At 40.4% G+C, this 68,130-nt stretch overlaps 8 protein-coding genes across 22 annotated transcripts; 5 read left to right on the top strand and 3 right to left on the bottom strand.

Moving 5' to 3' along the window:
- The first annotated feature begins 3,163 nt into the window (after positions 1-3,163).
- LOC148699661 (uncharacterized) lies at positions 3,164-4,310 on the top strand. Its single transcript, XM_088713818.2, has 3 exons — positions 3,164-3,347; positions 3,497-3,549; positions 4,000-4,310. Exons 1-3 carry the CDS (start codon positions 3,260-3,262, stop codon positions 4,126-4,128), a joined length of 270 nt encoding a protein of 89 aa, XP_088569944.1. The 5' UTR covers positions 3,164-3,259; the 3' UTR covers positions 4,129-4,310.
- A 2,468-nt stretch (positions 4,311-6,778) lies between these two features.
- On the top strand, positions 6,779-11,213 carry LOC103709656 (uncharacterized). Of its 2 annotated transcripts, none has more exons than XM_008795113.6 (9): positions 6,779-6,915; positions 7,203-7,326; positions 7,400-7,517; positions 7,601-7,656; positions 8,847-8,894; positions 8,990-9,087; positions 9,961-10,030; positions 10,111-10,221; positions 10,914-11,213. In XM_008795113.6, exons 2-9 carry the CDS (start codon positions 7,228-7,230, stop codon positions 10,968-10,970), a joined length of 657 nt encoding a protein of 218 aa, XP_008793335.1. In that variant the 5' UTR covers positions 6,779-6,915; positions 7,203-7,227; the 3' UTR covers positions 10,971-11,213. The 2 variants fall into 2 exon arrangements, with proteins under 2 accessions (XP_008793335.1, XP_008793336.1); XM_008795114.6 differs by having other exon boundaries at positions 6,789-6,915; positions 7,224-7,326.
- Positions 11,214-12,361: 1,148 nt separating this feature from the next.
- MYR2 (Homeodomain-like superfamily protein) lies at positions 12,362-15,671 on the bottom strand. Of its 2 annotated transcripts, none has more exons than XM_008795109.6 (7): positions 15,146-15,671; positions 14,837-15,047; positions 14,652-14,728; positions 14,464-14,521; positions 14,298-14,385; positions 14,149-14,218; positions 12,362-13,474 (listed from the first exon to the last, which is right to left on the bottom strand). In XM_008795109.6, the coding sequence occupies exons 2-7, from the start codon at positions 15,045-15,047 to the stop codon at positions 12,725-12,727; spliced, it is 1,254 nt and encodes a 417-aa protein (XP_008793331.4). In that variant the 5' UTR covers positions 15,146-15,671; the 3' UTR covers positions 12,362-12,724. The 2 variants fall into 2 exon arrangements, with proteins under 2 accessions (XP_008793331.4, XP_026661444.4); XM_026805643.4 differs by having other exon boundaries at positions 14,997-15,047; positions 15,146-15,314.
- A 13,384-nt stretch (positions 15,672-29,055) lies between these two features.
- Positions 29,056-34,214, top strand: LOC103709654 (uncharacterized). Of its 4 annotated transcripts, XM_039132926.3 has the most exons (7): positions 29,060-29,257; positions 29,457-29,507; positions 29,941-29,992; positions 31,131-31,189; positions 32,047-32,092; positions 32,959-33,054; positions 33,407-33,636. In XM_039132926.3, the coding sequence occupies exons 1-6, from the start codon at positions 29,192-29,194 to the stop codon at positions 33,018-33,020; spliced, it is 336 nt and encodes a 111-aa protein (XP_038988854.1). In that variant the 5' UTR covers positions 29,060-29,191; the 3' UTR covers positions 33,021-33,054; positions 33,407-33,636. The 4 variants fall into 4 exon arrangements, with proteins under 4 accessions (XP_088569793.1, XP_088569792.1, XP_038988854.1 ...); XM_088713666.2 differs by lacking the exons at positions 32,959-33,054; positions 33,407-33,636 and adding an exon at positions 33,886-34,193 and having other exon boundaries at positions 29,057-29,257; XM_008795108.6 differs by lacking the exon at positions 32,959-33,054 and having other exon boundaries at positions 29,066-29,257; positions 33,407-33,807.
- Positions 34,215-35,124: 910 nt separating this feature from the next.
- Positions 35,125-49,374, top strand: LOC113460921 (glucosidase 2 subunit beta-like). 6 transcript variants are annotated; one of them, XM_039132923.3, is made up of 17 exons: positions 35,125-35,426; positions 35,556-35,669; positions 35,920-36,015; positions 38,809-39,048; positions 40,032-40,204; positions 42,479-42,571; positions 42,673-42,798; positions 42,886-42,981; positions 44,854-45,157; positions 45,289-45,393; positions 45,470-45,571; positions 47,399-47,456; positions 47,567-47,635; positions 48,441-48,528; positions 48,606-48,667; positions 48,743-48,794; positions 48,881-49,374. In XM_039132923.3, the coding sequence occupies exons 1-17, from the start codon at positions 35,318-35,320 to the stop codon at positions 48,941-48,943; spliced, it is 1,950 nt and encodes a 649-aa protein (XP_038988851.1). In that variant the 5' UTR covers positions 35,125-35,317; the 3' UTR covers positions 48,944-49,374. The 6 variants fall into 6 exon arrangements, 4 of the variants coding, with proteins under 4 accessions (XP_038988851.1, XP_038988850.1, XP_088569790.1 ...); XR_015974458.2 differs by having other exon boundaries at positions 35,130-35,426; positions 48,611-48,667; XR_015974457.2 differs by having other exon boundaries at positions 35,130-35,426; positions 44,851-45,157; positions 48,611-48,667.
- A 1,940-nt stretch (positions 49,375-51,314) lies between these two features.
- On the top strand, positions 51,315-55,517 carry LOC103709649 (pyruvate kinase, cytosolic isozyme). The gene is made up of 3 exons (XM_008795099.6): positions 51,315-52,190; positions 53,868-54,329; positions 54,420-55,517. Exons 1-3 carry the CDS (start codon positions 51,969-51,971, stop codon positions 55,233-55,235), a joined length of 1,500 nt encoding a protein of 499 aa, XP_008793321.3. The 5' UTR covers positions 51,315-51,968; the 3' UTR covers positions 55,236-55,517.
- Positions 55,518-57,523: 2,006 nt separating this feature from the next.
- On the bottom strand, positions 57,524-59,844 carry LOC103709650 (E3 ubiquitin-protein ligase SIRP1). 4 transcript variants are annotated; one of them, XM_008795100.6, is made up of 2 exons: positions 59,546-59,844; positions 57,524-58,718 (listed from the first exon to the last, which is right to left on the bottom strand). In XM_008795100.6, the coding sequence occupies exon 2, from the start codon at positions 58,680-58,682 to the stop codon at positions 57,663-57,665; it is 1,020 nt and encodes a 339-aa protein (XP_008793322.3). In that variant the 5' UTR covers positions 58,683-58,718; positions 59,546-59,844; the 3' UTR covers positions 57,524-57,662. The 4 variants fall into 4 exon arrangements, with proteins under 4 accessions (XP_008793322.3, XP_008793323.3, XP_008793324.3 ...); XM_008795101.5 differs by having other exon boundaries at positions 57,524-58,714; positions 59,546-59,701; XM_008795102.6 differs by lacking the exon at positions 59,546-59,844 and adding an exon at positions 59,212-59,507.
- A 3,257-nt stretch (positions 59,845-63,101) lies between these two features.
- LOC103709651 (oxidoreductase) lies at positions 63,102-66,956 on the bottom strand. Of its 2 annotated transcripts, XM_017843450.5 has the most exons (8): positions 66,679-66,939; positions 66,511-66,571; positions 66,366-66,404; positions 65,232-65,280; positions 64,127-64,239; positions 63,768-64,014; positions 63,627-63,673; positions 63,102-63,408 (listed from the first exon to the last, which is right to left on the bottom strand). In XM_017843450.5, the coding sequence occupies exons 3-8, from the start codon at positions 66,390-66,392 to the stop codon at positions 63,232-63,234; spliced, it is 660 nt and encodes a 219-aa protein (XP_017698939.3). In that variant the 5' UTR covers positions 66,393-66,404; positions 66,511-66,571; positions 66,679-66,939; the 3' UTR covers positions 63,102-63,231. The 2 variants fall into 2 exon arrangements, with proteins under 2 accessions (XP_017698939.3, XP_008793325.3); XM_008795103.5 differs by lacking the exon at positions 65,232-65,280 and having other exon boundaries at positions 66,679-66,956.
- Between the last annotated feature and the right edge of the window lie 1,174 nt (positions 66,957-68,130).

Below are 68,130 nucleotides of genomic sequence, written 5' to 3'. Positions count from 1 at the left end.
AATGCTGCCAAGTTTTGGAAAGAATAAAAGACAAAGTTTATGGAAGTCTGAAAATTTAAAGGTTCCTCAGCTCAATCTTTTGGAAGGATGGAACCACATTCGAAATAAATTACCCTTCCACAATCTGTGTTATTTGAATTTTTTAAATAGTGCTTGCAAGCAATAGCCTAGGAAGGTGTCTGGCTGAGTAAGAAATCATGACAAAAGAAGAGATTATGGGCAGAATGCTGTGAAAAGCATGGGGACACAAACGCAGCATCAGAGAAGCTGTCGCCAAAAAAAAGTAGTTCTTCGATTAAGAAACCAGCCTTAGATTAGTCAAAGGATGGCATGATCATAATGAGGGATTCTGTATGCGTATTTGCTTTGTCAATGGGATAAAGGCAGACAGGATGGTAGTCCCAGATGAGTTGTGGGAGCAACTGATACTTCTCCATTTCTCAATTCCCCACCGGATAAAGAAGACCCTAGGAGAGATGGAATGGCCGGCCTAAGTGCTCTGTATTGGCTAAAGATGGACTATAAACTATTCATCGATGGTCCCATGATAGCAGTCCATTAAATTGGAAAACAACATCCAAAACCATGGCACTTATAAATTAGATCTCTCCACATGCATCCATGCGAGGGTTTCATGATACTTCTGCAAGATCTATAGCTTGGTCATGTTCTAAAAATTTTACCTTCACTGACTGCAGCATCAGACAGATACAGTTCATAGTACCATCCTTGCAAAATCTAGCACCATTCAGAAGGTCCCCAACACCCAAACCACTCCAAAACATTAACTCTGTTTAGTCTCTAATATATATATAGTTGGGAACCATGTCATGCACTATAGCATGAAAAGATATAGGGGACGGCGGCGCAAGGACTTTTAATCACCAGACAACCAAAGTCAGGTGTCACGACCAACCCCAACTCACAACAAGTAATATATATGGAGGTTGATGAAAGTTGAGTCTCTTGGCTTGGACTTTCTATGCGAACAGCCACCCTCTTTGGTGGGTTGCTATCACGCTGGTGCTCCTCTTTGCTTTTTTGACACTGGAGCACACAAACCCTCGTGGCGGGCCAGACTTCATCAATAACCCCATCCCTTGCGCCTTTTCGTATGATATGGATGAACTGTTCATCCACCAGCATCCATCCCAAGCATTTGACACTCTTTAAGGCCAACAACCCTCATAATGATGGCCAATGAAAAGATCTTTGCACGCTGAATTCTGCGTCATATGCCATGTCTTCCATGATGTCGTATGCTGAAATGCATGTGTGTTCGAACGTGCATGCAAGTCATCGCATGCTTATGTACTCGTGCAGGAATGGCATTTGAGAGTCAGTAGACTTAGAGGGTGCACTTCAACCAACTTTATTCGTTTGTCTATAGCAAATCTTAGGATATCCATGCTTAGGATGTATGTATTGTATGCATTTCACTTTAGCATCCATTTAACCATATGGCTGATGCATGCCTGTGGCAGTGATAGCTCATATATACCTATGCATGCATTCAATTATGCATATACTTATGCAAGAGTACTTCATTTGCCTATTTTCAGTTTGTTGCGAATGAAATCAGAATGTGTAAAGAAGCGAAAGAAGGAAGCCAATACAATTTACATGACAAGGCCTGCATGATTTTGGTTTTTGTAGCCTTGTGTCCATAAAGAGATGAGAGACTCTTAGACCGGATTTCTGGACGAGAGTATTCATTGTTTCAGTAAAATTCTATATGTATATATATATTTCAAAAGAAAAGCTGTTTCGCTAAATATTTCTTGTAAACTCCATAAATTTTCTGTTCAGAAAATGGATGGATCTCAATGATGATGTTGTTAGGCCAGACTTGGGATCGAAAGCTTTTGCCACTTCATGTAAGTCTCGTCATCGATTAGTTTTCTGGGCACCCAAGCTTGCCAGTTTAATCCTTTAAAGGCTTCATACTGTGGCTTATGTTGGTACTTTGAGTCAAACAGAAGCTTGGCATCGAAAGCTTATGTTGGTACTTTGAGCGTTTGCTAAATTCAAGGTAAATGGCTGAATGGGCACTTCGAGTGTTGTTTTATCAAATATCATTTATGTGACTTAAAATCTGGTCTCTGAAGTGAATTTGTAAGTTCTTGAGGGGACATCTCAATTAGTAAAATAACATTGTTCTATAGCAAGGTTTAACTCTGCTGGAAGAAGCTTAAAAATGATCATAAGGATGGGTTCTTGGAAACTTAGACTACCAAAAGATTTTTTTTTTTTTTTTAATATAAAAAAAGTAAAACTACAAAAAGAAACTGTGTTGAAAAAATAACACCTAATCTTCTTCTTAGGTCAGCGCATCTCCTTCAGCATATCTTTGAAATTTCACTCTGATAGCAGCTTCCCAGCAATTCCATATCCACACCAACCTCTCTTCCAAGTAACCAAGACTGGAACAGTTATCCCCACGCATTTTGTTAGAATAATGTAGGATAAACTTGGAAACTATAGGGCTTATGAACTTAAACTTTTTAATCGTCGGATTCATATAAATTGGATCCTAAAGGTAGAAATTAGAACAAAAGATCATATTAAAAAAAGAATGACCTAGTGTATGAGGCTCTTGCCACTATTGGTTCAGAGAGGGTCAAACATACACAGCCTTAATCAGGAATGTGGGAAAATTATTTATGTGTTTCAAACCTATGACTCCCATATCATAATGGAGCAACTTTACCGTTGCACCAAGATCCACTACCCTCTACAGACGACCCTATAAAGTGCTACTAAAATACCAGATACTTCTGTTAACTTTTTCTCTAAATTTTCTGTTAGTGCATCATATGGATGCAAGTTCAACATTCAATATCGGTAGCATGCATATTGGTGCATCTCTTGAGTGGGTAGTGGGTACAGTACTAGTGAAAGGAAAAATTCAGTGTCACTTATATACTGTTCTAGAGAGTGACTTTAATCATTGACAAGTTAGGTCATGAAGCCTATGCAAGACTTGAAGGGGGTTTGCCATCTGCCTTCAGACAGAGGAAGAGGAGAGGCAGTAGGAGGAGGAGAAAAGGCATGAAGAAAAGGTTTTATGGAAATTAGAAAGTTGTGAACACCCCACCAAGTAAATTAAAGGGGAAGTTGACCACAAGATGTGGCCTTGGTCTTTCTGCACTATATAAACCCCAACACCACCAGCAACCACGCTTGACACAACAGGCCAGCGAAGGTTCTTCTTAAAATAATTTGTCTGGGTCAGGAGGAAGGAAGTTTCTTCCAACAAATGGATCAGAAAAAGCTTTTGATTCACTTCTTGACGCTGTTGTTCCTCTTGCTATGCCTTCTTCCTCTGGATGCAGTGCCTCTATCTAGTACTGTTCTTCTTCGTAGATTCTATGCCCTATTTTCTTCTTGAGAAGGAAAAAAAAAAATCAATTGGGTTCTATTACCTTCTGCTATGATTTATTGTTATTTTATCTGAGGACCGCACTGATGTTATCTGCTATGGTTTGCTTCGCAGGAAGCCTTGAATTAAGGAACCAAGGAGCAACAGCAGTAAAGGTTGCAGACCAGGTTCTCTCTCTCTCTCTCTCTCACACACACACACACACACACAGAGTCAGATACTCACAGAGGGCGATGTGGTTGAATAAGGGCTTCTGTTCCTCATGTTTTGAGGATGGCAGTGTTCTTGGCTCTATCTAACAATATCTCAGGGATTTGTATGAGTTCTTATGCCATTTCTTAGCTCTAATTTCTCTGTTAAGAGTAGGTAAGGACAGTCCCCTTCATCTGAAGAGATGAAGATTGGAATCCTGCTGCATGTCACGGGTGTCGTCGTAACTTGTTGACTATTAGGCAAAGTTTAGCCTCAAACAAGACTTTCTGAAAATATTAGGCTTCCATCAAGCTCATCCTATTAGCTAGGCCATGATTTTTTATTAATATATATATATATATATAAGGCTAGTTAACTGCATAAGTTCCTTCTTCCACTTCTCACTTGCATACTTGTTGGAACAGGTGATCACCAGAGAAACACTTGAGGAGAAGGGAGTACTTGTGAATGGAAGGATCGACTTAGAGTTCAATGACTACCCAGGATCTGGAGCAAACAACCGCCATGATCCTCGGACTCCCGGAAGGCCCTAAATCCTAGTACTTCGACAGACGATCCTTCTGCGAAACTGGGCTACATGTACTTGTAATCATAGCTTGAAGACTATGGCAAAGTGTAGTGATCATAGTTTAAAGTAATTTTAGATTTCATGGTGTTATGGAGCATATGAGACTAGTTTCTGCAATAATATATTAACTTGGATTAGAGTAGACAAGCATCCATCGACTCTCTCTCTCTCTCTCTCTCTCTCTCTCTCTCTGCATATATCTCTGTGCCGCGTGCATGAGCGTATGCCTGTATGATTGTGTATGATCTCAAAGCCATTAGTACTGATCATATTTCCCACCATGCTTAAACTTCCGCAAGAGCCTTTAATTCTTAGAGAAAAATCTACGAAAGTTTTTATAACAGCGATGTGCTTACGATGCGAAAGCATTTTTAAGCAGTGCTCATGCTCCTGTTAAGTGATGGACCCAAAGGTATCCAACTCGGGATTGGTTTGATGATGATTGCCGCAGGTTTCTCCATCTTCCTCTAGAGTAGAAGTATTACCTAGAAATAACTTGAGGACGCAGGACTTTAGGCGTGGAAGAGGGAACCTCCATTACTTTTAACTATTGCCAATGATGTTTGGAGAGATTACTGTGGATCTGAGTGATGTCATGCATACCTCGGCCATTTACTTGGGGCTGGCTCTGTGGATCCAAGATAGTCTTTCAAGGGTCAGGTACTTCTCACGGCCTGCTGTTAACCATGCAAGGACATTTTGTGGTTCAGTGCTCTGGGCAGGGTATGAACCTTCTATGAAACCTGCAAGACCAATTACAAAGAGAAGCTATCACATTAGATTTAAGTTATTCACTTGAGAATCTTGGGAGTTCTTTTATGTCTATCTGAAAAGAGTGCAGGACAAACTAGACCGTTTGGCAATTAATTTACATTACAGAAGTTCTCTCAAAAATTTTGCATAACAAAGACTATTGCTGAGTTTGAGCTTTGATTGTAAAAGATTAAAGAGGAGACTAGCTTACGACTCCGACGTGGCCACCTGATCCAAACCAGCTCAATCTAGGCAGGGATGGATCATCTAAGAATTTTGAATTAGGTTAGGTGAAGTCATCTTAATACAAGAGTACATTGATTCAATTTCAGCATTTTCTAAGGAATAAACCGTTCCTTTTAGCCTAAAAAAAAAATAAAAACCATGGGGATTCCACTTTTCGATTCTTCAGTTCGCTCTCTATAATCCAACATACATCTTTCTTTAGGGAACAGTAAAAAATCAATCCCACAACGCATCAAAATAACAAATGAGAACAAGAGTAGAAAAAAACACTACTGCTCTACACACAACAATTCCCCTGCAAAATGACCCTAAAACCAGGGCCCCGGACCTCCATAACCTTCCCCTTCCGCTTAAGCAAAATACTTAGCTTCTTTTTATGATCCTCTTGAATAAATCAAGCGGAAAACCTGTAGCGATATCCACAAGATTTCATCCAAACAATAAACCAACTCTGTGCTAAAACACCAAAGTTACTCACCACCATCAAGTCCCTGCCCCCTTGAATCTCTATGCAATCCAATATAAAACTTACTCATAAACCAGGGTTGTTGTGTATCTCACTCTTGTATAAAATACGAGAGAAAATACCTCGACACAATCCATGATTAGAGTTCGCTTTGAGAAAAGTTGGCAAATCTTGGGGCCCCAATAAATTAATGGAACGGCAATAGGAAACATGGTTGTCTCTTTCAAAATCTGTGCAGGTGATGGATGAATGGAAGGTTTAGAGTACTTTGAGATTTTTGTGGAGTGCAATTCCATGGGTGACATTGCGAAAGAAGGTCAATTATTTTCTCGCCCAAAAGATACGACCCGAACCGGGCAATAGTTGCACCACTCAGATAGGATACAACTTTTCTAAGTGGACATCAGACCTTTATCGATTGGTATTCTAAGATACATAAACCACTTTAGTTGAGCTAACAGCTTATATCCCATTTGCATGCTTTAGAAATGACCGCTGAACTCCACCTGTCAATTTGTGCAGAAGGAGATGGAATCTTTGTACCGAAATAACACAGATGAATTCAATCAAATCTGTTTTCTTTCGAGCAGCAGCAGAACTATTGTATGATTAAGGGTGGCTATCTGCCTATCAGCTGAAATCTCAAATCAAAATCTATAAGGTGTGACCCAAATCCGAACTCGAATCGACCCACCAATAGGTCGAGAAAGCTTGATTCAGACCCGATCAGCGGCGTAACTACTGACTAACATCCAACCCCCTGAACTATTTTACCTCACCCAAGCCCCTCTATTTTGAGCTTCCTATGGATAGACTATTTTGTATAACTTTTAGTCTATATGCCACATGACATAACAAAACAAATAAAATAATTGTATAAATATAAAATTTCTCTAAAAGATATTACATCTAATGGCTTGTTTTTTTAATCTCACAAATCCATCACTTAACTACGTATATTAAAAATTACATTATATATACCTGCCGGACTTAACAAGTTTAGAATTCTAGGGCTGGGTTTTCAGATACGAAGGTGCCCGCCTGGGAATCTTGGGCTTGATTCGAGACGGGCTGGGCTCAGGCCGTAACTTTAGAATCCGGGCTTGTTTCGGGTCCAGGCGTATCCTAAAAATCGATAACCCTCGAGAGCGTTTAGAAGTCGGACCTCGGGGACCTCTCTTCCGCCGCTACGAGGATACGAGCGACAACCCTCTGCCCTAGCTTTAAACCCTGAACCTCCCTTCTCCCACCCAATCGCGCTCTCGCTGCAATCGAATTCAGACGACGGTACGTATCTTCCAGTAACACATCCTGTTTACCCTTCGTCTTCTCTTTGCGTAGGCGATTCACGAAATTTCTTGTCTTTATTAGCAATTGGACGTCCCCGTTTTGTAATAATTTTCTTGTTATTTTCGGATTTCTTGATGTATTTCTTGTTATTGTTCTATCTTGTTATATTTCTCGATTCATTAATTTACATCTGCTTCACTTTCTTTGATTTCTCCCAATTTCTTCTCGTGTTTATGGCAGTATGTTAACTGAAAATAATCGTTTTTTTTTGAATCGTTAATCAGACTTTGGTGAATCTTTTGAAGTGGGATGGGTGCAAAAGCGAAGAAGGTTTTGAAAAAGAAGCTGAATAAAAATTCCTCTCAGCTATCCATCTTTCGGCGCACCAATGAATCTTCTGACTTCTTGGTATGCTTCAATTTCTTGTGTGATGTTCTTTTAGGAGCTGTTCTGTTATTTATGATGCCCTTATTATTTACAGCCTTTAGAAGCGGGTCCAGGGAGGAGAATTTCTGAGCCGGAAGAACCCGTGAACGAAACTGCGACGGTATTGTATCTTGGCCACATACCTCATGGATTCTACGAGGAGCAAATGCAAGGTACTATATTTTGTGTTGTAGGGAAACGAACGGGAAAACAGAGATCTTTTTGGATGGGATATTGACAATTGCAACCATTACAGGATTCTTCCAGCAATTTGGGAAAATCAAGAGGCTAAGGATTGCACGCAACAGGAAGGTACCGATGTTTCACTGTCATTTTATCAGACAAATATTAGATGATGTTAGGAATTCTTAAGAAGGCCTTGCCGCATAAGCATGCTTTCTTTGGATATATATGGTTGATGATCGTGTTCATTCTTCGGCATATGTCATTGTTACTTTAAATGGCTATTGAAATGCTTTTGTGGCTTGCTTGAATAACCACATGTTGCTGAAGTGATTAAGCAGACTTTTAATCTTCTTAATTATGTAAATGCATACTAAAATAATGGAGAATATATCTTACTAGAATCCCTTCTATTTACGGGCTTCTCAGGAAAATAGATATACTACTTTTAACATGGCTTAAGGCTTTTAATTGATCCTATGCATAATGTGATGCCTTTTGTTCTCCATTTGTGCACTATCATGTAAGGCTTGTACTGGTTTTCATCTTTTCCAGATTGTCCAGCTTTTTTCTTTTGCTCCTTTTTCATGCTTATGATACAATTGTTTCTCATGATTCTTACTGACTGACCATTGTTTTGTGAATCTGTGCTAAATAAAAAAAAGTTAAAGCTTATAATCTGGGCCGAGTTCTTATACATTATTTCATTTTTTTTCTTTGGAGTAAAATTAAGCATCATAGTGAAAACTATCTCTCTTTACATTTCCATCTGAGGTATGTTCATTATTTTCCGTAACATGCATAGTGATTTATGGTCAAGAAGTCCTATCTAGTGTCTAGACCCTTTGGTTTAGCCTTAAGTACCTATTCCTTGCACTTATACATGGATATGGCACTTGTGTACTGGTTTGTAGAAAGATATTCTTAGGTATCGAGAAGGTCTGATTTTTTCATTCCTGTTCCTGGCATGCACTTGCGTCCATGTAGAAAGACCAAGCCAAGGTTTCCAATGTCAAAATGTCCAAATTATGACTTCTGCCTCTCACGACATTTTTTGACATGGATATGGCACTTGGGTATTGGTCTGTAGAAAGATATTAGTAGATATTGGAAAGCTCCAATTCTTATTTGCATGACTGCACCAGACACATGTACTTGAGTCCATGCAGAAAAGAGCAACCCGAGGTTTCCAATGTCAGAACATCCAAATTAGGACTTCCGCCTCTTAAGCCATTTTCTTACCTATAGTTATCTTACTTTATATATAACTGGTACTAATATTTCTCTATTTCATTTCAATTTCTTTTCCTATTCTCTAGACAGGGAAATCAAAACACTATGGATTTCTTGAATTTGAAAACCCTGAGGTAAGAGTTTTTCTCTAGTGGATCATTATGCTGTCTTCAATAAAAGATATCATTATAGTATTCATATATCACAAGATACATGCTGTAATTTGCAGGTAGCCAAGGTTGTGGCTGATGAGATAAACAATTACCTACTATTTGAGCACAACCTCCAACTCAGTCTTATTCCACCAGATCGTGTTCATCCAAAACTGTAAGCTATTATGTGAAATTGATCTATGAGAACTGTCATTTAGGGCCAGATGTGATGCTATTGGTTTGTTCTAAATGACCTTAAAATTGAATTATTTGGATCTTTGTAGTATGTTAATGCAGTCTGATCATTAATTGATGCCAATTGAAAAGAACAAGAGAAGAAAATCTGCAAGGTTTGAAAGATAAGATGTGAAACACTCTTTATATAATAATTGAAGATTTGTCCGAAAGACCAAGTCTTAGAATTTTTTCTGGTAACATGAGGAATATTGATGTGAATCTCTGAGATTTACCTAAGGATGTGTGGAATCAATTCTGTTGCAATGATTTTCTGAATGAAACTTACCATGCAGCGCACCTCAAAGTATCATAAATCTTATCTCCTTTGCCTATTTTGAAACAGTTCTTGTTAAAAGATTTTGTGTTCATGCTTAGCTTGTTTTTTTAAAAAAATCTTTTTTATGTGTTCTGATTATGCTTCAAAAAACTCAAAGATCCTTTGAAAATGTACCTGTATAATATGATAGCATAGCGCTCATATGGGCGCTGTATAATACTGTACTTGTGATAGTGCCCATACAACACTATACTTATGATACAGGTGAATGTGGTAATAAATTTGAACATACGATATTTTATGTATTGTATGAACTGATAGTACATGTGATTATTGCCTTGTTTAGCTGGTGGTGCTAAAATTGAAATAAGACATAACCTTATCATCTGAAAATAAAATTCTTTGGTCATATCACTTGCTTTTGTAAATTCTCACAATTTTTTCCTACAAATTTTTGGCATGCCAGCCTTTTCTATGTTATGAAGGTTTCAATGTTAGTTATACTTTTCTTTTTCTTCCAAATTTCGATTGTAGGTGGAAGGGAGTAAACCGAATATTCAAACCATTGGATTGGAAAGCAATTGCACGGAAACAGCATAACAAGGTAATACTAATTCTTTTAGATTATGAAACTAATTGCTCGGCTGTGTCGTGGTTGTATTACCAGTCCTGTCTGCTGTTCAGGAAAGAACTGTAGAAGAACACCAGCGGATGGTGCAAGGAATTTTAAAAAGAGACGAGAAGCGGCGCAAGCGGATAAAGGCTGCTGGTATTGATTATGAATGCCCAGATTTTGTAAGTAAAAGATTTCATATTTTTATTATTTCTTTTTGAGTTCTGAAGTCGATGAATTTATTTGTGTTTATATTTAGTTTTCGAGCAAAATTAAAACATTACTATAGATGTAGGCAAGCAGCAAGCGTATGCTGTTTGTCTGCCAGATTGTGCGGTTGTTGCAGTTAGTCTTACCATGGAAAGTTTAACGAGGAAAGTTTTGGCATAAATGACATACTATTACCTATCATTTAACTGGTAACCCCTCTATGAGCATTTGAATCAGCGAACATAAATGGGCAAGTGACTTTAGTCATAATGAGTTTTATCTTGACATCTTACTTTGGATTTCAGAAGCTGAATCTTGAAGCATACTTGGTACCTATGTCCTCTAAAGGAATAAGCTTACACAATAATTGGCGGACTAGGAAGCCTAGTTTGCCAAATAGACCAAGTTTAATTTAACACGGTTGCATTCTCTTTCCTGTTTAAATACATCCAACTTGCTAGTTTGGACAATCATTGTAATAAAACTTCGGGTCAAGTAAGACTAGCAAGATGTAACTGGAGGGTAGCATTTTATGGAGGCCAACCTACAGTTTAGGCAAACATGATGTTTTCAAAATTGGATGCCATATCTTGGTTATACAAGGTAGAGGTTCAACATTTTCTGCTTATGACTTGCTTTTCCTTTTTATTTTTGTATATCACAGGTGGGTCGCATTCAATCTGCACCGAAGAAAATCAAGTTTGATGAAGAAGAGGATTAGAAATGGCTGATCTGCTCTCTTACTGTTTAGAACGTGTCTGAGGGTGCCCATCCTTGTTTATGCTACACTATTGGGACATGGCCTTGCCTTTGTCCTGTTGGTTTCTCCCCGCAAGATGATGGAAGTATATCAAATATATGAGCTCGAATCTGGCCCTCTTTTGTTATGATTTAAATGAGAGTTGTACCTGATGAGAGATGATTAGAACCTTCTACCTAATTATCAAGTCAGAGTTTTTGAAAATGGATTACATATTTGTGGTGGCATGTTCCTTCGAATTTCAGTGTCATTTGAATGGGGCATGATGGTTAATCCTTATTAACTGCTTAGATCTACGCAAAGCAGTGTTCTAATCTTTTTTGCAGGACAAGGATTGCACTGGTGTTCTAATCTTTCAATGAGTGTTCTAATCTTTTTAATTTTATTGTTGCTCAAAAAGGCCAAAGCGTTTAACCTGACTTAATTTGCTTGTGATGATTTTTACCTAGCTACAATTGTAAAACTCGTTGGATTTACCCGATGATTTGTTGAACCTTATTACATATAAGCTAATATTTTGAGTCATGTTATTGATTAGGTGACTCCAACCACGTAGGCGAACTTTTTCTCTGGATCCATGCTGGCAAAATGAATTTAACACATCATTTGAATTTAGAAGCATGAGCCAAGGTCTGGTGGAAAGTACCTGGTGGATGATAACCTGGTCTTGTTTAACAAGGTTTTAACTTTCAGGTTCGCGAGCTACCCAAAGATTTGTTAGTTGATACTGTCAGGTCACGAATCATGATTGTAGTCCTCTATGTTGTTTCTTGTGTGTGCACAAACGACGAAGTTTTCTTGCAAACTTTGATCAAGAGGTGCCATGCTTGGTCCTTTCAACAAAAAAGAAACTTGTGTGCACCCCTTGAGTGCATTTATGTCCTATTATTGCTTACAAAATATAGTGAAAAAATAATTCATAGACTCAATACAATATTGGCATGCAGAATAGTATAAATTTCTACCTCCTGACTGCCTGCAAATTCTGCCATGCTCATCTGATTTTACTGTTCTCTATCTTCAGATTAAATATTTTTCACTGCTATTTAATGGATAGGTACCTTGTTTGTGGTGCAGCAGCCGTTGTGAAACTGACAGTGTGAATATAAATTCTCAAACTAGTGTTAGGACTGTTTTTGAGGTGCAGCTGTACAAAATTTATTATCTGATTTGAAAACTTGGTCTTTGACGACTATGAAAATTGTCGCTGGTTCTACTAAACTAGTGATTGACACTCTTTGACGACTGCACTACAGAAAACTTGGTCTGTTATGCTATCTTCAAATTTTCTTGCATGCTATATAGTGCGAAGATCACTAATTTTTTTTTTCATGGCAATAATTTTGGAATGGTTTTTTGAATATGAATTCACTGTTTATTTTCTCATAACCTACAATATGTCAGTTTCAGCCAAAATGCTTATTAATACATTCCAATGATGACATTGACAAACCTTGGATAACATACTGATTCTCTAGGACAATCTCTTTCATACTTGTTTATAATGCACCCTCAAGTTGCTGCCTGGCAAATAGATTTTGTGACTCAACTGCATCCCAATATCCATCACTTATTTTTTGCTGACTGCAATGGCTGATATGATGGAGCTTGCGGTTGGGATATATGTGGCATATGTTAGAGTTTATAAATATGAACCTCTCATTATCCCTTGGGTTCATCTCTCTCTGTGCCATGAGCTGCTTTCTTGCCATATCTCAGCTCCAACTGAAGCCATTTAGATCAAACTGTTTGCAATTTGGAGGACCATCATTCTCTTCATGGGCATTTAGATCCAGTTGAGTTGTTACACTTTGGAGGCCAAACCCATTTGACTCCTTTCCCCTTTCTTGTAGGGCTGCAGGTCTCTTGCTGTTTCGTTCAAGGAAAGCATCCTTGCTATCTTTTTCTTTTCGTCGTGCATCAGAAACAGTGCTGCTGTCTACTTTCTCTCTTTCAGCCTTGATGTTCATTGTTAAGGTTCTAGAGTCCCTCTGGACCGGGAAAAAAGTCACTTCTGAATCTTGTAAAACGGATGGAGAGAATGTCTTCTGCTCATTCAAATCTCCATGCCATGCAAGTTGAGCCTGTTCAAGCCCAGTATCTGCTCTGAATTGTTGCAGGCATGGGTGGGAATTGCCAAGATAGGTACCCATACTGACGTTATATTTTTCTTGTTCCTTTTGGGATCCTTCGCACGAGGTTAAATAACTATTGACCGAACAATCAGCAAATTGGGCTGCATGTGCTTGCAGGGTATGAAAGCCAGAAATTTCTTCCAAACCTGGAAATGTAGTGTTAAGACATTCATTTGAGACCTTGGAGACCAGTTCAGAGAGCTGCACTTTGGCAGCTTCCAGCCCTGCCGAACCCAAATTCTGCTTCCCAAGAGTCTCCTGGGCCTTTTCTAGCACTGACTGTAAATACTTCCCCTGTGCCTCTATCCGAAGCTGCAAGTGTCTTTGCACCTATGTGATCCAAAATAAATTTCAGTAAAGATATAGAGTCAGGAATAAGAGGAGAGCTAACAAAGAAGCTTGCACCAACAATTATCATATTTCTTTATTCAAATGGCAAAAAAGTATCAGTAGTGGTAGATGGCAGGGTTCCCTTATTGTTCCTGAACCCTGCAAATGGATTTTGAATTGACCATCCTAAACTTGTTTGATTGTAATGTGTTTTTAGTGATTTGGTAAGTAGGTTTTAAAGAGCACAAAATAGTTTACATGGAATATGGTGATATGAAAGTGAAACAAAAATTCTCTTTGTTGGTCTCTATTATCTTTAACCCTTTCTCTCTAAATTTCCTTGTGTATATACTTCTTCATAACAAAGCCAGCTCTATGTTACATCAGGAAAAATAGTTCATGTGAAACTTTGAATTCTCTAATTGTTTTTAAAAAAACAGGCATGCCTTTTTTTATGAAAATGAAGATCTGATTTTGCTCTGTTTGCAATAGATAATATTGGGTGTCTCTCTGAATAGTGAATTCCTTGTTAGCTAATTCTAGTTTGATGTTTCAGGAGATTATATGTTGATTTTTTTTTTAAAAAAAACTAGAATATATTATTCCAAAGAAGATATTATGGACTTTCTTGCCTTTTATCAATTTGTAGTAGAACTATGATATCTTGCCCTTACCTCAAGTTGTTCGTGCAGTCTTCTCTGAACTTCAATTTGCATCTGAAGTGCTTCACTTATCTGCATGGTTCTGAAATTAAGACAAACTATTATTTGAAGGCCTTAAACATTCATGGAAAACATTCTAGAGTATTTTCTCTGTCTCTTACTTGTTTGTCTGGGATGCAACGGTAGTATTGCTCATTAGTGATCCATTACCTTCAGCTGTCCTATCTGCTGCAAGCGGGCAACCTATAACTGTCATACAAGAAATGTGTAATCAACTTGTTTCTTCTTTGGAAATCCAAGGTAAATTCTAGGGGACAGATCTTCTACCATTCTTGGTAGTCCCAGTATTAGGTTGAGCTTGCAGACTTTTACTCAGCCTGTATTTCTGTAAATCCAAAAGATCTATTTAGTTCATGGAGTATGAACATCAAACAAGAATCAACAGATCCAGTACAAACGTCAAACAAAAAATAACTGTGTGAACAATTAACAAGAATCAAAAAGTCTACGAGTACCTGCAGATGGCTTTTTAGGTGATATAAAGTTAGTCCTGGAATCCCCATGAGCCTCATGACTGTTTTTGGAGTAGCCTCTGCAAGACATGATGATCGCAAATTAGCTAACAGGACAGGGTCTGTTTGCTTTTACTGTAAACTATGTTTACATTATTTCCTCTGTCTCTCGTTCTTCAAATACTCACTATCTGGTCCGCCGAGTTGATTGACTGCCTCTATAAAACGTTCATGGAGCTCAGGAGTCCATTTCAATCTAGGCTTCGCATCAGTTGATAGAACTAGTCCTGACTCCCCAGGAACACTTCCACCTTGCAAAAACAAATGCCTCTCTGGAGGAAAGCTTACCCTAGAAGCAAGGAGGTTGCTAGGACCTTGATGATGCTGATGATGATACATCTGCTTATGAAATGATATCAGGTTGAGATCATTAAGAAGAGAGACAGACCATCTCTGATCAAATAACAAACAAACTTGCTTTAGTTTTCATTTCTTACCTCTCTTGCCTTTTCCCTTTTAGGCCCTACAAGCCATTCGAGAACTGCAGATCTCAAACAAACTTATTTGTTTCGGCTGGCTATTTCTAGAAAGCTAACACATATGTACCTTGCATGCTGAGCGCCTGTGTTGTTCAGAAAATTAACTTCAACTTCTCCATCTCTTCATGATGGCAAGGGCTGCTCCAAGGCTCTCCTTATAAGGCGATTTTGGGAGAATTTGGAATCATTGGAACAAAACACTCAACCCGATCCAATCCTCACAGCAACTCGAAAAGAGATCTTGTCCTTCTTGCTTTAGGTATCTGTGGGCCCTCTTCAACTTTTGTTGTCAATTCTGCAGCCAACGCTTCCATTCTTATTCTGCACTAGCAACTTTTTTGGAGCAGCTTTCAATTATCACTTGTGTAGAAGAATAAATCCATAAAAATTAATTCTTTCTGTTACATTTGTCGCTTTTAGGAAAAGAAGGAACCCTATGCTCCTTGGGAGAATTTTCTGACCTAAAGGCCGGTCATCTAATGTCTTCAGACCTTGCAAAGCTCCCAGATTCCTAGCTGTATGTTAGAACTAAGTTCTGGGGTCCATGGCACGTGGAAACGTTTTTATATTTTGAAACTTGAAAGGACATGTTTGTTGTTGGTTTGTGATGCTTTTAGATCCTAATAGATAGCCTGAATGATACAACTTATTGCAATTGGTGCAGCTTTGGAGTTCAGGACAATGAGATGGAGTTGATTGAGGAATATAGGTATTAGTTGATGAAAGGAGAAGTTTTGAAAATTCTGTTTTGACTGGATGCATCCAGAAGCAGAATTGGATACATCTTTTTTGGCAAACACAAAACTATGCCCCAAATGATGCTTCCATTGGACTGCTTGAAAGCAAGGAATGGAATGAGCATGCAATTCCCTTTTGTCTCCTCTGTAAGTTTGGTACTTATTCAAATGTCAGGAAAGAAAAGGAGATAGGGAACTTAGAGGCTATCCATTGGAAAGCAGCCGACACTCCGATGCCAAATTTTGTCGTGGGTTTTAAGAAAAGAAAAAAAAGATATCAATCATACTTCAGAGCTGTAGGCCTAAAAACCACTTGGCTTGCCTTGTCACCCATAATTGTCTTTAATATGCTATGGTACCGAGATAAATAAGAAGGCTGGACTTGCATATGTACACGCATCCATATGCTGTAGATGTGTATGAATGTACGGTTTATGTTAGGGCATGCATAGAGGTGTATGATAGCAACTAATCTTTCCCAACCTCTAACTCCTTATTGCACATTATCTATTTGCCAGTCTTTATTATAAGATTGCTAAGCTGGTAGCATTAATGAGTTTGAATTCTATCATGCTGGAGACAATCCTTCTACAGTGTGTGCATCAATGGCTGTCCTCCCCTTTCAGTCATCAATCTATGGTGATTGAGTTCTTTTTATCACACAAGCAATGGATTCTCTTATTGTTACGCTATTTTATTTTGGTTTGTTTCAGAATTGTTTAAAATTTATTTGTCTTGTGTATTTGGGATGGAAGATACCCGGTTTTACAGTCGGTTTAAGGCACAATTTACTTCAGATCACTAGATAAGATACGAATGCTTTTGCATACTTGAGCAACCTCTTATCTGTAATGGATTACTGAGGTATCGATGTTTCTTTTGACTGTGATCTGTATATCTCTATCTCCCTGAAAATTCAAACCATTCTTAATGGAATCTCCCTGAAAACTGATATCATGGTCTTGTTTTTTCTTTGAGTATTGCTTGTTGAAGTCATAGACTCTACTTATAGATTGAGACATCGGTAATAAATAACAGGATAGAAAACTACACGACACTAATACTCTGCTGCAACTGTAACGATCGACTAGCCCTCATGCATAGCCTGAATTTTTAATTGCTGGTATTGATATTATTCTCTTGTTGTGAGTATGAGATTCTGCACAAAACTTACCCCTCATCATAATATTCTGCACAAACCTACTCCTCAACATAATATTACCACATTTGGGGCCGATAGAGAATATCTCGCTTGCAATGGGTTTATATTTTAATGAGGCTATAACCAAGTGTTTCTTATCACTTTGCTTATTTCTTTAGAATGCACTCATTATGGCATATATCGTGACCCCATCTCCACCCAAAAGATTAAAGAAAATGCCAAAGTTGAAAGAATCCTTCTCGCTCATGAAAAGAATAAGCATGATCATAGCTCCTTCATGCTTGTTGATCTGTAGATCTTGACAGGGAGATATGCCTTTTTTTTCGGAATCAGAGATATGCCATCACTTAAGAAGTTCCCTATCAATTATATATATATATATATATCCAATCCAAGGTTTCTAAATCTGTGACCATATCTTGAGAGACTTCAATATTTATAGGTTATTTTTGAAAGCTTAAAGATTGATATCAATTTTAAAATAGACTATTATAATTTCAACACCAAAAAAAAGCAAGCTTGCTTGGAAGCACAATCTGTACCTTAAGAACTGTGTTTTTCCTCCAACAGCCTAAAGATCTATGGCATGAGCTGGCTATCAGTATTTAAGAACTTTAGTTGATCTCTTACCGGGATAATTAGACAATAGAGGAGACAAATATGAAACTTAGAAGACTAGCTGGCAAGAAGAGAAATCTTGGGCAAGTTTTGCAGTCCATGTCTCTCAGAAATGGAGTGCTCCAGAAATTGACAAACAAATACAAATTTTGAGATTTCTCTGCAGAAATGTCTGATAACCGCTGTCATAGTTTTCATGGAAAGATCATTTGCGCCCACTGCCTTAGATTGTTAAAAAGTTTAAAAAAAAATGGCTGACCCCTCAAGGAGTTTTATGTTGGGTCCTTTGCTCTACAATTCAGCCAGTTATACTGTCGCCACTGCATCTCTGTTTGGTAACAATTATGGTTTTCACGCCTGAGATCTCAGCTGAGGTATTGGTGTGTGTGCAGACCGAGATAGGCTGTCAAGGCCTGCAACAAGACCAATATGATCAATCTCTGTTTAGTTGTTTACTTGTTTTTTTTTTTTTTGTAGCAACAAGTAATAAATCCTGTTCATGTATAAAAAAAGAAGTAATTAATCTTATTTTTATAAAGCAAGTAGCTAAAGCTTGTTTGAGATAGCCTCCTATTCTTGAAGGTGCTTGATAGAGTTTTCTTTTCATAATCAGCCATATATATCGCTATCCAATCTGCAGTGTTGTTAGCTCATTTGTAAATATGTACGACTTTGAAAACATGTCCTCATTTTTTCAGCAATTCAGTCGAAGTGGATGAGAACCAATATAACCATTTAACAATTGTCGCAGCGTCTGCTTTGGGAATTCGATGGAGTTTCAAATATATGATTAAAAGAAGAAGACATCCATGGAGAAAAGTGAGGCAGGGAACAGGGTCTCATTCCACCATCAGGGCTAAAGAGAGGCTAGAAGGAGTGTGGAATCCACAGCCCACGCGCCATGGAATTTGGGATATTGGAATCAAATGTCGACCCCTCTCTAAAGATAGGAAGCAGCATCCGTGGCTTTCAAGACATCGTTTTTTTTTTTTCTCTTTTTCCTTCTGAGCATTGGATCACTCTCCTTTCGCATCCTCTGGTAAGTCAAAAGTTCCGGCTTATTCTTCTCAGCCCTCATCACAAGCGTTTGAGCTACCATCGCTCAGGCTCAAGCCTGATAGGTTGGTAGCTTAAAAAAACTATGCCTTATCCTGGTCAAGTGCTACTTGTTTATTTATAATTTTGAACGAATTTGTAATGAGTAAGTGAGAAACTGTAAGCTTCTCTGAATTATACAAGTTGTTAATAAAGAAAAAATTGGACCGTTAGTAACTTTTGAGACAATTTGGTGGGTATTGTTGCTATATTGTAATATAAGCTCCTCTGAACAAGCCAAGTTGGAAAGATCGATCCCTTTATCTTGCTGCCAGAAGCATGAATTTTGCATAAAAAATCAGATAACTATTGATTTTGCGAAAAAAGAACATTTTTCTGTGGTTTTGCTAAATAATATACATGTAGAGATCTTTGAATAATTTTATTCGGAGTTGAAAGACAAGATAGGAGACAAATACTAAGAATTTGATCTATATTTATTAAACATCCGATACACATTATTATAAATATTCGATACATATTTGTTTAGACTAATGTCTATCTCATATTTAGACCAAGGGATAAAATTATTGTTTTACAAAAAATATTCAGAGAAGCCTAAATATATATTATTTTACAAAAAAAAATCAAGCATGAAAAACCAATGATGAGATGGATGTTTTCTGCAAAATTTACACTAGAAAACCCCTTGTTCAAACGGTCTAAAGTCATTATGACTCACATTTAGCTTATGATGTACAAACGATTTGATAGTTATGATCTCATCAATTATTGAGACAGATGGCTATAGGTTTCGTGTTAAATATGCTTCAATTTTGAGTTTGCTTGTCTCTCTTGTACACTTAAAGTATCCAGGCGAAAGAGATTGGAACGGACAAAGATAAGGGGTCATGAGGGGCATGCAGGGGCCAAACCAGGAATTTCCTTTAAGTGAGCCAACAGATGGTCGAAGCCGCTCAGTTCTCAGCAACACTCCACCGCTCCACCTCCCATTCAGATGGTCGAAGCCGCTCAGTTCGACCAGTTAGCCCAGCAGGTTCGCACCCTCGCAGAGGCAGTGCAGAACCTGCAGGGTGTGATGTCTCGGGCGCCGCAGCGGGCCCAGGAGCCGTTGCTCCCTGAGCGCTCACCTGTCCTCCTCAACCCGCGCTCCTTCCTCTCCCATGGGGAGGAGCGCCGGCGCGAGGAAGACTCTCGAGCACGGTCCATTCTGCCGGGACCTTCCCATCGGAGCTGCGCGGGGTACGAGAGGCGGGCCCGGGCGCGTTCCCAGACCCCCCAGTCCTCAAGGAACCCGCGCTCCAGTCGGTCCCCCTCTCGGTGCTCCTTGTCTCCCACCCATCGGTCGCGCTCCCTGGACCGGCGGGTGGACGATCTCCACCGACAACTCCAGGTCCTGAAGGGCCACTCCAAAGATCCCTTCGCCGACTTGGAGATCTTCTCCCAGCCGGCGCTAGCCTCGAGGATCCTGCGGACCCCGAATCCGCCGGGGTTCAAGATGCCGGCGATCGAGCCCTATGACGGGGCAGCGGACCCGCGGGATCACGTCGAGAGTTTCAGGACCCTTATGCTCCTCCACGGAGCATCAGACCCTCTCCTCTGCAAGGCTTTCCCAGCAACCCTCCGTGGCCCGGCAAGGGCGTGGTTCGCCGGCTTGGAGGCTAACTCAATCCAGTCCTTCGACCAGTTTACTCGCCTCTTCATCACCCATTTCGCCGTCAGTAGCCGGCGGCGACTGGTCTCCGACTCCCTCTTTGATGTCCGGCAAAACGAGCCGGCAAAACGAGGGAGAAAGCTTGCGGGATTATCTCACCTGCTTCAACAAGGCTACGCTGGAAGTCCGGAACCTGAGCCAGGAGGTGGCTCTTTCAGCCCTGAAGCGTGGCTTCCGAAAGGGCAGACTCACCTTCTCCCTGGACAAACGCCTGCCGCGGAGCTTTCCGGAGCTGTTGTCCCGGGCGAACCAGTATGCGGACGCCGAGGAGGCGGCCGCCCACCGGAGCAAGGAGGCCGCCGAGATCCCTCCAAAGCTCGGGAAGAAAAGGCGAAAAGAGGCACGCCAGAGGAGGAGCCCGACGCCTCAACGTCGGCGCAGAAGCCTGTCGCCGGCGAGGAACCACGGCGCCCTACGCCCTCGTTCTCCGCCCCGACGTTTCAACCGGTACACTCCTCTCCTGACTCCCCGGGCCCAGATCCTCATGGAAATCAAGGGGCGGGAGGACCTCCCGGTCCCGAGACAGATGAAGAAGATTCCTGGGAGGAGGCCCTCTCGGGCGTACTGTGAGTACCACCGGGACCACGGCCACGACACCGAAGACTGCTTCCAGCTTCGGGACGAGATCGAGGCTCTCATCTGCCGAGGGCGTCTCGGTCGATATGTGAACGACCGACGTCCCCCCGCGGACCCGCGTCCAGCCGACCCGGCTCCTCCGGAGCCTCGAGAGCAGAATCGACCCGTTGCGGGTGTGATCCACACTATCACTGGGGGCTGCTCACGGCCCGTGAGGAACGCAGGGGGCTCGGCGGAAGCGTCAGGGACGGCCATCGTAAAGAGGCAGAGGGTCGGTAATGTAATCACCTTTTCTGATGAGGATGTAAAAGGGGTTCAGACTCCCCACGATGACGCCATGGTGATCTCCCTCACTATGGCAAACTATGATATAAGGCGTGTTCTTGTTGATAGTGGAAGCTCAGCTGATATTTTGTTTTACGAGGCCTTCCAAAAAATGAGCTTGACCAGACAATTGTTGCACAAAACATCCACCCCCCTCATCGGATTCACTGGTGACGCTGTCCCGGCCGAAGGAGTCGTTGAGCTGCCTGTGACTGCGGGCGTTGCACCCGCAGAAGCCACGGTGCGACTCGGGTTCTTGGTCGTCCGTGTTCCCTCGGCCTACAACGCTATCCTCGGACGACCTGGACTGAACGCCCTTCGTGCGGTGGTCTCTACGTACCACTTGCTCATGCGGTTTCCCACGGCGGCTGGGATCGGAGAGGTCCGAGGTGACCAACCGACCGCACGGCAATGTTTCCTAGCGACTCTCAAAGGGAAGGAGCCCGTGGAAGCCCTAAGCGTCGTTCTCCTTAATTGCATTCTTTGTGCAGGACACTCCGGGCGGCATGTATCCCTCGGTCCACGTATCTCCGCTCGCGCCCAGGCCGCATCCGCCTCGAAGAACGCGCGTATCGCGGCCGCTTAACTGACACTCCTTGCAAGCAGCAACTGGCGGTCCGATTTCCCAGGTAAAGCTTCAATTAGCATTTAATGCCCTTCTGGTGCTCCCCAGGCGACGCTTGGAGAGGAGGAGAAACACGATCGTAGCTGGACACGGAGAAATCCCGTCGAGTGGCAAGCGACAGGCGCGTGGCCAACGAGCGGAATTTCCCGAGGCTCGGCCCTCGGATGCCAGGCTAACCCGATGACCATCCCGGGAGCAGACTAACCTGAAGCCCCGACCGGTCGCCTCGGCTTGCGCCAGCCTTGGCCGACCAACGAGCAGAATTTTCCGAGGCTCGGCCCTCGGATGCCAGGCTAACCCGATGATCATCCCGGGAGCAGACTAGCCTGAAGCCCCGACCGGTCGCCTCGGCTTGCGCCAGCCTTGGCCGACCAACGAGCGGAATTTCCCGAGGCTCGGCCCTCGGATGCCAGGCTAACCCGATGATCATCCCGGGAGCAGACTAGCCTGAAGCCCCGACCGGTCGCCTCGGCTTGCGCCAGCCTTGGCCGACCAACGAGCGGAATTTTCCGAGGCTCGGCCCTCGGATGCCAGGCTAACCCGATGATCATCCCGGGAGCAGACTAGCCTGAAGCCCCGACCGGTCGCCTCGGCTTGCGCCAGCCTTGGCCGACCAACGAGCGGAATTTTCCGAGGCTCGGCCCTCGGATGCCAGGCTAACCCGATGATCATCCCGGGAGCAGACTAGCCTGAAGCCCCGACCGGTCGCCTCGGCTTGCGCCAGCCTTGGCCGACCAACGAGCGGAATTTCCCGAGGCTCGGCCCTCGGATGCCAGGCTAACCCGATGATCATCCCGGGAGCAGACTAGCCTGAAGCCCCGACCGGTCGCCTCGGCTTGCGCCAGCCTTGGCCGACCAACGAGCGGAATTTTCCGAGACTCGGCCCTCGGATGCCAGGCTAACCCGATGATCATCCCGGGAGCAGACTAGCCTGAAGCCCCGACCGGTCGCCTCGGCTTGCGCCAGCCTTGGCCGACCAACGAGCGGAATTTCCCGAGGCTCGGCACTCGGATGCCAGGCTAACCCGATGATCATCCCGGGAGCAGACTAGCCTGAAGCCCCGACCGGTCGCCTCGGCTTGCGCCAGCCTTGGCCGACCAACGAGCGGAATTTTCCGAGGCTCGGCCCTCGGATGCCAGGCTAACCCGATGATCATCCCGGGAGCAGACTAGCCTGAAGCCCCGACCGGTCGCCTCGGCTTGCGCCAGCCTTGGCCGACCAACGAGCGGAATTTTCCGAGGCTCGGCCCTCGGATGCCAGGCTAACCCGATGATCATCCCGGGAGCAGACTAGCCTGAAGCCCCGACCGGTCGCCTCGGCTTGCGCCAGCCTTGGCCGACCAACGAGCGGAATTTTCCGAGACTCGGCCCTCGGATGCCAGGCTAACCCGATGATCATCCCGGGAGCAGACTAGCCTGAAGCCCCGACCGGTCGCCTCGGCTTGCGCCAGCCTTGGCCGACCAACGAGCGGAATTTCCCGAGGCTCGGCACTCGGATGCCAGGCTAACCCGATGATCATCCCGGGAGCAGACTAGCCTGAAGCCCCGACCGGTCGCCTCGGCTTGCGCCAGCCTTGGCCGACCAACGAGCGGAATTTCCCGAGGCTCGGCCCTCGGATGCCAGGCTAACCCGATGATCATCCCGGGAGCAGACTAGCCTGAAGCCCCGACCGGTCGCCTCGGCTTGCGCCAGCCTTGGCCGACCAACGAGCGGAATTTCCCGAGGCTCGGCCCTCGGATGCCAGGCTAACCCGATGATCATCCCGGGAGCAGACTAGCCTGAAGCCCCGACCGGTCGCCTCGGCTTGCGCCAGCCTTGGCCGACCAACGAGCAGAATTTTCCGAGGCTCGGCCCTCGGATGCCAGGCTAACCCGACGATCATCCCGGGAGCAGACTAGCCTGAAGCCCCGACCGGTCGCCTCGGCTTGCGCCAGCCTTGGCCGACCAACGAGCGGAATTTCCCGAGGCTCGGCCCTCGGATGCCAGGCTAACCCGATGATCATCCCGGGAGCAGACTAGCCTGAAGCCCCGACCGGTCGCCTCGGCTTGCGCCAGCCTTGGCCGACCAACGAGCGGAATTTCCTGAGGCCTGACAACCCTCAGATGCCAGGCTAACCCGATGATCATCCCGGGAGCAGACTAGCCTGAAGCCCCGACCGGTCGCCTCGGCTTGCGCCAGCCTTGGCCGACCAACGAGCGGAATTTCCCGAGGCTCGGCCCTCGGATGCCAGGCTAACCCGATGATCATCCCGGGAGCAGACTAGCCTGAAGCCCCGACCGGTCGCCTCGGCTTGCGCCAGCCTTGGCCGACCAACGAGCGGAATTTCCTGAGGCCTGACAACCCTCAGATGCCAGGCTAACCCGATGATCATCCCGGGAGCAGACTAGCCTGAAGCCCCGACCGGTCGCCTCGGCTTGCGCCAGCCTTGGCCGACCAACGAGCGGAATCTCCTGAGGCTCGGCCCTCGGATGCCAGGCTAACCCGATGATCATCCCGGGAGCAGACTAGCCTGAAGCCCCGACCGGTCGCCTCGGCTTGCGCCAGCCTTGGCCGACCAACGAGCGGAATCTCCCGAGGCTTGGCCCTCGGATGCCAGGCTAACCCGATGATCATCCCGGGAGCAAACTAGCCTGAAGCCCCGACCGGTCGCCTCGGCTTGCGCCAGCCTTGGCCGACCAACGAGCGGAATTTTCTGAGGCCTAACCCTCGGATGCCTGGCTTAGCGCCGGAAGAATTTTCTGAGGCCTAACCCTCGGATGCCTGGCTTAGCGCCGGAAGAATTTCCTGAGGCCTAACCCTCGGATGCCTGGCCTAGCGCCGGACGAATTTCCTGAGGCCTAACCCTTGGATGCCTGGCTTAGCGCCGGAAGAATTTTCTGAGGCCTAACCCTCGGATGCCTGGCCTAGCGCCGGACGAATTTCCTGAGGCCTAACCCTCGGATGCCTGGCTTAGCGCCGGAAGAATTTCCTGAGGCCTAACCCTCGGATGCCTGGCGTAGCGCCGGAAGAATTTCCTGAGGCCTAACCCTCGGATGCCTGGCCTAGCGCCGGACGAATTTCCTGAGGCCTAACCCTCGGATGCCTGGCTTAGCGCCGGAAGAATTTCCTGAGGCCTAACCCTCGGATGCCTGGCCTAGCGCCGGACGAATTTCCTGAGGCCTAACCCTCGGATGCCTGGCTTAGCGCCGGAAGGATTTCCTGAGGCCTAACCCTCGGATGCCTGGCTTAGCGCCGGAAGAATCTCCTGAGGCCTAACCCTCGGATGCCTGGCCTAGCGCCGGAAGAACTTCGAGAGTCAGGAGTCGGCGAGACGCTACCAAGAGTTGAAAAGAGGAAGGACGAAAGTGAAATGAAGAAACACTCTGTTTCTGCCGAAGGATCGCTCGCGCCCCAAAGGCGAATCGACGCCATTAAGGATGTCCGCCGAAATCCTCAGACTGCCAGGTCAGCAACAACCGCCATACGCCATAAAGAAGGCGGGGAGCTCGAAGCGCGCGCGCCTCTCCGAGGGATGGCGGCAATCTCGAAGCATCACTCCCTTCACCCGTTCCCCTTCTGGTTTCAGGCTCGGAAGTGGGGGGCTACTGTTACGGGGGAACTTAGCCACCATGCCCCATGTGACCGGCACGCGCGCCCAGGAAGACTACGGCAGCCCCTTGATCCAGCAATCCGACCCCGAGTCGGACATCTTCGGCTCCGCAGCCCGACCCCGAGTCGGACATCTCTCGACAACGACAGGCTATTCCCCAGAGGCACGCCGCGGCCCTCTGCTCCACTACTCCCTGCAACGGTCGTATCCGGCGCTGCTCCACGATCCCCTGTAACAGCCGTACAAAGCGGAGCTCCACTACGCCCTGTCATGGCCGTACCCAGCGCTGCCCCACGACGCCCTGTAACGGCCATGTCAGTGGCAGCTCCATCGTGCTACACGATGACCAACCCCCCAGAAGGACCCCCCAGCCTGGTATATATGCGGCTGGGGGGAGAAGGGGGGAGGTAGGCAAGAACTTCCAGAGCATTCTCTTACTTGCTACTATTATCTCTCCTTCTCCTCCAATCTCCTCTGACTTGATCGTCGGAGGGCCCCCACTACCCCAGTGGTGGTGCGAGGCTTGCTTGCAGGTTTTCCGGTGGAAGGTGGAGCGCAATCAACACCAACCAAGGCAACTCCAACGGAACCCCGTTCACACCGCTGTGCCAATCGTTCTCGGTTTGGACCACCAGCAACAAGTAGTATATCTCTTTATATAATATGAAAATGCAAAAGAGAATCTCAAAATTCACTTTAGATCAACAAACTTACCGAATTATCCATCTGTTGTGGTTCAAATCTGGCCCGAGGGTGACCACGCCGGTGGAGCCAAGGGAGCTACCGATGTGGAAAGGGGAAGACGGGAACCACCTCCTGCGCGACGGCCGCGAACCTGCACAAAGCCTCACTGGTTTTTCCGGTGAGGGTCCTCCGACGATCAAGTTAAAGTAGGTAAATTTGGTCCAGCCAAAGGCCCCTTAGGAATTACCTGACCAAGCTATTTATAGCCTCAGTAGGATGGCCCAGATGACGGAGGTGCTGTCATTCCCCATCATGAGGGGGTATGGCTCTGAGCCGGATGGCGTGCAGCTCAGGTAGGCTGGTGACGTGCAGCACAACCCGTTCTTAAGAACGGTAGGGCGTTGACAGCTACAACAGGGTATGACCAGAGTAGTCAAGGTGCCGTCTGACTGCTGTCGGCCGGTTATGGAGACATGACATGGCAGTGTGGTGGAGTACGGCCACGTAGGGGGGCATAGGCCCGCACGTGGATGTGGTTGTTGGCGAGGCCGAGCTTGTTAAGTAGTCGCGTCAGGCGTTTAATGAGGCCGGCTTGGTGTAGATTGGGAGTAGCTTGGTTTTCCAGGTTTCGAGGTGTACTCGAGGGAGTGCTCCGAGCTCGAGGGTCAGAGCGTATGCTATGTATTGCTGGGGTTGGCGTCCTGAACTTGGTCAGGATGGGTCAGCATTTGTCTGGAGGCACCCCGAACTTAGTCGGAGGAGTCGGCAAATGTCCGAAGTTGGTGGAGCTTTAGGTGGAGTTCCGACGACGAGCTGGCTCTGGGCCGAAGTAAAGATTTAGTTATTTATCGTTGGTGTTTACTAGGCCGAAATTTGGCGGCCTTTTAGTTGTGGGCTGGACGATCCGTTTTTCTCTCTATCACCGTCTATTTCAATTATTATATAAGCTTTTAAGTTCTTCTTTCCTTTCTTTTCTGGTAGTTCAGTTCTTTTCTTTCTTAGGCATATAAAAAAGTTTACATGTTACAAGAATTGAAGCTTGATCAGCCAGTCATGGTATTAGTTAATGCTTGACTGAATAAATATTTTGCAATCTAATAAGATAATAATGTCTATAACGATACAGAATAATTCGAACAATAATTTCTAGAATGCCGCAAGCAATGTTATCAAGATTCTAATTTGGTCGAATCTATCTATATTTGGCTAAGCCCAATATTTGAAAATTTTTAAGGGATAAAACATACAGGTCTAACTGTTGAGCTACATATGAAAAAATTAAACCTTGCTTAAAATAAGGAGAGGTTTTAGGGCGTGAGATGTTAGAAATTAAGTGGGTTGGAGACTAATGTTCAGAGGGGATGACACTATGCTCACTAAGGGTCTGTTTGGATAATCCAACAAGTTTTGGGCTGAATTTTCTGTTAGATTTATAGATTGGGAAGCTAATTTAAGCATGATCCATATCAACCCAATACCTCCCCAGCTTGAATCCTATGGAAAGGAACAAAAAAAACACAAGATTTTTATGTGTTTTCTTTTTTCTTATAGATCAATAGGCCTACATGCTGGAATTTAGACGAGGACTTTGGTAGGCCCTTAGAAGATGCTGTCTAGATGGATCAACAAGCCTAATTCTTACATGAAAATCTAAACAATCTATATTCAGGGAGATAACAAGAGCAGGTCAGTTTTCATGGAAAGCTCTGTTTTATGGATACTTGTTAGGTCACAAACTGTTCGACCTTGTGTCCCTTCTGCAAATAGATTCTCTCAATTGTGCATCCAAATATTTAAGCTCGTGCTTGGCTTTGCAAAACGAGATTGGTTTGCAAACTACAAATGAGTGTGGTGATGCAATATTACATACATTAAAATTGCTTGTGTGATGAGGGTTTGTCTAAATACATGAAATGCATAATCTTAGTGCACACAACATTGCGCCGAAGAGGATAAAGACCATGGAGAAAACTAAATTTGCACTCATCAGGCTCTTCAAGAGAAGGTAAAAGTGAAAAAAACTAATAATCAAAATCATGAGCATAGCCAGAAGGAAAGGAGGGTTCAGCCACTAGATGATATTCTGTTTCCCCCCACTTTTTTTGTCTCGACAATTAGAGTACCTTGCCATAAGGTTTTTCACAGTTGGATTGATCGACTTGCTGCATGCTTCTCTTTTGCTTTCTCGAAAGATCTCTCAATGTACTCGATTTCAGTGGTTTTTTTGAAACTCTGACTCCCCTTTTCATAGAATTCTTGCTCCAGCACTCAATGGTGATGACTAGCGTAGCGCATTGATGAACTGACTCCTTCTTGCTTCGCGAAAGCCAACTGCCCTGGTGGAGTGAGAGAAAGAAAAACTTAGTTGGAATCATACTCTATTATCCTATGATACAGATCCACACCATTATGGAAGTCGATTTGTAGAATAAGATCCAATAAACCCCAATACTTCATGGGAGCTTTTGGCTTCATGGGACCGTGCCACTTGACAGGCCAGGTCAAGGGCGACAATTTCACACCTATATTGGGCCGGCCGAATAAGGCTGCCTGATTAGGCCGTCAAAAGAAACTTGGGCGTGGGCCGGCCTGTTTGCATCCCTAACCAGCCGGCCGAATAAGGCTGCTTGATTAGGCCGTCAAAAGAAACTTGGGCGTGGTCCGGCCTGTTTTCATCCCTAACCAGCCGGGTCCGGCCTGTTTTCATCCCTAACCAGCCGATGGCCACTTATCCCACCTCCATCCCCATCGCTAATTTCTACGGCCGAGATCTGCCAATCCCTTTAAACGGCGGAGAGATCCACAGACCTCGCTTTTTCAGCCGAGGGTTTTCTTGAGGGTTTTCCACGACGCGAGAGGGCGAGAGAGAGAGAGAGAGAGAGAGGCGGTTTGAAGGACCAAGTGGGGAAGATTCGGCCATGGCGGATACGAATCACGCTTGCCCGAGATGTCCTCACTGCGCGGGGCCTCTCTCCAAGGACATGGTATCGCTTCTCTTCTCCTCCTTCGAATTCTTTATTCCAGCTTTCGACCTCGGTGATGGGGATCTCTTATGATGATTGCGGACTCTAATTTTGCTTTCCTGTGTCTCTGAAATTTTTGCAATCATTGTTATTTTGTCAATTCCGAACAGTGATTTATTGTATATGTGATTCGCTGATACTTGTTTTGAATTGATGGAAGGAAACGAGCAGTTGGACCGTGGCGCCGCTGATCCGAGATAGCTTTTGCATGGTGAATTTCCAACTTGAATTCCTCTTTTTCGATGACTTCATGACGATCTCAGATGTTTTGTTTTAGTTTCCAAACTCTTTTTTCTAACATATTTTGAGGTCACGGATTGGGCAGCTTAGTTTTCTATTTAAATTTTATTTGGGTCTTCGTGTTTCAGATCCTGCTTGGTTCAATGGTTGTTTTCACCTTTAAAGTTGCTTTTTTTTCTTCTGAATGTCTCACGCTTCATAAGCAATTTTTTAAGACAAAAATGAATAATTATGAGCTAAATTTGAGATAATGAAAGCACATTAGTTTATTTGTCTATTCGAACCTATTGTAATCGAAATTCTTTAAGTATCTTACAAACGATATTTTTTTGCTTAATTTATTGATGAGAATAGTAATCTAAAGGCCTTTCTTTTCACTCTTTTTGCATGGTCGCTGTGGTTAGATTGGTTCTGCTGTTGGAGGAACAGCAAGCGCATTCTATGGATTTAATCATGGTATGTTAATAGCCGTCCCATATCCACCTTATTGTTTTAGTGTGAAAATGTGAATTTATCGGTGTTAGTTGGCTTCAGAGTATGTTTGATTGGTTGGCTGTTTCATTTGTTTTATATTAGCCTTAATTTGACTGCTGAATATTGAATTATAATTAATTTATTTTGGGTGTAATGCAAAGGCTGTTCTTGTATGAGGGTATAGCCTTCCTTATATCTATTTAGACAATGGTGCCTCCCTTTTCTATATTTCTAATTCATACAAAGCCTTAGAAGAGATAAGTATGCCTATCAACTTCATGCTGCTTATATTGGGCTGGATTTTCTGTACTCCAATGTTCCAAGCTATTCATATTAGGTAATTATTTGGCAAAAAAAAATTCATGACAGATTTATGTAGAAGAAAGGAAAGCAAAGTATCCATATATACACAAAAACCTTATTATTGTGCTTATGCATTCATAAGTTCTTTATATGAAGGAAGACTAAATGCAGCTTATTATGAAATCTAAGTCACCTTTTAAAGCTATTGTAAAAGTTACTTATTATTTGGAGCTTGCATTGTATTCTGTGTTTGACAGTCAGTCAATAAACATTTTCTTTCAGTATGAGCTGTCGTCTCTTGCTTTTGCATCATTAGCTGGCCAGAGGTATCTATATTTGTGCTATTTATATTTTCTTTCTGGGCATCAGTAAGGAGATACAGTGTCACTAATTTCATGATACAAATAGATTTTTCCCTATTTTATGCATCTGATGCATTGGCAGCTCTTGTTGATCAGGACTTAATGTGGATGAGTCTAGGATAATGTAATGCACCATGGCAAATCTGAATTATAGCCTGTAGTTCATTATATCCATACAGTACATATATTCAACTTTTTCTGGTTCTTTGTCCTTTATATCAATTTGTCCATGTGTTATATTAATGAATATGGATCTAATGCAAGATCCTTTTGCATTCTGATTTACGTTGATTAGTTATGATTTTGAATTTCAATAAACATATGTATTTTGGAAACTCTATCTAGATTTATGCTTTGATTTTGCTTGAGGGTTTCTTATTGTATTTGGTGTATTCATTTCGTGCGAAAGTGAACTTCACTCTCAAGTGGTTATATCCTTTTTATATTTATTGCAGCTATGCCTATTGTCAGAAGGTGGGTGAAGGGGCCTATGTGGATACATTTTCTTATTGGTGTAAGTATCTCAATGCCTTGCACTTTCTTGTTATGCTTGGATGATTTTTTTTCCGCCTGCTTTTAACCATACATGACACCCCGTTCTCCCCTGATTTTTTTAATTTTGTGTTTTGTGAAGTTTATGTTTACTAGTCTTGTTCAACAATTAGGATGTCTTTATCATTATAATCACATGCATAAAAGACCATATTTACTATTATATTCATCTCCTTGAATTCTACGTAACTATTGTATGTTTTTTTTTTAACTTGAATGCCAACCTAAAACATAATTCCCTTCTAATGGGCACCTCTTTTATAGAAGTTATTCCTAAAATTTGCAGATGCTTATTTTTCCAAGTCTACCGTTACCTGGTTTTCCTCAATTTTACATTTGCATGCTTGTACTATAAATACCATTTTCCATCTTCTGATTTATTTCCTGTTCTTTGGTTGTTTCACCATTTATATCTAGATATATGGAGGGGAAAAAGATTTAACCTCATATAATTTCATCTGCTTTTTCTTGGTTTTCCTCAATTTCATATTCACATGCTTGTATGGTAAATGTCGTTTTTCATCTTCTGATTCATTTCCTGTTCTTTGGTTGTTTCACCATTTATATCTAGATATATGGAGGGGCAGAAGATTCAACCTTGTATAATTTGATTTGCATTTTTATTTTTAACTATGTGATGGCTTGGGAGGTTTATCTTTTGATGTAGTACATGTCCTTAAACTTGCACGGATGACATCAAATATATGGAAGCTGGAATGACTGACTTTCGATATTTATGATCATGGTTGCTGGATAGAGTGATATCTTGATGTGGTATAAAAGACATTAAATAGATCCTTTATGTTTTTCTCTCTGCAGGCTCCACCTGTAATTGTCTTCTCTTCGGCATGTGCTGGATTGGCAGGTTTGTTATTGCTCTAAAATTTTTATATAATAGTTGCTGCTTTTTGCCCCTGAAAGATAGTGACTTGTCAAAAAGAGAATGAATGGATTATACGACTTTAAATTCTTGCCTTGAGGAAGTTCTTGTCCATTATTCATATTTGACATGATTTCTAGAATTGTTCGCTCATTTGCATTCATTTTAAGAAAATCTATTAGGTGTTGGCAGAAGATATTTAATAGATAATAAATAAAAAAGTTTCAATTAAGTCCCAAAAAATAAATCTTATAATATTTTAAACTTATTTAATTAGAATGTTGCTTCATGATCATTTGTGGTGTCTTTGTTGCTTACCATACTGTTCATCTATTTTTCTATCTGCCTATACTTCACTGCTCATCTTTTATAGCAAAAACTTTCAGTTTTATCGCCATAATTTAAGATATATGCTGCTTCTCCGATGTTATTGCTGTTGGCACTCTGTGTTGATGAACATAAGAGCTATTATGTCTTGTGCTATATCTCCCTGATGCAAATGCTGTTGCTGTTTGTTTTTCTTCTGTGGAGTATCTTCCTTGGATCCCTCATCTCGTACTCTTTTTTATTTTCTTTTGCCTTTTAATTCATTATACCTTGTTATTATAGAAAGAAAATACCATCTTTTTATATTTTGCTGGTACTCTCTCTCTGTATCTCTCTCTCTGTCACAATCATGGTGGTTGAATGTCGTTTGTCCTGCTTCTTGGCCCTGCTGGTGGGGTTACTTCCTGCCTATTTTGAGTTAATTTCTAATACAGTGGGACTGGTTCTGTCAAGTTCTTCTTTCAACTTAGGCTTTTTGCATTCTTATTCCTCAAGCATAGTTTTAATTTCCAGTGAAATTACAGATTATTTGATTCGTTTGCTATGCTCCAAAATGACAAATAAAGGAGAGCTGCTGGCTTTATGAAGTCTTTCCATCAGAACGAGCAATGCCGATCCATGTCCGTTTTTGGCCAAATTTTCATGTCCTATGACAGTTTATTTCTGACATCCAAAGTTATTGATAATAATTATGCTTGCCTATGTTAAATGCTTGTTTCAAGTTCTGTACACATTCACATATGTTTATAGAACATAAGGGCTTTCCTTTTCCCCTTATTCTTCTGCCGTCACTTGCCAAATACTACTACATTTTTTTTTGACATTATATATAAGTTTGAAGTGTTCACATGTATAAGCTGGATCTCAGGTTTTAATAACTATCTCAATAACTGCAGTTCTTTTTATTATATACTTAGAATGCCAATGGCAAATCATTTTTAGAGATTATAATAGCATGTCATGGTTCTACAGGTGGTGCTCTACCAGCTCTCGCTCAACTGGCCTCTTCATCATATCATGCAGCCATGTCATCATCCTCCCTGGCGCATTCCTCCTCCCAGGATGATAACATGCACAAAACAAGAAACTCCTCCCCTCTGTAAACTGGTCACCGCCTTTCTTTTGCTTCCCAAATGAGTCTTGAACTTGTAAAAAAAAAGCATCCACCAATTTAGCTTTCCTTTCCTGCTCATCTTCACCAAGGATGGCTTGAAGCCTTGAACAATATCGTTCACTATAATTACCGAGGTTGCACTGGATAGTCGCATTTATGTGTATTCCATATTTGCTTCTTCCCTGAGCTCATCTCTGTAGATGATCTTGTTTTCTTGTTAAATAAATCCATTTATTTTATTACTACGAGTTTATTTAAATGATTTTTTTGGAGGTGGCTTGTTGAGGAATGGGAACTGAAACAGCTTACCGAAGTGGCTGCAATTAATTCATTACAGGGCATCCATTTGCAAACCATGTCCTGATATTAATATGGAAGAGTCCAAAGAGCCAACCTATGGTTTATCATTGTGCTTGTAATCTGTATCGCCAATGGTTGGAACATTTTTGTTGTGAGACTTGGGACATCGTACTAGTATCTATTTTAAGAATATATTTGATCAACAGCAATTAAATTGAAAAGGGGCATCCAATGGGCTTTGATTGGTTGTGCATGGCATGGTGTCATCAGAGTATGCTAATTGCTTGAGCAGAAGCAACAAACCACCTGCTGTACATTTGCAATGATGGATCAGATGCCTTCTGCATGATGCATGTGTTTTCCTATGCACATTGTTTGCTCATCCGGAAGAGGATCTCATGAGGTTTTTGCTCAGGGAGTCTATGAAGACCTCGGGTTGGATTCAGTAATACTAGGTTTGGAAGTTCTACTAGTTGACTTGGCCACCGTGGCCTTGCTGTGCCAGCCGCACTGATGCTTCTAAGATATTTGGTTCCCCCACTGTCATCAAATTAAGTCTGGATGGACTCGTGTTATTGATCATTGACCATCATTTCGGTGTCCTGAAGGTGAACTACCACTCTACTGTCATCCCTTGGATGAATCTATTCTGCAGCCTGCTTAGCTTAATTGTATTTGGTGACTTTTTTGTGTTACAATCAAGGCATTGATTTTTAAATGATGTTTGTTGCATGTAGTCTCTGGGTTAGTTGGGATCCATGGGTGCTCACCCATCCCAGCTCCCAGGATATCCATCTAGAGCCAAAAAAAGTATTGGATTAAGCTCTCTTGTACCACCCCATATAAACTCATTCACCAGATAAAACTAATGCACCATGTACCACACCTATACTTGTGCATACCGTTCGACTTTGTGTTGGTTTATGAAGTTCAGGTTGCAGGTAGGTGCCTTCATCTATGCATGCATGGAGAAATACATAGCAAAGTGCTATACAAAGAATGCAGTTCAGGTTTTCCCGAGATACAGAAGCAGTGACAAGTTTTTAGGACGCTGCTTATGAATCTTAAATTCTGTTATATATTTCACATTCTAAACTGCTTCCATGTGTATATATAACAGAGCAATTAATAACTAGGTTAGGCTTCATACATTAATAAATGCATATAATAGGCAAAGAAATCTTGACCCTACATCAAGAACTCCTAAAACGGACGGTCAATGTTGTCCCAGCTTCCTTAGGAAGTCAATAAGAACAATCGCCCAGGATCTAACGAAGATCCAATGCACCCATATAGCAAAGATCGCGTCTCTCGGTCGGTACTCGGCCCGCCGGTCCGTCACTCTCTCGGGAGTCGGGAGCTCACGAGGCAGCAGTTTCCGGGCGGCCTAATAAAAAAAAAAAAGAAGATCGTACTCTCTTGCCTTCCTCTTCTTTGGACGAGCCGAGGGCTCTCTATAGAAGCGATCGATGGGAGACCGTCTCCGGATTTTCCTAACGATCTCGTGCCTTTTCTTGATTTGGATTTCCGCGTCGGCGTCAATTCCGTTGAGCGAATCGTTGGGGATAGCTCCTCAAGGTAATCCTCTCGATTGTGTCTTTTTTTTTAAATATATAAACATTTACGTGACTTTTTTTTTTTTTTCAAATTTTCGAATTTTTACCTACCAATTTTTTTTTCGGATTTCTTAATTCTTCGATGCATCAGATTTGAGTTATTATAAATCGGATGTGATCAAATGCAAGGATGGATCGAAAAAATTCACCAAAGAACAGCTGAACGACGAGTTTTGCGACTGCCCGGATGGAACCGACGAACCCGGTCAGTATTTTTTTTAATTTTATTTTTTTGTCACTTTCTTGAGATCAATGATATATATTTTAAAGTTGTTATTTTTAGTGCGTTTCATATTGTTGATTTTTTTCCTGATTTTTAGTTGCATTTTTACGGACAAGGGTTAGGACATGTGTAGCGAGGTCTAAAAGTATAAAGTGGAACCTTTTTGATTTATTTGTTTTTTCTCTGATGGTTTTTTCTTTGATCGGATAGGTTATGTTGTGTTATCCTGCAGGGACATCGGCATGTTCGCAAGGGAAATTCTATTGCCGGAATGCGGGTCACATTCCTCTCACAGTCTTCTCTTCCCGTGTGAATGATGGTATATGCGGTAAGGATCATGCTCTTTACTGTCTGAAATATGATGGTATATTGTTTAAGGTAGGGCCTATTATTCATCAAAGGTTTCTCGATCTTTGCCATTAACCAGAAATATGAGAAAACTGTGATGTTTATTTGATGCAATTATTTTAATTTTACTGTTACTGCTAAAGCACCAATTCACAATAAGAGGAAAAAGAACACTAAATACAATTTAATGGTTGGATTTTTCAGGTTCACTATTTCAAGGAAAATCTTAGTCTCACTTTTCCTCAGTTGTTTTCGTTCATATAGCTGCACTACACAGTATGCATATTCCTGAGTTTGAAAATCATCAATGCATGAGCTTCTAAGCCTTTAAGCATTTTGTCATTGCCCGAATGCTGTGCTGTTTTATATTTTTTTCCGAAGCAATCATACATAGTTTTTAATATGGCCCTAATGTTAATGCTATGCATGAAGCGGCCAGGAAATCGTTAGAAGAAATAGCATCGGACAAGTGAGATTCAATCTTGGTGGAACTACATCAAGGGTTGGATGCAAGGCCATATCTGTTCGCACCTTTTCTTGATGAACTTGCTGCAAATTTTCAGAAGAAAGTTCAATGATTTATGATATTTGTAGATTATATAGTATTGATTGGTAGAAGAAGACTCTGGTCAAATGCAATTGATTTTTCAGAATGAACTTTGGAGGATAGTGGCCTAAATGTCATTAGATATAAATTATATGTAAATGTGACTTTTAGTGAAAATGTAAATAGTTTCTAGGCTGTGGTCTAAATTTGATGGTTAACTTAATCATTAATCATTCCGCTGAAAGAAAATAATGCTTTAATCACTATAGTGATATTTAATTTAGCAATATGAAAAAAATGGAGATATAAACTCTGATAACTAAAATCAAATTAGAGAAAATGTTGAATGTGGAGAGATAGTTCTGAAGTGTTTTGAGATCACTGTGCATCTCTGAGAATGGGGAAAAAATTCTAAGATAACAATGTTCCATGATTTATGATATTTGTAGATTATATAGTATTGTTTGGTAGAAGAAGCCTGGGGTCAAATGCAATTCATTTTTCTGAATGAACTTTGAAGGATAGTGGTCTAAATGTCATTAGATATAAATTATATGTAAATCTGACTTTTAGTGAAAATGTAAATAGTTTCTAGGCTGTGGTCTAAGTTTGATGGTTAACTTAATCATTAATCATTCCGCTGAAAGAAAATAATGCTTTAATCACTATAGTGATATTTAATTTAGAAATATGAAAAAAAATGGAGATATAAACTCTGATAACTAAAATCAAATTAGAGAAAATGTTGAATGTGGAGAGATAGTTCTGAAGTGTTTTACGATCACTGTGCATCTCTGAGAATGGGGAAAAAATTATAAGATAACAATGTTCCATGATTTATGATATTTGTAGATTATATAGTATTGTTTGGTAGAGGAAGCCTGGGGTCAAATGTAATTGATTTTTCAGAGTGAACTTTGGAGGATAGTGGTCTAAATGTCATAAGATATAGATTATATGTAAATGCTATGTTTAGTGAAATTGTAAATAGTTTTTAGTTTGTGGCCTAAATTTGATGGTTGATAGATGACTTTAATCATTAGTCATTTTCCTGAAAGAATAGAATACTTTAATCATCATAGTGATATTTAATTTAGCAAAATGAGAAGATTGAGGTATAGACTCTGATAACTAAAGTCAAAGTCAAATAAAGAAAATGCTGAATGTGCAGAGATAGTTCCGAAGTGTTTTGTGATTACTGTGCATCTTGGAGACTAGGTAAAAAAATATAAGATAACAATGAACCCAAAATATCAGTGATTGGAATTTGGAAGGGTTCAAGCAGAAAAGATGAGTATTTGAAGAATGTTGAATTGATTTTTGGTATAGAAAGGATAACGGTGAATATAAGTGCATCAAAGAAGCGTAGAACTTATAATTATTGAGGCCCTAGCTAGGAATCACTTGGGTCAGAGGACCAAAAAGGAAGTGAAGGCCTAAGATGATGTGGAAGAATTGGTAAGGAAGCTTCCAGGACATCTAGCCCCGAATTCAAGTAATTTCTGAAAAAGGATCAAAATTCCAATTCTGCAAGGTGGACAAAAGTTTCTTAAAAATCATGGTAAGGCTTCATGTTGTAGTCTTGGATCAATCAGTCATATGGCCATTAAGATATGTTAGATCCAGGTTACCAAGAGTGTTTTTTCATAAGTTACAGGGATTCATTGGAATGATTAGATCTTCTATGTAAGCCAAGTTTGGTGCTTATATAATGGGGTAACTAACTTTATAGCCTATGAAATCTTTAGGTCTTGCAACTCAGAGTTTACCGTATACTTAGTATGGATCAGCTACTAAAGTGTGAAAGATGTTTGTCTTTGCAGGCCATTTGTTATCTCAATTAAATTCATACCCATAAATGCCATAACTTGCAATTACATGCCATCATTATATGCTCTATCAAGTTATTATGCCAAGTGTTTTCCTTAATCTGTACCCTCCCTTTCATAGATTGATATATGATGATCTAAATTTGTGTATGTGATGAGAGAGAGAGATTTCTAACATAGGGTTGTACACGGACAGATTTTGTATGACGGCAAGATTGTTTTATATTTTTTATCATGCTGGATTAATCTGTTGCGAATAATTCTCTATTTTGTAAATTCTAGTTTTGAACTTTGATAACTCTGTGGTCCCTTCACAAGGACATACCACTGTAATCTTCAAAACTGCAGTTTTATTGATCTTGGTCCCTCTTTTTTCACCTTATGTTCTCTCATGCAGATTGTTGTGATGGGAGCGATGAATATAATGGCATTGTGAACTGTCCAAATACATGTTGGGAGGCTGGTAAAGTGGCCAGGGAGAAATTGCAGAAGAAGATAGCGATGTTTCAGAATGGAATTACTATTCGAAAGCAGGAAGTGGAAGAGGCAAAACAAGCATTTGCGAAAGATGAAGCAGAATTGTTAAAACTTAAAAGTGAAGAGAAGATACTCAAAGAGATTGTTCAGAAGCTTAAAGGTGCTCTCTTGTCATTACTTGTTCAAACAGTCAGCTTTTTCGATTATAGAAGTAGTCAATAGTTCATGTAATTGTGGTGCTTCTGCTACACTCTGGTGAAGTTAAATTAGACATAATAATCTTAGTGGGTTCTTGTAACAGCAGGAATGCTACTATCCTCATTTATTGTTATGATCTTGTAAGTTCTTCCAGATCTAAAGATGCCCTCACTGCTTGATGTGGCTGCCATGAGTCCTTTGAACTTACTTATCTTGTCGAACTGGATATACTTAAAAGTTTCAATGCTCAAGGTTTGGCCTAAAATATTCTTGTGGCAAATGTTGCTCGAAGTTACACTAAGTTTTTTAATAAAGTGAATGGCACACAAAAAAATAGATAAAAAGAAGCTAAGAAATGTGAAAAATATCCATTAGAGTTTCGAAAATAAAAACGTATATATTATGTTGAATAATCTAATAAGATTGAGTTAAAGTTTAAGCCACTACAACTTTTTATTGATTCACCTCAAAAAAAAATTATTATTAACTCTATAATTTATAGCTCCATCTGCCTTCTGGTTTTAAAATTGGAAATCACTGGATTACCTCATCTTGGAGCATTTGGTGGTCATCGTAACTTATTGTGTTATAAAGTTTCTGGATTAGCTCCATCTGCCCCACTTTAGTATTCTAAAGTGTGATGATTTTTGGTTTTAAGGCTTATCATAGGCTCCCCCACTTAGAAAAAATTCTTAGGTATTAACTATTAGAATATCTCTCTCATTTTTTCAGACAGTAGGATTCAAAATTTTCCACTCTGTCGAATTAACCATTTTAAGAAGAAAGGCATATCCAATAAGGCATTCACAATTTCACATACTTTCAAATCTTCATGTTGTGATAGATTTAAAGGATTAATAATTTGAACAAGAAGGTTTGGACAAGGTAAAATCTATGAACCAGGTCCTTTTTCTTTCAATAGCTTTTTGTTGACCTTCCATGCAGAGCAAAAAGAACGAATTGAGAAGGCAGAGGAGGAAGAACGTAAAAAAAAGGAGGAAGAAATTAGGCTCAAAGAAGCTGAAAGGAAAGCTAATGAGGCAAAGAAAGCATTTGAGGAATCTTCACATGATAGCAGTGATCAGGCTCCTGAGAAATTGTCAGAATTACCTAATCAGGTTTGCATAGTCATTGCATTGCTTCATTCAATGTCTTATATTTGGTTTTCGGCGCATTATCTTGTCTATTATCTTACGGTTTATGTTCACCGATTTTTATGCCTAACCACCAGTCTTGAAATCCAGCTTGAACATATTCCTGTACAAACTCTTCAGCTAAGTGCAATAAACCCTGCCATGAGACATGTAAGGGAACTCTTAGTAAAATGCAACAGTTGCTCAGCTGTGCTAATATATCTATCATTTAAATTTTCTAAAGCAGCATGTTAGAATTGTGTATTGTAGTTTAGCTTCCTGATTTTCAATGCATAAGGTGTGAATCCACAATGTTGCATTGCATGCTTTGTACTGCATGACTTGGAACCAAATAAAGGTGATCCAAAGAAGGCAGTACCATCCGAACCATCCAGTTTAGGGTGTACCGAACCATGCTGGAGGTGGACAGGCATGGTTCCGCCCCTCGGTTCGAAAAATCGGGCGAGGGAGGGTGCGAGGGAGAAGGAGAGAGAGGGAGAGAGGGAGAAGGAGAGGAGGGGGGGGATATGGATAAGCTAAGAGAGACGGAGGAAGGGGATTCCCACCTCATCAAGACAATGATCCCTATTCGTTTTGAAACGGGGTTCCCTTTTTTTAGTTTTTGCCGGCTTCGAACTGAAGCCGGCAAGCATTGCCAACTTCAATTGCATTGATCTCTCTTTGATTTTTTTCCAGCTTCAAACTAAAGTTAGTAACCATTGCCGACTTCAATTATTGCCAACTTCAATTAAGTTGATCCTTTTTTATTTTTGCCGACTTCAGTTAATTGAAGTCGGCAATGGTTGCCGATTTCAATTTGAAATCGACAAAAATAAAAAAGGAACCCTTGTTTCGTACTGAAGCAAGGACCGTTGTCTCGATAAGGCCAGAACCCCCTCCTTCCATCTCTCTCAGTCTTTCTCTCTCCCCCCTTCCCTCTCCCTCTCTCCCTCCCTTTCTCCCTCTCCCTCTCCCTCTCCCTCCCTCCCTCTCTCTTCCTCTCTTTTTTTCTCCCTTCCCACCCCCCTCTCTGGTTCTTCCTTTATTGCTACGCACTGGAACGACATGTTACCATATTGTACCATACCATCAGCCAACCCGTATGGGTCCTGATATCGGTACAACTAACCTTGAGGTGATCATTTCAACAATCTATTAGTGACCTTACTATTGTACATAGACTACAATATACTTTTTGATCTCAACTTAGAATTTTGAATCTTTTTAATTTAATTTTTGAAATATACTAGTGGTGATAATTATGTGAATAATATTCTATGCAATAATAGCTAGTATATTATGTCTAGGCTAGGTATTTCCCAGATAGGTATTTCTTTTGCCATTTCTTAATTTGCTTATAAGCTGCTGTTTCAGGATTTAGCTACCTACTTGTGTGTCGGTAGGTTTGAGACCATACTATTAGAGATTTCCGTAGTTTAGTTAGTCAAGATGAATATTTGAAATTTGTCATGAAAAAGGGAATTGGTAAAATGCAAGAGACGAAGATATTAAGGCATTGCCCAGAAACTTCAGACATCGGACCTGATAATAAAATTAGGAGGACCAGAGCACAACGTCTACATCGTCGATGTTGCACTAATCTTCTTCTTTTTGAGAAGCCATTGTTCTGTTCTTAAACAATACTCTTAAGTTAATATTAATAAATTGTGCCTGCTTTTTTTATGCCTATTATTAAGCTCAGTGCTGCTTAGGTTGTCAGCACTTTGTATATCTAATTTTGATTTTATTTTAGGACCTGATTCCAACCTGATCTTTATTTATTTATTTACTAGTCTCAAACTGCTACCTAGTTAAGATCCCTTTTATAGAAGCCCCTGCTTGACTTGGCCCAGGAACCAAGATGATTTCCTAGTGGTGAGATATGTTATAATTAATAACACCACGAGGTTAAGAAATTAAGTGAATATGTGCATCGAAACTAGAGATGTAAAGGCCTGTTTGGTCTTGACAGACCAGGCTGTGGCCTTGAACCTTCATTCTACAGGTTTTAGCTGCTAGACCTAACCCAATCTGCTGGTGTCTGCTGTAAGGCCCATAATCAGCTACACAGTGGATGGGCTCTGCTGGTATACGTTTGCCTAACTAATTAATCATCTTGCCTCTGTTACTGTTATAAGCTCTAAGGATCTGTCAGGTGCTACCAGTTGCTCAATGGTTTTACGTCGTGCATATTCTTCTGGGGTTCATGGTTATGCAACACCCTTTTGGCTAATGCCTGACTTTGTACTCTATTAACAGGATGCAATGGAAGATCACCATGATTCTGCAATAGAAGAGAAAAGTGATTATACCGCTGAAACTGAGATATCTGATAGTCAGGCAGTGGGAAAGGTATTTACAAGTTCTTGTGCTATTTTTGTTCTATATGTTGATTTTTGATGATAAGCTTTTCTCTTCCTCATTGGCATATGTTTTCTTGCTTATTGAGGCAGGTAGCCAATGATCATGATGACACTATAGCCAAGTCTGGAGATGAGACTGATGATACAATAGCCAAGTCTGGAGATGAGACTTATGATACAAATGAAGAATCATCTTTCAGTCATGTGGAAAAGCAGGTAACATGCTCCTAGTTGTTTCAAAGAATATGTAATTTTACATGGAAAATGGTTATTTTTTCACGTTCTTTTGTATTTTTGTGTCAGCATTTGGTCGGAGACCAAGATAGCACTATGCTGAAAGCTGACACTGATGATTATACTAGAAGTAAGGAAGCACCTTCCAGTCATGTGCTGGAACAGGTAATATGAATAACTGATTCTTGATGCTTCCATTTTATCAAATTTGGTTCTTCCAACCTTATTCTAACAATATGAGGTGTCTTAGATGTGTTCCCCAAGGCAAAATTCTGCAGATCATTGATGAGTGTTGATGTTGAATTTGTTCAACTATCTTTAATATTTTTGAGGTACTTTTACTGGTTTAATTTGCTGTTCTCATGTTGGCAAAAAGCCATGATGGGTGAGAACCAGAAACTTCAGAGAGATCAATTGAGAATTTGGCTATCATCAAATTTGTTCTTAATAGAAGCATGGCAAACTTGTCAACATGCTCATAAAGCGAAAACCAAAAGTTGTGTCTTTTCATGTTCTCATTACACTTGCACAGTGGTAAATCATATTGTATTTTGAACTTCTTGTAGTTTTAAAAATTTATATTCCAAGCAGAGGCAGAGGCTCAGGCACATGCTTCTTATACATGCCTTGGCTTAAATTATAATTTTAGGGATGAACATCAGGCAGGTTGGGGTAGGCCATAGGTGGCCTCACGCTTGGCGCAGGTTACTAGACAGCTGGCCCGAGCTCAGCCCAGTCTATGCGCAACATAACATGCATGGGACCAAGCTCAGCCCAATATGTTACAAGTGAGCTCAAGTTGATATCGGGCCAGCCCAAATTAGCAACAAATCAAAATTTGAAGAAAGAAAGAACACCCTCATTCCCCTTATATAGTCATTTTATAATGCCAAATCTATGTTAATAATTTTATATAATCCTTACTTCGAAGAATAATTCCTTCAAGGATTAGTATTTTTACCTATATGATAGACAATTTTTAGTATCATATTTTTACTATAGTTGTGTAATGTAACCAAATATATATATATGCTATATAATTATTGGGCCAGGCCAGGTTGGGCTATTGATATCATAAATCATTGGCCCAAGCTAAGCTTGTTATTAAATCAGTATCAAAATTTGTAACCTAGGCTTTGGCCCAACCATAGAAATGTTGACCCAGTCTTATCCTAATGTGGGCTGGGTCGAGTGGGCCATGGGCTGGCCTCGCCCAGTGTGCATCCCGAATAATATTTACTCTAAGTCAAATGCCATGTTATTACTTCATGACATTTTGTATTTATAATGCAAAAATATTTAGGTATACATCCTCACAATTTAACCTTTGAGTACATGGGCTCATCATGCAGTGCATGTTTTATTTGGCGTATATCATATGCTCAAAAAGCAATTGTAGAAATAATCGTAGAGTTTCTAGGGTAACTTGTGAAATGGGATAATGAAATCTGGAAAAGTTTTAAATTTCTGTGGTTATTTGCAACTTTCAGTTTTGTACTTGAAAAAAAGCTTGGTCTATAAGTCAAGGAAGGGCCATATTTGATTAAAATATGACATCATAAGCAATGATAACACAATGTTGGATTTAATAGGAAACTCAGGCTATCAAGAAACTTATATTGTATTATTTACATGATGTTGCATCTATAATCTTCTACTATCTTTTTTTATTATTATAAAAAAATAATTAACTCACATATGAAAGAACCATTGTTTGAAATAATATTTATAACCAGTATTAGTTTACCTGATATCTAGCAACAAGATCAATGAAGAAACAAATGAAGTTGAAAGGATTCTGGTTCTTCTCTTGCTAGAATAATCGCATTATTTTCTTTGTAACCTTATAAAACAATATGAAAACCAGTTTAGTAAAGTGTGTGCTATTGCTGCTTCAGATTTTTGTATTTATTTACCTTTTGTTGACTCATTACATCACACAGAAGAATTCTGGTTTATAAATTCTAGTTAGAGTATTCATGTCAATTTTCATGGATTGGTATTTTGGCATTAATCATCTATGTTCTAGTCTAGCAGGGGCAAGTTCTTGACAGTACCGAAGGATTGTCGAGAGAAGAGTTGGGCCGTCATGTAGCTTCTCGCTGGACAGGGGAAAATGCTGCAGAGGAAGAGGATGGAGTTGACACTGCAAAAGAGCAAGGACATGAACATGATGAAGATATTCCAGAAGAAAATCATGGTGGTTATAACTCATATAGTGATGAAGATCATAACTTTGATGATGATGATTTTGAAGATGACCCAGATATGGAATTTGGAGATCACGAAGAGCCTGCTGGAACCGACAGCTCTGATGAAAATGACAAAACTGACTATTCAGGTTTTTGTTTGTAGTTTCCTGTGAGGGCAACAAAAGTTTTCCATCACATTGAATAAACTCAATACTTACGGTGCTTAGAAAACATGTCCGGGGTTGATTATGTGTGCGCTAATTGTTGTTCATTTTTTTAGATTTAACTTCCTCTGGTAGCTCATCATGGCTGGACAAGATTCAACAGACTTTCAGTAATGTTTTTCAAGCTATCAACTTTTTCAAAAGTCCAGTAAACATATCAGGTATTCTTTTTCTTTGCAAAATCATATCAGTGACAAAGAATGAGAATCATGCAGTCTTATGTTGTAATTTATGCAGAAGCTGATACTGTCAGAAAAAAATATGAGGACTCAAGCTCGAAGTTGTCTAAAATACAATCAAGAATATCCAGTCTAAGTGAAAAGTTGAAACATGATTTTGGTAAGTATATTATAATGAGAATTTGATTTGGTAATGAACATCTGTTCTCATGTGTGCATCCTTGTGCACCTGTTTGTGAAGTCAGAAGATAATAAGGTTATAGAATGCTTCTGTCATATTTATACTATCCTGCATTACCATCTAAAGGGGGGGAAGAAGGTTTTGATAATTATCATGCAGTATTTGTGTTTCTTCAAGATTTTGTTCTGATTTTTTTATCACTTTATACTTTTTAAATGTCTTGCCTACACTCTCCTATGCGTATCATGCATGTTTTCAACATAAGCTCATAGATTCATTCCTTCACAATGTTCTCTTCAACATAATCAATCTTGGTACAGTCTTGAGGAGGGCTTTTGCCTTTTGTTGTTGTGATGTTGTTTATATGGAGCTGTGGCTTTATCCAAGGTTATGACGCAGGGAACTAGAGATACATGAAATGATCAAATTTTTGACAGACTCATCCAGTTCACTGTCCTCCACCATTATAAAATTCCACACCAAGATCACTTCATATGACATTGCTTTGTTTGATTTTATGGTGGTCGGTAACTTCTGAAATTATTAGTTTCCTTCAAGGATGCCCGGAAGTTTAATCTTGAAGATGTAAAATTGTGGCCCCCAACTATAGCATGTCCTTACAAGACATGTAAGACATGTATAATGTAGATCTTTGTCCAAGCTATGACATAAACAACCTTCTGCTCATACCAGAACAGCCAACAAGAGATAGATAAAATGCACATGTACAACAAATACAGGATCATATCACAGCCTAATACCATGCAGTTATAAAGAAACTGAGTGCGCTCAGGTAAAGTTGATTATTGAACAGAAGTGCAACCTTTTCATTTTAACAAAATAAACTTCTGTTTGAGCATATAATAATTGATGAAAGAGAGTAAATTGCTGGCTGATTTTGATCAAACCATGGGGTGACCAAATTACTCCATGGGTTTTAGCCATGCAGTTGATGTATGACCATTTTTGTTTTTTCTCCCAATGATTAGGTACTTTGGTACTAAGCTGGATACTGTTCTATTATTTAAAGTTCTTTTTTAGTTTTAAGGATGATACAAGAATGAAAGAAAAGAGGAGACAGCATTAAGGATAGAGGAGACAAACTTCAAACTGTAAACAATCTTGCAACTCTCTTTATATATAATAGGTATGCTGATCCGAAAAGTAATATGATTAACATCGCCTGTGAATTTCATGACAAAGCTATTGTAATTTTTGTGAGGCTACAGAGATTTTTCATACCATGTGCATTGGTGCATGCCAAAAACATCCTATGGTTGCAATCATATTTTTGACTGCAATAGATTTGACATGTCTGAAAGACACGGAGGAACAGAGGTACCCTTTTAGTTTTCAAGGAGCAGGTTGGCTAGCGAGCTTTGTAATGGGTGAGGAATTCAAAAGTGTTGGTGGTGGATAGAGCCAGCACACTTGCAAGCCGCTGGTTCTTTTTAATGTTTAGGGCATGATGGAAGGCTGTGCTTTTTAAATTGCATGCAATATGTAGGAAACTTAATATTAGGGTGCTAGATCACATGCAAAACTCACCTTTGTTCTTATAAATCCGTAATATTTGATGATAGCACAAATACAAAAACCTTTTTTTTGTCATCATGTGGTTGTCTATAAGGTGATAGGCCAGATGGTTCTTATATTGTTTATATTAATTTGCAAGTGCAAGATAAGTAGTTTGTAAATTACGCTGTTTCTACTTTATTTCTTTAATTGCTTGTGTGAGAATATGGTCATGTTTATGACTTAAGTTAAACAACAATAGTTTTCTGAAGTTTGAAATTTTCTTGCTAGGCAAGGATAAAGAATTTTATTCATTCTATGATCGTTGCTTTGAGACCAAGCAGAACAAGTATGTATACTGTACACACCATTCTTTTAAGTGTGCTCAAAATAGTATGATTATCACAGTTCTTGTTATTTCATCCTATTTTTGTGGCTTTTGGAAATTCTTGTTGGTAGGTATGTCTATAAGGTCTGTCCATTTAAGAAAGCCTCTCAGATTGAAGGGCACAGTACCACGCAATTGGGGTAAGTTCTAGAGATGCTTTGTTTATATTAAAAAAAATTGTATCACTGATAACCCATCTTCCTTGGCAAAAAACAAGGGGCTCTAATAAGGAAGTTCCACATTACATAAACAACACCATACTAGCCCAAGGGTCTGCATGTTTTCTGATATTTGACCATTCATATCTGTGTACATAGAAGCATTAAAAAGCATGATATGGTAATGTCCATTGACCATTATATGTTATACCCAATTTTTTGTATCACTGATAAAATATTCCTTGGCAAAAAACAAGGGGCTCTTATAAGAAAGTTTCTCATTACATAACACCACCATACTGGCCCAAGGGCCTGCATGTTTTCTGATATTTCATCATTCATATCTGTGTATGTAGAAGCATTAAAAGGAACATAGTAGTGTCCACCGACCATTATTTCCAATTTTTTTCTGTTAATTTTAATTTGGGACCTTTGTAACCTTTGAAATGAAGTCTTCTTTGATTATCGCAAAAACTTTAGAATCTTTCAATCGCATCAAAAGAGAATATTGTAGCAATGACACTAATTTAAGGATAGGGAGAGTAAAAAGGGCAAAAGACAGTTGTTTTACCAATTGACCTTCATGAGCCTAGCTTAACCTGTATTTGAATAACTTTAGTTCTCTATGGGTCTCTCCGGGAATCTCTATCTGTTTTAAGGAATAATGTCGCTAGTGGTTGCTGGGTCATATTATGGTATGGCAGGGTAGTGTTCGTGCCACATTCTAACAAGATGAAAATATATCTACTTGATTTGGTTGGATGCTATCTCATTTTATTATATGCAGGTACTGGGATAAATTTGAGGAGTCATACAGAGTCATGCTGTTTTCCAATGGAGATAGATGTTGGAATGGCCCTGATAGAACTCTAAAGGTACTGTTTGAATTTCCTTATCAACCTTGTATGAGATTTCTTAAGGTAGCGGTTCTGATTGCTCACATTTTGTCCAGGTTAGGCTTAGGTGTGGACTGAAAGATGAGCTTATGGATGTTGATGAACCAAGCCGATGCGAGTACGCAAATCTTCCATCATTCTAACCTTTCTTCTCATGATCATCTTTTCTCATGTTTAACGTTGCCCATGTCAGGTATGTAGCTATACTATCAACTCCAGGCCTATGTCTAGAAGAGAAGTTAAAGGTACGTGCTTGAACTTTTTAATTATTGTGATATGCCTCTTTTCTTGTAACTCGGATCTTATAATGGAATCCTGGTAACTGCGGCAGGAACTGCAGGAGAAACTTGAAGATGTGAACGCAAGTCGACCCTCCATTCACGACGAGCTATGAGATCTTTTCCACAATTTGCAGTGAACAAAACATTCCTAAGTGCTTCCCACCACCCTCGTTTGAGCGTAAGAGGTTCATGAGAAGCCTTTCCTGTTGGAACTGTGGAGAAGTTTGTGACGGCCCCATGGAGACCACATTCTGATTGGATGTCATGAAGCCACCTTCCAATATTTAAAAGCTTCCGAGCTCACTACATGCTGCTGTTGCAATTCTTTTGCCATCCTTCAACACGAATGCTGATTGAGAATAGAGAATATCAAGGCAACTCTTAGTTTAATTTACTTAGATTATCTTCATGCACTTGTACTGCTGATCAATCTGAATTCTCATTAGCCGTTATTGTATAGTAATTGTTCTGTTGTGATAAGGTAAACTTGTAAACTATTCGGTCATCATAGCCTAAAAACCTTGATTGATATTTCAAGAACAAACTGTGGTTCGATATGGTCATCATTATCCAAATCAGTATTTATTTAATACAACATATTTTATACGGTAGAAGCTTTTTTGGGCAGAAATTTTGAAAGATTTGAATTTTGAGAAATAATTATTTTACTGAAAAAAATTAGTGCAAATACCAAATATAAAATGTATATAATTTCTTATATTAGATAAAACTAGAAGGCTATGCACCATGTATTAGTACCGATGAACATCGTGTGTTTAGAAAGTGTATATTGATTTACCGAAATGTATATATTGGCTCGTTAGATGATTTAATCTTAGTCTATATTACTTGGCTTTGAAGTATATTTTGAAAATTATATATCGATTCACTTGAAGATGTGTCTTAAATCAGTATCAAAGAAACTTGTAGTATGTATCAAGAAGTTGACGAATATATATCATCTGGTTATGTAGTGCGTACTAGTGAGCATGAGATTCTATAAACTATGTATCGATTTACTGTAATGTGTGTATTAAGTTATTAGATGGCTAATTTGCTAAGTATGCATCACTTGATCATGTACTATGTACTGATGAACATTATATTCTGAAAACTATGTATTGATTTATCTATATGTGTTTATTGACTTGCTAAATGACTAATTTGCTTCCTGTGTATCCTCTGACTATGTAGTGTGTACTGATTAAAACAATATATTTTGAAAATAAACAAGGAAAAAAGAGATGCTATGCACATTTTTTTTTCTATTTTTATAATCTTGGTGCCGATAACTTTATTAATAGAAAAAGTTTTTGATTTTTGTTTTTCTACTTCAAAATGGATACTAGAAAAAATATGGCAAAATGAGAAGCACGCCTCATGGCACACCCCATATAATTTTTGCTTGATCTCACTTGACCATGATATTTATTTTGTTTTTAGATTGTAGTATGTCCGCTCCCTCGAAAAGAGTATCTGATCAAATAAACTAGAAATTCCCGAAGAATGAAGACAACTAAATTTCAAACAATCGATCCCCAAGCGCTCTCTTAAAAACTGTGGACCGGTTACCTTGGAAGAAAAGAAACGAAGAGAATTCTATGGGTCATAGAGATTCTCCGGTTTAGGCTTGGTGGAATTTGCGCTAGGCTAACACAGGCTGCCTTATTTTCGGTTCATCAGGACTGAAAATTTTATAAAAATTTTACAAAAAAAATATATGGGTCATATCATGTTAGTCTTTGCATCAATATTTTACAAATAATACACAGAAGTTTTACAAATAACGATGCATAATTAAATACATAGTGAGATGCACATATCAAGCTAATATGAGGACAATAAAGATACAATGTACTTTGCGTAGTTCAGTTTTAACAAAGTTCTACACTTTGTAACATTTAAAGCAGCAAGTTCTACACTTTGTTGTCCATGTGTAACCAAGAACTGCAAAATCAGTACCGAACATCATACTAGTTATCCGGTGAAACGAGTTGGTATGGACCCGTATCATATCATGTAGGGTCCGTATCGACACAACTTTTATGGCGGACAAGAGGGAGAATGAGGGAAGAAAAGAGAGAGAGAGAGAGAGCGAGGGAGGAGAAAGAGGAGGAAAGAGAGAACGGTCGAGGCCGACCGACGGAGGCAGGGGAGACGCAGAGGCTCTCCGGCCTTCGCCAGCTGGCCTCTCTTGCTTCTTCTCACTCTCCCTCCCTTCTCCACTCTCTCTCTTTTTCTCTTCTTCTACTCCGGCGAATCGTTTCGGTATCCATGGTAGAACCGTCTCGATCCGCCACCGGTACAACTCAGAGCACTCCAAAGTGGACAATTCAGAATGGTTCCGCAAACCTCGCATGTGTACTTGCAATTTTTGGCAAGCCAAACCATTTCCTATGTTAGCATGTATCATGCATCTCGGGCATCTATGGGCATGCAATGTGCCACAGAAGGTATATTTCTTTAGAACAATTGAAAAATGATAAGCAAAACTAAGCCCCAAACCGACTCGCGCTCTCTCTCTCTCTCTCTCTCTCACAATTAAATTTAAATAGCTCATTTGGTATCCAATGAATCCAAGATTCAAGTCATGATAGCCCCATCTCCCTTGTATTTCTTCTGCGCACAGCGCATGTGATTGATATGAGAGAGGATGCCAAGTCCTATAATAATTAGACGCAAAAAGGATAGAGGCATGCAAAAAAGGACAGAGGCATGCAAAAAAGGACAGAGGCATTGCAAATCCGCCGGTCCGGTCCACGGAATGTTCCATTCGCCCCCCTTTCTCTCCGCTAATTCGCGCTGCGCTGCAGAAGCGAATGCCGTCTCTCCAAATCCACCCCATCATCCACTGTTTCCTCCAAAACCCACGGCTCCCATGGTTTTCACCGCCCCAGTTCCCAATCCAATGATTCCCCACGCTGCTCCGCCGGAGAAGCATATGCCCAACCCCCACCGATAAAAGGCGACCTCGGTTCTTTCGTCGCTCGCGGCTGCGTTTCTTCCCATCTACCGCTGCTGGAAAACAGGAGGGGGAGCGAGAGGAAAAGAGACGCATTTGTCCTCTTCCTCTCCTTCTTCTGCCGGATCGATCTCTATTTCTTGGGTTTTTCTCGGTCTTCTTGCTCGAAGGGAGGAATGGCGGAGGTGAGGAGGAGGCCGAAGACGAAGATCGTGTGCACGCTGGGCCCGGCGTCGAGATCGGTGCCGATGATCGAGAAGCTTTTGAGGGCGGGGATGAACGTGGCCCGCTTCAACTTCTCGCATGGATCCCACGCCTACCACCAGGAAACCCTAGATAACCTCCGGGCTGCGATGGAAAACACCGGTATACCATGCGCCGTCATGCTTGACACCAAGGTAAGGCCTTTGATCCGTCCCTTTGTGTCGGATTGTCGATATGGGTGGGGACCTCATGGGGCGGGAACTTTTTTTGGAACTTTCCTGTTTCTGTTTTGGATTTTTTTTGCTTTCCGATTTATAGATTTGATTGCGTTATAATTTTGAACTATTCATATGGGTTTTATGCTAAATCGTGCCCTGCTAATATGCTTTGACTGTTCTAATGCTTTTTTTTTTCATTTAAAGTATCGTCTTTTATATCTTCTTTGTCGTTTTTCATTTCTGTATTTATTGATAAATGGATTAGTTCTAGTTTTAAAATCGTATCAAGCTTCTTAATATGGTTCCAAAACTTAATTTTTATTACTCCTAGGAATGCTATAGTTTGTTATGCATCGAGTTTTCTCTCATCATCAACCCTCATTTACTTTGATTTCTTGTTAACTTTTTATTTTCATGCCAAGATATGATACCCGCAGCTCTTCTTGTATCATTGTAGCGTGACCCTTGCGTTTACTTTGGTATCTTTGCTGTTTCTCTGCCATTATTTAATTCATATCAAGCATTTGTGATTTCTATTTTTGAGTAGCCGGTGGAATCAGTAATGCTGTCTTGCATGCTGTTCTATCGATGAACTATGCAAGATCGATGATTTTCATTTCCTTATGAACTCTTTGGGTTTTTCTTAACTGCTATTTTCATGCAAATATGGTTTCATCTGATCCCTGAGGTGTCTCTGGAGGCCACTGTATATCAACTGTCTGATTGGCTTGCATGTGCCACTACCTTCAGCTATTTGTATGCTATATTTGGTTTAGGAGGTGATTTTTTTTTGGTGTTTATGTTTATTAGGATATTGCACTTGTCGATAGCACAACTTTCTTTGATTTGTGTATCTTTGATGAGTCGCCACCACCCCCCTGCCGGACTCCATCCCATCTAACTTACAGTTGATGATATGATGCTCTATCTTTTATTTCCTTCTGGTTCTTAATAGGATCGTCCTAAATGCAGTTCACTTCTTATTCTTTATTTTCGTCTGTTCATGTGTGTTTGATTTGAGGGGGAAAAACTTGCCCATATTTACCGAACTGGATTTAGGCAAAATAGCTTATGTAAGGCTGTCTTTCAGTTTCTGATCGGATCGGGGTTTACACTATGCTGTTTGTTTTTGTATTTAGATAGCATGGTTATGTCGTAAGTTACAGTTCTAGATTAGGAGATGGCGCTAAGATAATTTCAGATATAACAAGTTCCAAATAAGGAGATGGCATTAACATAATTTCAGATATAACAAGTTCTTATGGAGTCTCTGCTTTGTGTCAGTTATATACATTACGACATAATCTAGAAGTTGTTATGGTTTTGGCTTCTGTAGTAGGAATGGGTATAAAATGAGGGAAGAAATTGATGTCAGTGTCAGGGATTAACTTGAGGAACTTTGCCAAGGGGGCGATGCAAGTCTAGCTGGAACTCAAAGAAAAAAGTGCAGTTGATAAATATGATATCAAATTACTGACTGATTTTTAGGTGACCTCTTAACGAGCATATGATTCCTATAGTTCGGTCAATTTTATGCACTGATATGAAGAGCTCATTGATGTTGTAAGCTACCGGATTTTCAATCATCATGTCTTTGTTGCTTTAGAAAATGCTAGTACCACTCCTTACAAGATTCTGATCTGTATATTTCAGGGTCCAGAGATCCGAACTGGATTTTTAAAAGATGGCAAGCCAATCCATCTTCAGAAGGGTCAAGAGATCACTGTCTCCACAGATTACAGCATAAAGGGTGATGAGAACATGATATCGATGAGCTACAAAAAGTTAGCAGAGGATTTGAAGCCAGATAGTGTCATACTCTGTTCTGATGGGACGATCACACTTACAGTGCTTTCTTGTGATAAGGAAGCAGGCGTGGTTCGCTGTCGATGCGAGAATTCAGCTGTTCTTGGTGAAAGGAAAAATGTCAATCTTCCAGGAGTCATTGTGGATCTTCCTACACTAACGGAGAAGGATAAGGAAGATATCCTGCAATGGGGCATCCCTAATAAGATTGACATGATCGCTTTATCCTTTGTACGCAAAGGTTCTGATCTTGTGGAGGTCAGAAAGCTGCTTGGAGAGCGTGCAAAGTCAATTATGCTGATGGCAAAGGTTTGTTAAACTGTCTAAATTATTGTATGAAAAAATTATACAATAGTATGCATGGTCTGGAGTTTTTATATTCACTATAAATACTTGCAGGTTGAGAATCAAGAAGGGGTGGCAAATTTTGATGATATACTTGCAAATTCGGATGCTTTCATGGTGGCACGAGGAGATTTGGGAATGGAAATTCCAATTGAGAAAATCTTCTATGCTCAAAAGGTGATGATTTTCAAGTGCAACATGCAAGGGAAGCCTGTTGTGACAGCAACCCAGATGTTGGAATCCATGATCAAGTCTCCCCGTCCTACCCGAGCAGAAGCTACTGATGTGGCCAATGCAGTTCTTGATGGCACCGACTGCGTGATGCTTAGTGGAGAGACAGCTGCTGGGGCTTACCCAGAATTAGCAGTTCAGACTATGGCCAAGATTTGCTTGGAAGCAGAATCATACTTGGATCATGGGGCTGTTTTCAAAGGTATCATGGCAGCAGCGCCAGTACCAATGAGCCCGTTAGAAAGCCTTGCATCCTCAGCAGTCCAAACAGCCAACTCTGCTAAAGCATCACTAATCCTGGTCCTGACCAGGGGAGGAAGCACAGCAAAGCTGGTTGCCAAGTACAGGCCCGCGATGCCGATATTGTCAGTCGTGGTTCCTGAGTTGAAGACAGATTCTTTTGATTGGTCCTGCAGTGATGAGGCTCCTGCAAGGCACAGCCTGATCTTTAGAGGATTGATTCCGGTATTGAGTGCTGCAACTGCAAAGGCCTCCGACACAGAGTCCACTGAAGAAGCATTGGAATTTGCGATTCAGCACGCAAAGAGCATGGGTCTCTGCAAAGCAGGAGAATCTGTAGTGGCCTTGCATCGGATTGGTGTTGCATCCGTGATTAAGATCTTGACAGTTAAGGAGTAAATGAATGATAATTGAGAAGAAACTTTTGCAGGGACAATTTTGCTTGAGGGTCCATGTTTCCTGTTTTTTCTTTTCTCGTGTTAATTCTATGGAGATTGCAGTTGTTTTGCCTCGCATGGGGGGAACTGCAAAATTTTGTTGCTTTAGCTAGGATACAGATTTTCTTCCTGATGAAGGTGATATGAACGAATAAGGATTTTGGTTTAGGGGAGGTTCTATTGTGAGAATGTTATTTCCGTTTATTTGGTTGCCTATATATTTGAAGTTTATATTTCAGGACAATTGTTGAGTGGGTTATGTCATGATATTAACTGAATTTTCTTCATCTATATCTTGTGCTCTCTAGATATTGTAGAACTCGATATACTAAATTGTTGAGTAGCTCAAGTTAAGATTCTGATTCGAAGGTGCTTCAGCTAAATCTCGGGCTCACTGGATTTTACAGAAGTTAGTATCTTGCTGGTTCTCGAGAGGCTATTTCATAGAGAGAGAGAGCACTGAGATCAATTTATTTTATCAAACTTCTAGCGTTCGTTTGGCCAAGTGCTCGAACCATTTGTGGTGATCGGATGGTTTGGACTTCCAGGGATTCAACTGCAATGCACTTGGATGAGTAGTTCTAATATTCAGGACTGATCAGAAAATGGAGGACATACCAAGTAAGATGGAGAGCCAGTGCTAACAGTTTTATCCTCATCTCCTAAGGAAATTTAACAATGCAGCTTTTGCTTTTCTTCAGAAGAAATATATACATAAAAGGATTATGCATTCAAAACAGGACAAAGGGATACATAACTATAAGTGTTTAAGAATGTCTTGGTAATATCTTAGCCAAGTGCCAACTTCCATATTGCACATCAGAAGCATGAAGCAAATCATGTTTTGCAATTGCAAAATAACACCGTGCTATCGAGCACCACCAAATCAATTATTTGCTTTAGACATTGAATTCACCACCACTAAATAAAGTATATCATCTATTATCATTTAGCAGAAAGTTTCTGCAACTAAATGGTTTAGGCATATCAGTGAAATGTTCATATACTCCCAAATGTCTATACCAGCATTCATGCGGACACTGAGGAGCTTGCTTGACTAAAAGAAGATTGATAATCTGATCAGATCATATGTTGCATTAAAAGACTATCTATTATTCGAAAGCTATGAATGATAAGTGTTATCATTCAGAAATAGTTCTTAGAAGCAGAATCTATAGTGTAGATCCAACTCCATATGATTCATGTTTAGATGATGATGTATAGACTTTGCAGACCAGCTGTTTCTCAGCTACAGATAGGAAACGTGTCCTCAGATATAAAGAAGCACACCTCTACCTGTTTTCACCTAGCAATGGCTGTACTGTACCTATGGCCCTAACAGCACTATCAATTGCCCCACCGACTTACGTATAACAGAAGATGAGCAAAACCATATTTTGGTGCACACAATTCTGCATGCTCAACAACCAAAGGATGTATTTCCAGAATTAAAGCAAAAGGCATCCTTGTTCAAGAAACTTTGTAATCTAAAATATAGCGAAATCCAAAGCCTGCTAAAATGGACTGTGATTCACAAAGACTTCACTGGCACAATTATGCAACCACTTCATGAGAACCATACCAATTATAGTCAGGAGAAAGACATCATAATTGATCTTCAATCATCTGTTCCATTTGAGTCCTTGTTGAATGGTGTAGAGGTGGCAACTAATAGGTCTCAAGTAAGAAGGTTTGAGTTACCAATTAATGTAACAAAAAATCTGTGCCAAGAATCAAGAAGATTAACTCGAGCAGCAAAATATATTCCAGCTCTTACCAGAGACTATCAAAAGTATCACTATCAATATGAATCTTGAAAGATGCATTACAGGAAAAATGAAGATTCCACCGGATCCTAGTGAAGGTGAGAGAGTAGGCCACTGATCAATGATTACAAGAATTGCACAAATAATCAAGAAGACTACCAAAATTTTGGTGCAAATGAAATAGTACAGGGTACTGATAAAATATGAAATCATTGCTTGAGCACAAATTCCGAAGAAAATCAATGGAAAGTAAACTTTGAGATAATGAGGAAATAGAAATCTCAGTGGGTCTGGATGGTTAGTATTGATCATCATCTTCAACATAAATTGGTTTTATCTTCTCCAACTTATACTTCATAAATTCTGGAAAGGTAGAAGTTAAAGACTCATTTACCCCAAAAGGTAAGCAGACATCAGAAATTCCAGTTGATGCAGCTAAATTCATTGGACACAAACTCTTCAGAGACACAAGAAGGAAAGAATGTGAAAAAAAACAAAGAAGAGAAGGGGCTCAGAATTTATACTTCCAGGATCCAGATTCAGTAAATGAAACATTATTACACTAGTATTACACCCAAAGAAGCAGAACAAGAGAAGCATAAAACAGCTATCTTCAGTTCATATTAGGCTGAGTTACTATCGGGGGTGGACGATGACGGCGGTGCCGAAGAAGAATTCCCACTGCTCTGGGACCCTGATAAGGAGAACAGCCCATTGAAAGGCCAAGGCACTGGCAACCAGAATCTCCTCCCATTCCCTCCATTACCCGCATCACCACCATCCCCACTACCACCCTCCACCCTATTGCTGTTACCACCTCCATTTGAATCCTTCGACTCATCTGCTGGCATCTGAAACCTACAAACTGGGCACGAGCTGTGGAGCTCCAGCCATGGTAGTATACACCCGCAATGGAATTTATGTTTACAAGGCATCTCCCTAGCCTCTCCACCTATTTCAAAGTCTTCCAAACAGACGGAGCAGCTCATGGCTTCCACAATTTTTACAGTGGGCATTGCATCAATTGCCTCTTTCTGAGCAGGCGGTGATCCATATCTGTTAGGATCATTCTCTGCCAAATGCTGCAACAAAAGATCCAGGCCAGGCCCAAGAAAGTAGTCTTCGAAAGAAGCACCAAAGCTGTTGCTGTTCGAATTCTGTCTCTGAGTTTCGCCTGCATCGAAGGATCCTTGGAGAATTATAGCCTGGTTGAAAGGATTGATTAGGATCACACGCTCCCTCTCCCTTTCTCTAACCCTTTCCGTCTCCCTCTCACCCTCAGAATTATCAGACTCTGATCTGTTTGTTTCCCGGAGGGCTTGCAGCAGCTGTAGGATGGCCAAGCTCCTCCTCCTTCGACGAAGGGATTCTGAGTAACGATGCGGACCAGAGTCATCCTCTTCTTCTTCCCTTTGAAGCCTTCGGCGTCGGGAGCCCCTGCTCATCATTCCAAGCAAGACTGGAGCCCAAAGAGAGAGGGATCGGTCAGAGCCCAGATCGGCGGCATCCAAGTCTCCCCCACCATCCATTTCTTCTACAAATCCATTATTACAATGGGGGCATTTGATCTCCACCTCCATCACAGGATTTACCATCTGTGAGCACATGTGGCACCAGTATCTAGCAACCAGAGCCTCGTCCATCGTCTTCCTGCCCTTCTCTTCAACCTTCTTGTCTGGCTTCCAAGACCAAAAAATGCAATGAATCCAACAAGCAAAGGGACAAAAAAAAAACTTATAAGGAGCAAGAAATTAAGCAAAGTTTAGGCAAAAATTCAGCTCAACTTGCCACCAAGTCTTCATGCAAAGAATCTATTATTTTCTTCCATCAGAAAAATATATAGGAAAATCAGGTCTTCGACTGGCGAAGAAATTGGAAATCTTGAAATGAGTCTTAGTTTCCATATTTCTTCTTGCCGAAGGATAGATAATTTAAAACAGATCCTTCAGGGAGAGAAATGGTAGATCTTTTCATGAAATCCATTGAAAATCAACAAAACAAACTCTTTTTACAACACCATAGCCAAAAATCTCTCATAAAGGATATTCCTTTCTTTCAAATCCATGAGAGTAACGCCGGAAAAAGAAAAAGAAGACCCACATGACTCTCGGATAATAAAACACCAGCAGAAATAAAATCATTCTCTCAATGAAAGAGGAGAACAGAAAATACCAGCTAAAAAGGACTCCTCTTAGCCACGAACAAATTCTCAAAAATCGCAGCCAAAACCATACAAAACTCTGATCAAAATTGAATTTTTCGGACTTTTCTACCAACAAAATCAATAATTTTGGAGATTCATTCAAACCCCAAACAGGTGAGCATTGATTTAAATTTCCCCACCCAGAAGAGGCCACAGCAGAAGAATCCAGAAGGACCGAGAAAAATCTCATCTCCTCAAACCACCAGAAATCGGCCATAGAAGAAGAATCAGAAACGCAATCTTAAATCAATTCCCTCGATCTTTTCTCGAACAAATGCATTAATCTTGGATTAAAAAAGTTACCTTCGAGGAACTTTGGGCAGGCTTTGAATGGTAGAAGAGACGCAAAGGGGGGGTGGAAGGTATCGGGAGAGAACGACTCAACGATCCTCCCCCGCTTTAATTTCCTCCAAGGGGTTCGGCTTTCCGATTATTTTATTTTATATTAAATTCTCCATCTGTTTTTTTTGCTAATTTTAATCTTTAGTATTACTTTTCTGAGCAGCGTGGTTGGTGGTGGGATTTCGCTCTCTTGCACCGGACAGCAGCCCACCCACCCTCTCTCTTCATTGTTTTAAAATAGCTAAGCCATTTCTACCCAAAAAAAAAGCCAAGTCATTTATTAGGATCATGGCTTAAAATTATGTACTGAAATTATTCCAATATTTGAGAAATTTCCAGCTTGCTGCGATCAAAGTCATTTGTCAAATCTTCGTAGGGTCATACGTACATGATCATGCATCACCTCACAAGCTATTTGCTTCAAGTAATACTAATCCATTAACTGTAAAAAGTAAGAGTATGTTTGTATGTGTGATGGATATGATTTGAACTACACAAATGAGAATAAAAATATGACAAAACATGACTAGACCAACTTTTTTTTTTCTTATCAGCATGAGGTTCAAAGTTCAATTATTTGAAAATGCATCTCGAACTCTCTATGAAAATAGAGAAAAAAGATTGCTATTGTGCCTGATTTGTAAAAGATTCCAGAACAAAAGGATTGGCGAATATATTCACTGAAAAATATCTTAAAGCTTAGATTAACTGAAAAATTGGAGCATTAAAGAACTTCGTAAGTAGTTGTATAATAATATTCACAAGTAATAGAGTTTGCATCGGCGAACGCTTCTGAGCCGCCAAATAAATAAAAACCCAAAGAGCTGAAGCGGAGCATAGAGATGACCGCCCGCATGATAATGACGCAACCAAAACAATCATACGATGCGAGCTACAAATCACGGGATGCTGCAAGTTGACCGGTGGGGCTTTGTGGATCCAGGCAGCCCAACTCGGAGTGGGGCCGGAGGTGTTTGCTAGAATCCCCAGAAGAAGTCGTCAAGCCCAGCCAAAGAGAAACCAGCAACAAGGCCGAGTCGTGAACAGGAATAAAAGAAAGATGCTGCTCGTTATGATTTCTGTGGCTGTTGAGGAACTAGTGGATGGCAAACGCCTACGGTACTGTCCAGAGAGAGAGAGAGAGAGAGAGAGAGAGAGCGATGGTGATGTCTTCTATAACAGCCTCAAAAGACCGCTATAGTGATAATACCATGAGAATGGTTTCCAAGTCTCATCCTGGAGAATATGATGGCCTACGTAAAGTGTCGACTCTAAAATACTGTACTGCGTTAAGTATAGACATCGTTATCCTTTCTTGTATTCAATTCGGCTATCCTCGGCTTCCATGCATGTTGCTCACACGAGATGCACCTTGGTGCTCACCCTCAAGAAGATAAAATGGCAGATAGTGATGATGACCTCTTGGTAGTTAAGTGAGTGCTCTCTTCATTTTCATATATGGGAAGGATATGATTTGTGGCTAATTTTATCGACAATAGATTCTAGGAATCAGGAAGCCTTGTCGCGGTTATTCTAACTGCTCGCTGATCATATTTCCTCTCCACATTGGCCAAAATGAATCCAGAGGTATCTGAAATTAATTACATGTCCAAATAATCAAGTACACAGGTCCCAAATTCCAGATATGGAAAGGAAGCACTAAAAGATGGATTTGTTAATATGAAACATCATCATTGACATCACTAAAAAGAAAAGCTGAGATCTATCTAAATAGGCATGGATTTGCCTTTGCAATATGCCATTTGCACTTGGTACAAAAGCAAAGGCTTGCAATGAGTTGCCTTGCTGTTGCCCAACCCAGTTTTCCTTGCATAATAATTGCCCCTAAAAGATTTAGTACGATTTCTAGCCCTAAAATTTGATGAAAGCTGTTGGCTAAGATTTAGTGCAATTTCCGTGCATATCCGAATTGCCGCAAGAATCGACGGAATGGGGAGAGAGAAGTGGAGTGATAAGAGGTTGAGAAGGAGAGGCAGAGGAAGGACTCGCTCGGCTCTACATTGGAGGTAAGGTTTGTTGAGGCATAGGAAGAGATGGTCTCGGCAACGCCGGAGGTTTGTGAATGAGAGGATAAGCATGGTCTGTTTTCTTATTTAGGACAGATTGCAGATCAGATAACCATGGTTTAGCTTAATTGTTTCGTGATTAACGGGTGGTTAGTGCTTACTGGTTTCCATAGAGGGGAGACTGGGCATGAGTTGGCAGTGGGGCCCCTTGTGTATGAAAGGTGGGACCATGTCACATTTCTGCCTCATCTATACATGTGGATGGAGTTGGAAGGGAGACATCAACCACAAAAAGCTTTATCATATAACTAGCATATAACTTGAGATATTATTATAATTCGAGACTTCCACCACAAAAGCTTTATTATATAACTAGCATATAACCTGCCCGATGCATGAAATATTACAATTTGAGAACTCATTTAGCTTTCAGCACATTGGTTCAGATGCACAACTGGTCTCTATTCCATCATTTGCCTAGTTAGTTGGGTTTGGGTCCGAGTCAAACCGAACCTGATCAGAAAACAAAATTCGAGAATTTTGTTAGGTTGTTAAGGAATCAAACCAAACCTGATATTTTGGAGCCACATTAGTGGGTTCGAGTCAGATTTTGCAACCTCTAAAATCATACAGAGCTAGATATCGATAAACAGGGTGGGCAGGATTAGGTTTCTTATAAGGCAGGTTTTGGGTAGCTATGGTTTGGCTCACGCCAAGTCCAGCTCCTTTTCATGTGGAGGATAGATTCATTGCGTCAAGTAGAAGTATGAGAGTGCTGGGAATAGTCTATAGAAGTAGGCTATCTTCAAGCTCTGAGTCATACTAAATATGACCTCTGTTCAAGTGCTGCTCAATTAAAACTGACCTAAACCCAGTAGAAGATTGGCATGAGCTAAATTGCATGATTATATTTCAATCTAATGGTTGAGAACATACATCAAACGATTGTAAAATTAATTTTTTATTCACAAACAATAACTAGAATGATGTATGTCTTATTAATCATATATTCAGATTTTTAGCTTAAAAACCAGCAAAATGAGTGCATATTTGGTTTGCTAATTGAGCAAGCCCTTGTCAAGCTTTCTGAGCACATAAAGCTGCTCATGAATGGCTTGCTTATTCCACAGCCCCTCTGCAGGTGGCCTTCACTCCATAAGCTGAGTGCAGCAACCAAAATAGTCAATTGCGTGCGACAACTTCGCCTTAGCTATTTGTTGCTGGAGTAATGGTAGGAGGCAATTCTTGCACATAAAAAGTTCATCCTGCCACATAGCATGAGAGAATTAGTTGTAACTCATGAGAATTGGTGTAATACGCTGTGGGTGATTGAATACCGTGTTGCCAAATCAGCCCCAACTTCATTTCTTCATGGATCTGACTTGTAGACTTCTGCCAAGAAAATTCTCCTCATCCTTGGCCTATATGCTCATTCCTATTTAAGACCATATGATAGAATGCAGGAGATTATCACAGTGGTGAAATGCAGGTTATTGATAGCCATGATAACCGGCTACTTATTATATTTCTTTGAGAAAAACAATTTATCGCTCTCCAATTCAGAAAAACTTGCAATTCAATTGATATTAAAGGTTCAAATCATATTTCACATGAATTGTTTTAGAATTTGAAAAGATTCTTGTGAACTTTCGGCACCAAACGACATGTCAGTGAGACTCTCTTTGAAGTTCTACGGAAGATGCTACTTTGTCCGGTACCATTGGAGTCTTCTGCTACTACAGGGTCACAAGTCAGCTCCTGCGCTTGAAGTTTCTTAACTTCTGAAATGTTCAGAACCTGAGTTAACAAAACAAGGGAAAATGGGAGGAAAGAAAGGAAAAATAGAGTTTAATTAGTACATGCTGTACAAGTTGACCTCTTTCAGTAAAAATATATTTATAACAGAAGCGACAGATATAATTTAATCAAGAGTGGCTTGCTATTCCTGCAAAATGTCACAAGCTTAATATCCTCAAAATCGATGTTCGCATGATATCTATTCTGAGATTAGTTACCTTGTCAAAACTGCACAATTCAGAATCTTGGATGCCATGAAGGTAATCTGAATAGAGGCAATAAGAAACATTTAGATTTTGGAAAAGAAATTCTTACTCAACCTCTCATTAAAACTATCAAATTGTTTTTTCAGTTTTCACCTGTATAAGCCTGATCTTTGAATATCAGTAAACTACAAGGCATTAGTAGAAGAGAGCACGGATCACAGTGAACATCTGGTCTGCATAATGACTCACCCAATGAGCCATTTGTCTCAGCTTTAGCTGCAACTGTACAAGTAGCAGAATCTTCTCTCAATCTTGGATGGGCAATAAAATCAATCATAACAGGCGATTCCAGAGATAAAATTGCCACAACGGGGAAATAGGCAGGGCCGTCTTGGTGAAGCTGGATAGCAGGATAGATGTAAATGCTCCCATTATTAGCCAGATGCTAATGAAAACAAGAAACAAGGCCTGAAAAATGCAGCAAGAAGAGAGTTTAAAGTCTGGATACAAACCATGATCCCTTGATCAGGAAGGTATTCATTGATGAGCACATGGTTTATTGGTGATGGAAACAACCCTGTTTGTTGACATATTCTTTGAGTAATCTTTGTAAGCCAGGGAGGCACTGCAAAAAAAAAAAAGCAAAAAAAAGAAAAGGGAAAAAAAGGTTGAGAAAGTAGGATACAGACTGCAAACCACATGACATCATACCTGAAGCTACAAAGGTCCTTCAAAAGCATGAGCTGTAATTAGCTTACATAATCGACATACACACTAAAAATCTATGGAAAGGGAACATTTGTTTATCATAACTCAGGGCACTTAAGTGAAATTTATTGGTAGTGTCACATCTTGTTATTTGTTTTAATTGTCCAAAATGAAAACTTCGAAAATCCCTCAACTTTATCATATTGAATTTGAGAAGGTGGAGTCAAATTCAAGCTTGGCGAAGTAGGAAACTTTAGGAATGAGGTTTTCAATGGGCCTAAATCATCCAAACCTGACTGGAACCAAATTGACCCAACCTGCCCTGTCCCAGCCAAACCTGAGCAGACCGAACCCAGCTGAATGAGTTACAAAGAAACCAAACCATCCAAGCTAAGACCCAACCTGACTTCAGGCCATGCAACTTCCCATTGTAACTAACTTGAAAAACAAACACCTCATAAATCGATGGAACTGCATAAGCATTTTAGCATATGATAGCTATGAAACTATACTGCACCACTCTGCTGTTCTAACCATAGTAACAGATCTTGTTCATAGGCCTTTTCAGCAAAGGAACATTTTGAGAGTTTTTCAAATATACAGAACTATATTGAATCTATTTTAGTTATATTTCTGTAATGAAGAAACTAAATTATTTTTCAGTAGTTCTTGGGTTCCAATCCTTTTTGCCAAGTCTCAGAAAACATCATGAGATTTCTGAAAAAAACCACAGAGATTTCTTACTATGACTCTGACATGCACCGTAGTATGATGTTGCAATTAAAGATTTTCAATATGGTACATGATTGCCACAAGCTGCTGAGAGTCACTTAAAGATTTTGCAAAGAAACTATAAATTTGGTGAATTTTAGAATTTTAATTTTTGGCATTAAAAGAGTGTGTACTCACATGGGCCTATGAAGTGATGAAAATGTTGAGGCAGATTGATAGCGAATTTCTGGAAGATGAAGTTAAGTTAATAATTTTATATAGCAAAAGGCTTCAAAATTGCACAAGCAAAAAGCATGATTTTAAACTTATGATAAAACTAAGTATTTAAGATTTACATTAAAAATATAAACCTAAAAATATATAGACTCCAAAAAAATGACCCACAAAAAGATCAGCCAACTGAATGGTCAGACTGTGCTTCAAGTATTCAACAAGTGAAGAAGCAACAGACCAAGATAAAATTCTGTTTAGCCGAATAAGATACAGTCATCCAGTTAATGATCACAGAACGGTTTAGATTGTTTCATTCTTCCCCTGATCCAGCACCATACTTAGTTTAACATGATGAATCTTTTATCTTGTCATTCATGCCTCAAGTATTCTCAACTGGCTCATGATTGCAGCACAAGCGAATGTTAAATCCAAGACTAATAAAGTGGCAATGCGACAGCCGTTATATTCTCAGCCTCTAACTGAAACTATAAGAGATGACAATTTTAATGTCAAATATCATGTCACGACCTAGCACAGTAGTGCTTTAAAGGAGCCAGCTGTATTAACGCTAGGCACTTCAATACTCTAATAAGACTTGCAACAATGCATCCATCAATTATAAGAAGTGCCACAAGTAACAAAGGGGAGCAGTGGCAACTCAGCTTGTGTTCCTTTAAAATCATCAAGCACATGACCTCTTAAATCTCTGAATTAAAAGCCTACACCAGCTAATTTTCGACCAATTGCAATGAAATAGTGTGCGCAGATGGAAAGACCCCAATCCAGTATTCTTGTATAAGCATCCTGAGTAGATGCAAAACACACCAAGAGAAGAATCATCCAATCAATGACATTGGGTCAATTCTACAAACAGCTTCACTGCAATAAATGTCCACTCCTAGAAACAAATACCTTTCTCCATTCCCCAAGCTTCACTGAACTAACAAAATATATAACAATTGATTTTACAGTCAAATTACGGTAAGTGGAGCCAGTGATTGAATAACCAGGAAGTTTCAACCATAGAGAAAAGAACGCGATAAAATCAATAATTTCATCATATCTACATTATATATAAGGGAAACAGTTCCCACTCACATTCCTGTGGCAGAAGGCCCTTCTCATGCACCACACCACCTACCATCAACAAAAACAAGCAGACGAACCATTAAGTCAGGCAACGAGCATATATATAATCTCAGCTTCTGGGCGGCAGAAATAAAGAAACACAAAAGACAAGTACCCCAATTCTGTAATCTCCTGTTCTTCAAGTACTTCCATCTCGATGCTGGCCCCTCATAAATCTATGAAAATACCATATCCACATCAAAAAAAAAAAAAATCCCACAGGGAAAAAAGAGGATAGGAGAATAGAAACCTAGGAAAAATACAAAGAAGGAAGACATGTTACATGGTGGAGAAGCTGGGCTTGCTCAGATTCTGTGATGAAGTTGGGGATGTAATAAAGAGTGGGTAGAGTCCCCACAATGAAGTCGTCCAGCTGCAACCTCTTTTCTTCTTTCCCTTCCATCTTGTGGTCTATCAATGGAGTTCTGTTTAGGGTTTACATACGATCAAGAAATTTTTTAGTGTTTTTTTTTTTTTTTTTTGAGTGCATATGATAAGAAAATTTAGACTTGGGATTTGGCAGGAGTGCGGCTGTGCAACGGATGGGCGACCACCCCACCCCACAGGAAATTAATTTAATATCATGGTGGGCCGCCCACTTGTCACCGATAGCAACAGATACCGCCCTCGATTTTAGCTGAAAGGCCGAGAAAGGTACGAATTAGACCGACACGCTTCCTGGTCGTAGCTACAGTTGTCCAGTCCGATGCGCGATTAAACAGCTCCTTCACGATTCCCGATTCACCATTCACCATTCACGATTCGTTAATCATTGCATTTGGGATTCTTATTAGCACAGAAAAGATATAAATATCAGTGGGAAGATACACGTTGGGCAGCGACTCAGCTGGTCTGCTACAGGAGTTGGTTGTCCCAGAGGAAGATTCGATGACTACCATTAGCGGGATAAGTAGTTGAGCTGAAAAAGGACCGTAATCATTAAAAAAAAAAAGAAGGGATTATAATGGCCACGAATTTAATTATATGCTAAAATCTATAGAGATAAGGATACAAATGAGTTAATAGTTTGGATATAAATATAGATGTAAATGAGATAATTAAACTTTATAAACCATCAAATCATAGGAATCACTATATGAAAAGTAATATAAGTTAAAAGACATGTTAATATTTATTTTTTTCGGAGCTAGCGAGAGTTATACAAAATTAAATAGAATTTTAAACAAAACTGGATATTTGAATTGGATAATTATCTGTTTATATTTATTTTTTTTTATAGATATGGATATAAATATTAGTATCCATATTTTGATAGAATAGAATGATATTATCGGTAGTCGAAGAAAGTTCGTGTAGATATATAATTTTATATTTTGCTGGTTATCTGGGCGGTGGTGGAGAAAATAGATATTATCGGAGAAGTCCACGTCCGCCAGCGTGTCTGGGTCTTCCAACGCGTCCGGGCTCCTCCCTGGGCCACCAATGCACGGGAACGTGTATTGCCAGCTTATAGGGCAACCATCTTGGACCACCAAATAGTTCAATTTCAATAAGCTATTAAAAAAGATGACTAATATGTAGCAAAAAAAATATGAAACACGATGATGAATGCAAAGTACCTTGAAAGTAATCATTTTTGAGGACCGCCAAGTTATTTAAAAACGACGTTTATTTTTTGATGATGTCGAGAAATAAAGCCCTAATCATCTGTCACCAACGGGTACCCTTTTGTAGCGCACACAGACCATAAAATTGATGCCAGCATCCATAAATA

This window comes from Phoenix dactylifera, chromosome 17 (assembly GCF_051530095.1).
Source record: "Phoenix dactylifera cultivar Ajwa chromosome 17, Ajwa_hap1_PhDact_Kaust_v1.1, whole genome shotgun sequence".
In the NCBI taxonomy this organism is placed as follows: domain Eukaryota; kingdom Viridiplantae; phylum Streptophyta; class Magnoliopsida; order Arecales; family Arecaceae; genus Phoenix; species Phoenix dactylifera.
Note: the sequence above shows the minus strand (reverse complement) of the source record. Positions and strands in the feature narration are given on the sequence as shown.

Coding starts and splice junctions, on each gene's coding strand:
- LOC148699661 (XM_088713818.2), top strand. CDS start 3,260: ATGGATCAGAAAAAGCTTTTGATTCACTTCTTGACGCTGTTGTTCCTC. Junction 3,348..3,496: donor GGATGCAGTGCCTCTATCTA/GTACTGTTCTTC, acceptor TTTGCTTCGCAG/GAAGCCTTGAATTAAGGAAC. Junction 3,550..3,999: donor CAGTAAAGGTTGCAGACCAG/GTTCTCTCTCTC, acceptor TTGTTGGAACAG/GTGATCACCAGAGAAACACT.
- LOC103709656 (XM_008795113.6), top strand. CDS start 7,228: ATGGGTGCAAAAGCGAAGAAGGTTTTGAAAAAGAAGCTGAATAAAAAT. Junction 9,088..9,960: donor GATCGTGTTCATCCAAAACT/GTAAGCTATTAT, acceptor TTTCGATTGTAG/GTGGAAGGGAGTAAACCGAA. Junction 10,031..10,110: donor CACGGAAACAGCATAACAAG/GTAATACTAATT, acceptor TCTGCTGTTCAG/GAAAGAACTGTAGAAGAACA.
- MYR2 (XM_008795109.6), bottom strand. CDS start 15,047: ATGTATCATCATCAGCATCATCAAGGTCCTAGCAACCTCCTTGCTTCT. Junction 14,522..14,651: donor ACCTAAAAAGCCATCTGCAG/GTACTCGTAGAC, acceptor TTGGATTTACAG/AAATACAGGCTGAGTAAAAG. Junction 14,386..14,463: donor TACTGGGACTACCAAGAATG/GTAGAAGATCTG, acceptor CTTGTATGACAG/TTATAGGTTGCCCGCTTGCA.
- LOC103709654 (XM_088713666.2), top strand. CDS start 29,192: ATGGCGGATACGAATCACGCTTGCCCGAGATGTCCTCACTGCGCGGGG. Junction 29,993..31,130: donor ATTCTATGGATTTAATCATG/GTATGTTAATAG, acceptor TATTTATTGCAG/CTATGCCTATTGTCAGAAGG. Junction 31,190..32,046: donor GGATACATTTTCTTATTGGT/GTAAGTATCTCA, acceptor TTCTCTCTGCAG/GCTCCACCTGTAATTGTCTT.
- LOC113460921 (XM_039132922.3), top strand. CDS start 35,318: ATGGGAGACCGTCTCCGGATTTTCCTAACGATCTCGTGCCTTTTCTTG. Junction 40,205..42,478: donor TGTCAGAATTACCTAATCAG/GTTTGCATAGTC, acceptor CTCTATTAACAG/GATGCAATGGAAGATCACCA. Junction 45,394..45,469: donor AAGTCCAGTAAACATATCAG/GTATTCTTTTTC, acceptor TAATTTATGCAG/AAGCTGATACTGTCAGAAAA.
- LOC103709649 (XM_008795099.6), top strand. CDS start 51,969: ATGGCGGAGGTGAGGAGGAGGCCGAAGACGAAGATCGTGTGCACGCTG. Junction 52,191..53,867: donor CCGTCATGCTTGACACCAAG/GTAAGGCCTTTG, acceptor TGTATATTTCAG/GGTCCAGAGATCCGAACTGG. Junction 54,330..54,419: donor CAATTATGCTGATGGCAAAG/GTTTGTTAAACT, acceptor AAATACTTGCAG/GTTGAGAATCAAGAAGGGGT.
- LOC103709650 (XM_008795100.6), bottom strand. CDS start 58,682: ATGGACGAGGCTCTGGTTGCTAGATACTGGTGCCACATGTGCTCACAG.
- LOC103709651 (XM_008795103.5), bottom strand. CDS start 66,798: ATGGAAGGGAAAGAAGAAAAGAGGTTGCAGCTGGACGACTTCATTGTG. Junction 64,240..66,365: donor GGGCCTTCTGCCACAGGAAT/GTGAGTGGGAAC, acceptor TTTTTTTTGCAG/TGCCTCCCTGGCTTACAAAG. Junction 63,674..63,767: donor CAAAGATCAGGCTTATACAG/GTGAAAACTGAA, acceptor GCCTCTATTCAG/ATTACCTTCATGGCATCCAA.